At 61.6% G+C, this 63,042-nt stretch overlaps 8 protein-coding genes across 18 annotated transcripts in view; 7 read left to right on the top strand and 1 right to left on the bottom strand.

The window, feature by feature from the left end:
- The window catches only part of GPR137 (G protein-coupled receptor 137), a 4,402-nt gene extending 3,624 nt beyond the window's left edge, over positions 1 to 778 (top strand). For 4 of the 7 annotated variants that reach the window (XM_046644880.1, XM_046644884.1, XM_046644882.1 and 1 more), the window contains 2 exons: positions 1 to 50; positions 423 to 778. The exon at positions 1 to 50 is cut by the window's left edge. In XM_046644880.1, coding sequence (XP_046500836.1) covers positions 1 to 50; positions 423 to 693 — 321 coding nt within the window. In that variant the 3' untranslated portion in view covers positions 694 to 778. Of the gene's footprint in view, positions 51 to 316 lie in introns of all 7 variants that reach the window. The other 3 variants (XM_046644886.1, XM_046644885.1, XM_046644883.1) reach the window with 1 other exon arrangement.
- Positions 779 to 3,871: 3,093 nt separating this feature from the next.
- Positions 3,872 to 9,253, top strand: KCNK4 (potassium two pore domain channel subfamily K member 4). The gene is made up of 6 exons (XM_046644105.1): positions 3,872 to 4,090; positions 6,980 to 7,103; positions 7,231 to 7,391; positions 7,542 to 7,728; positions 8,183 to 8,322; positions 8,867 to 9,253. The coding sequence occupies exons 1-6, from the start codon at positions 3,902 to 3,904 to the stop codon at positions 9,251 to 9,253; spliced, it is 1,188 nt and encodes a 395-aa protein (XP_046500061.1). The 5' UTR covers positions 3,872 to 3,901.
- Positions 9,254 to 9,966: 713 nt separating this feature from the next.
- CATSPERZ (catsper channel auxiliary subunit zeta) lies at positions 9,967 to 13,127 on the top strand. The gene is made up of 5 exons (XM_046644104.1): positions 9,967 to 9,987; positions 10,222 to 10,573; positions 11,414 to 11,493; positions 11,712 to 11,778; positions 12,675 to 13,127. The coding sequence occupies exons 1-5, from the start codon at positions 9,967 to 9,969 to the stop codon at positions 12,782 to 12,784; spliced, it is 630 nt and encodes a 209-aa protein (XP_046500060.1). The 3' UTR covers positions 12,785 to 13,127.
- A 467-nt stretch (positions 13,128 to 13,594) lies between these two features.
- Positions 13,595 to 22,093, top strand: ESRRA (estrogen related receptor alpha). Its single transcript, XM_046643896.1, has 7 exons — positions 13,595 to 13,847; positions 15,328 to 15,664; positions 19,290 to 19,406; positions 19,559 to 19,687; positions 20,102 to 20,269; positions 20,372 to 20,641; positions 21,058 to 22,093. The coding sequence occupies exons 1-7, from the start codon at positions 13,608 to 13,610 to the stop codon at positions 21,315 to 21,317; spliced, it is 1,521 nt and encodes a 506-aa protein (XP_046499852.1). The 5' UTR covers positions 13,595 to 13,607; the 3' UTR covers positions 21,318 to 22,093.
- Positions 22,044 to 24,253, bottom strand: TRMT112 (tRNA methyltransferase activator subunit 11-2). 2 transcript variants are annotated; one of them, XM_046643898.1, is made up of 5 exons: positions 24,186 to 24,253; positions 22,820 to 22,985; positions 22,631 to 22,732; positions 22,409 to 22,498; positions 22,044 to 22,321 (listed from the first exon to the last, which is right to left on the bottom strand). In XM_046643898.1, the coding sequence occupies exons 1-5, from the start codon at positions 24,236 to 24,238 to the stop codon at positions 22,214 to 22,216; spliced, it is 519 nt and encodes a 172-aa protein (XP_046499854.1). In that variant the 5' UTR covers positions 24,239 to 24,253; the 3' UTR covers positions 22,044 to 22,213. The 2 variants fall into 2 exon arrangements, with proteins under 2 accessions (XP_046499854.1, XP_046499856.1); XM_046643900.1 differs by lacking the exon at positions 24,186 to 24,253 and having other exon boundaries at positions 22,820 to 23,305.
- On the top strand, positions 23,546 to 26,467 carry PRDX5 (peroxiredoxin 5). The gene is made up of 6 exons (XM_046643897.1): positions 23,546 to 23,762; positions 25,023 to 25,157; positions 25,648 to 25,779; positions 25,853 to 25,891; positions 26,044 to 26,105; positions 26,212 to 26,467. The coding sequence occupies exons 1-6, from the start codon at positions 23,586 to 23,588 to the stop codon at positions 26,315 to 26,317; spliced, it is 651 nt and encodes a 216-aa protein (XP_046499853.1). The 5' UTR covers positions 23,546 to 23,585; the 3' UTR covers positions 26,318 to 26,467.
- Positions 26,468 to 34,075: 7,608 nt separating this feature from the next.
- CCDC88B (coiled-coil domain containing 88B) lies at positions 34,076 to 49,597 on the top strand. 3 transcript variants are annotated; one of them, XM_046644318.1, is made up of 28 exons: positions 34,076 to 34,158; positions 34,451 to 34,593; positions 34,763 to 34,874; positions 34,960 to 35,029; positions 35,107 to 35,165; positions 35,255 to 35,338; positions 35,421 to 35,564; positions 35,784 to 35,929; positions 36,105 to 36,186; positions 36,317 to 36,475; positions 37,012 to 37,158; positions 37,319 to 37,427; positions 37,539 to 37,675; positions 37,758 to 38,891; positions 41,687 to 41,814; positions 41,892 to 42,009; positions 42,739 to 42,834; positions 42,921 to 43,061; positions 43,661 to 43,917; positions 44,238 to 44,381; positions 44,578 to 44,764; positions 44,853 to 44,998; positions 45,264 to 45,362; positions 45,553 to 45,577; positions 46,242 to 46,448; positions 46,592 to 46,660; positions 47,516 to 47,908; positions 49,519 to 49,597. In XM_046644318.1, exons 1-27 carry the CDS (start codon positions 34,099 to 34,101, stop codon positions 47,861 to 47,863), a joined length of 4,551 nt encoding a protein of 1,516 aa, XP_046500274.1. In that variant the 5' UTR covers positions 34,076 to 34,098; the 3' UTR covers positions 47,864 to 47,908; positions 49,519 to 49,597. The 3 variants fall into 3 exon arrangements, with proteins under 3 accessions (XP_046500274.1, XP_046500273.1, XP_046500275.1); XM_046644317.1 differs by lacking the exon at positions 49,519 to 49,597 and having other exon boundaries at positions 47,516 to 48,756; XM_046644319.1 differs by lacking the exon at positions 49,519 to 49,597 and having other exon boundaries at positions 45,553 to 45,719; positions 47,516 to 47,707.
- An 82-nt stretch (positions 49,598 to 49,679) lies between these two features.
- RPS6KA4 (ribosomal protein S6 kinase A4) lies at positions 49,680 to 59,901 on the top strand. 2 transcript variants are annotated; one of them, XM_046644320.1, is made up of 17 exons: positions 49,680 to 49,859; positions 49,965 to 50,036; positions 50,778 to 50,996; positions 51,088 to 51,203; positions 51,764 to 51,871; positions 52,090 to 52,170; positions 52,256 to 52,359; positions 52,452 to 52,602; positions 54,875 to 55,039; positions 56,351 to 56,479; positions 56,668 to 56,801; positions 56,896 to 56,989; positions 57,472 to 57,645; positions 57,726 to 57,920; positions 58,282 to 58,441; positions 58,635 to 58,798; positions 59,017 to 59,901. In XM_046644320.1, the coding sequence occupies exons 1-17, from the start codon at positions 49,805 to 49,807 to the stop codon at positions 59,191 to 59,193; spliced, it is 2,298 nt and encodes a 765-aa protein (XP_046500276.1). In that variant the 5' UTR covers positions 49,680 to 49,804; the 3' UTR covers positions 59,194 to 59,901. The 2 variants fall into 2 exon arrangements, with proteins under 2 accessions (XP_046500276.1, XP_046500277.1); XM_046644321.1 differs by lacking the exon at positions 49,680 to 49,859 and having other exon boundaries at positions 49,974 to 49,990.
- The last annotated feature ends 3,141 nt before the right edge of the window (positions 59,902 to 63,042 follow it).

Here is a 63,042-nt window from a genome sequence, read left to right as displayed (position 1 = left end):
TGCGAGGACGAGGGCTGCTCCTGGGAGCACAGCCAGGGCGAGAGCACCAGGTAGGAGCCCTGGCCCCGCCTCGGGACCCCTGGGCTCCCCCCACCCCCCATTATAGGTTTCAGTTCCCTTCTGTACCAGGTGAGTTCCCCTCTGGTTTCTTTCTACATCTTGCCCCAAGATGCAGTTTGCCACAGTCTCGAGGGCTCAAGCTGTGGTCCTGGAGGGCTGGGTCACTGGGCTCTCTTCTAAGGCCCTCCCTCCCCCAGCTCTTGTGAATGTGGCCCTGGTCACTGCCCTGGGGCTGACCGTGTTTCTCTGCCTGCAGCATGTCGGGCAGCCTAGGCTCCGGCAGCTGGTACGGCGCCATCGGGCGGGAGCCAGGCTGGTGCGGGGGCAGCCAGACGCGGACCACTCCTCTGCTCTTCTCCCAGGTGCTGGGACCGGGCGGCCACCACCACAGTCTCTACTCCACCCCACAGACGTGATCCCCCTCCGTTTCCCCCCAGAACACCCACACCCCAGTCCTCCCACCCTAGGCCTCTGTGCCAAGTTCATCTGCCGCTTCTTGCCCAGGATCCCGGGGGCTGTGGCTGCCTCCTCCCCTGGCCGGCTCCTTGCTACTCCTGTCGTAGTGAGCTTCTGCCGTCCCCTAGGATGGGGGCGTGGCCCTGGTTGCCAGATGCCCACAGCACCCTGGCATGACCTGCCACCTCTGCTTCGACACTGGAGCCACCTACCTCTCCTGCATTTGCCACTCAATAAAGTGTCTGTGCCCCACGTCCTTTCATTGGCTGTCAGTTGTCTGCTGTGCATTTCTCACCCTGTCACCTGTTTAGCTGAAGGCTGATCAGACACTGGCCCTTGGCGGGGGCTGCTGGGTAGGGAGAGGGAGGACCCTGCCGGCTGAGGGGGAGGAAGGGCCCTGCTCCCACTCCAGCGCCTCCCGCTCGAACACTTTCTACTCTTTCCTCAAGACCTGTTCCAAATGTCACTTCCTTTAGGAAGCCTTCCATCTCCAGGTCCAGGAACCGTGTCCCCCCTTTTGGGTCCCATGGCTCCGTGGTTATGTGGCTATTACACCTCTTGCCCCCCTGTGAATTGGGACTTCTGGAGACCCCGTTTCCTTATCATCATGTCCAACCTGGCCTTCAGGTCCAGGGGCTGGTCCAGGGCATGTGGAGGAGGAGGTGGCCGGTGACTGAGCAACCCCTATCTCCCCACCAGGTGTGGATTTGGCCAGATGGGTGGGCTGCCCCCACACAGTCTGCCTGGTGGTCCTGGGAGCCTCTAATAGCACAGTCACCGCCCTCTACTGCCACAGCCCTGGCAGATCTGTGCCATGGCTGGGAGTCCTTTATCAGGGGGTCTGTCTCCTGCCCACACACCTGGCTGTCCCAGCTCCTCGGAGTCCCTGGGGCCTAGCACTGAGCCTGTCTTGAAACCTTTAACTTGGAACTCTCCTGGGCAGCAGGCCTTCAGGGCTACTGGAGAGGGACCTGAGACTCAGAGAATCAGCTCGAAGCTGGACAATCACTTTGTCGAAAGGAAAACTGCTAACATTTGTAGGGCACTTTATTGTGGGTGCCAGGCTCTGTGTTGAGCGTTTGCAAATACCGACCTCTTTAATGCCTAGAACCGCACCCTGAGGTGACAATTAATCATCCCTTTTCTGTGAGTGAGAAAGGGCTGACTCCAGAGAGTCTGGTAAGCTGCCTAGGCCCCCTACTGGCAAGGGTGGTCAGCCCTAGAGCCCAGCTTAAAACCACCCACCTAGGGCGGAGGACCCTAGGCAAGAGGAGGGTCTTTGGAGAGATGGGGTCCAAAGTGGGTAAGGGCAGAGAGGGGTGGAGTTCAGGACCCACCAGGGCCCTGGCTCTTCAAGCAGTCGGGGAGGGAGTGCTGGCACCAGTTCCATGCTGGGATGGGCGCAGGGGTGAAGACAAGGGATGGGGAACAGGAGTCCGCGCAGGAGGAGCCCCAGCATGACTTCCCAGAGCTGCGTCCCAACCCCACCTGGGCCACTTCCAGGTTGCCTCAGTGGCTCCTCCACCCTTCTGTCCCACGGGGTCTCGTCTCTCATAAGTGCTGCGCCCAAAGGCCAGGCTATCCCCAGGGGCGGGGAGTTGAGGGCCCTTCCGTCCGGCAGTGGGCCTGGGAGATGCTGAGAGCTTAGCGTGGCGCCTGGCCGGAGAGGTGAGCCGGCTGATGTCCAGGCCGGGGCCTTACCGCTGGCCACGCTGGCTGGCCGGCGGGGCAGTGCCAGGGCTGTGGTCTGAGACTCCAGGCCCACCCAAGCGGCGACCCCTCTCGGATTCCTCTGACACTCACCTCCCGGGACCGGCCGGGACTGGGGGGCTGGGCGGCCGCAGGTAAGAGGCTGGGGGGGCGGCGCCGGCGGCGAGGGCGCGGCACCTAGGGAGGCGCGGCGCGGGGGGGGTTAAGCGCGGGGGGGGGGGGGCTTGGGGGGGGGGGGGGGGGGGTCCCAGCCCCGGCGGCCGCCCGCTCCGCCCCTGCCGCCGCCGCCGCCTCCGCGGCCCAGCCGGCACCGGCGAGGCCGCGCGGGAGCCCGGGCCGCAGCCGCAGCCGCAGCGGAGCCGACAGTGAGTGCGGGGCGGAGAGGGCGGGCGCGCGGAGACGGGCGCGGGGAGGCGGGCAGGAGTCCGGGCAGGGGCGCGCGGGGGGCCGCCGGCCGGGCGGGGCGCCCCCCTCCCGCGCGTGGGCGCCTCCGGGAGTGATGCGGCCGCGCGTCCCGCCGCCCGTCACGCTCCGAGGCGTCTGCGTGAAGACGCGGGGAGGCGGTGGGAGCGAGCGGCGGCTGTGCAGTGCGTCTGGGCGGCAGGCGCTGCGCGGTGGCCCGCGGTCTGTGTGTACGCGAGGGGGTGCACACGTGTGCGTGGACCTCTGGGTTGCCTCGGCCCGGCGCGCACGCCCCTGGGGGTCCGGTGTGGCCGGGAGTCTGGAGAGCGTGCAGGTGGAGTGTGTGCGTGCTGCCTGGGCAGCGGGCTGGAGCCGCAGGGTGGAGCACGGGCGCGCGGGTCTTTGTGCCCGCGTGTGTGCGCGTGGGCACGGCCGCCGGCTGTCCCGGGGGCTGACAGCTGTCCCGGGGGATGCTGCACTGGTCCAGCCTTTGTCGCCCCCGCCCTGCTCCTTCTCAGAACCCAGCACCCTCCCTTCCCCCCGCCCTGCCTCGCCCCTGCGCAGCGACCGGGACCGCCCCTGGGTTCCTCGAAAGCCCAGCGGGGAGCTGGGGGACCATGGAGGGTCCCCACCCGGCCCAACGGGGCTAGCAGCGGATCGGGGAGAGCAGGAGGGGAGGGAGAAGCCGCGAAGATGCTGCCGCAGCCGCCGCGGACGAGCCGGACCCGCCATCCCCATCCTCACCCGGCGCGGTCCGGGTCCGGCCTCTCTGCCCGCTTTCCCTTCGCGCGTCTCCGCGCCCCCTCTGCCTCCTCCTGGAAGGCTGGTTCCCCACGCCCCCTCCAGGCCCCGGCTTCTCCTTGCTCGCCCTGCCTCTCCCTCAGCAGGCTCAGTCTCTCTCCCTTCCACTCTCCTTCCTTCCCTTCCTGGTGCCCTCTTCTCTTCTCACACCCTGGAGTCCCTGCACAGGGGCTGAGGGCCGGGCAGTGGAGGTAAGGGGGAGGACAAAGGTGGGGTGGGGGGCACTGGGTGTGACCTAGTACCAAGTGTCCAACCGGAGGGATGTGAGAAGAAGACGTCTGTGGGCGGCAGGGCTGGGGGCTCCAAGGACCTTTGGGTGTGTAGGGGTTGGAGAAAGAGGGTGTAGGGGTGTCAGGCCAGGTGACTGATCACAGCATCCCTGGTTCTGCCCGCAGTGACCGCAGCTCCCCAGGAGCCCCCTGCCCGGCCTCCCCAGGCGGGCAGTGGAACTGGCCGGGCTCCTGGGCGCGCCATGCGCAGCACCACACTACTGGCCCTGCTGGCGCTGGTCCTGCTGTACTTGGTGTCCGGTGCCCTGGTGTTCCAGGCCCTGGAGCAGCCCCACGAGCAGCAGGCTCAGAGGGAGCTGGGGGAGGTCCGAGAGAAGTTCCTGAGAGCCCATCCCTGTGTGAGCGACCCGGACCTGGGGCTCTTCATCAAGGTGCGTGGGTGGGCCAGAGCCCCTTTGCCGTCACGCATGACCCCCTGGCACTAGGTGCGTGCCGGTGGGGCCGTGTGCTGGGGTGCTGCTTCCAGATCGGCACCCCTGAGGGCAGGCTGCAGGGCAGACGCTGGGATCCAGGCCTCTGTTTTCAATATGGCGGCCATGGGGCCATTTATTTCCTTGCTGTGCCTGGCTTCGGCCTGTCCTCCTGGCCCGTCTCCTTCCGCGTGTGATGATCGTTCCATAAAGGAACGCCTGATGGAGGAAATGAATAAATCGCTGTAGCACATGAAATGTGTTACATTTTCGCAGATCTAACTCGCGGGCTTAGGATTGCCAGATGAAATCCAGGACACCCAGTGAAATGTGAATTTCAGCAGAACAACCAATACTTTTTAAATATAAATATGTCCCATGAAATATTTTTAGTTGCTGAATCTGGCAACCCTACACTGCTTCCTATACTTCTTTGAAGTCACAGATGCCTTAGAGAAGCCCAAGAACACTGTGAACACTCCCCTACCGGCAAGGAAAAGTGCGCATATAAACATGTACAGATGATTCCAGAGAGTTCCAAGACTCCCTAAAGGCGGTCCATGCCACCATGGATGCCAGGTTAAGCAACCTTTCCCCCCAGAACACGTGCTTATGATGTGGAGGCTAGAGGGAGGGCAAGATGGGGTCTGCTTTGGTCCAGTGACTAAAGAAAGTGCTAAGCTTCAGCCTTCTGGGGGACTCTCAGGGAAGCCCCTCTGTGGCTGTCTCTGATTTCTGAGTCACCGTCACATTAAAAAAAACAAGATTCAACTTTAATAAATTAACGTTCATTACTTTATTAAAGAGTACCCCTCTTTTCTGCCTGTTCTTTTGGAGGGAGGAGCCATCACTGTGGAGGTCTCGGTGACCCAGCAGACTCCCAAGGGGGCAGGACCCGGAGCAGAGATGAGGGTGGGTGGGGTCAGGACACAGGCCACTTGACTTTGCCTCTGACACTTCCAGAATGCCAGGCAAGTCTCAGAGAGGCCTGGGCAGGAGAGTGTGTGTGGCCAGACCACAGGGCAGAGGGAGGGAGGGAATCTGACCTATTTTATCTTCACAATGGAATTGCTTTTTTCTTGGATAGAAAGCTAGAAGGGTGGGTGACACCTGCTTTATTTCTCTTCCCCAGTTGGTCCTGCAGCAATTATGCCCCTACTGTGTGCTAGGTGCTGTGTTATCCAACATAGGGTAAGCAGGAAAGTTGATATCAGGGTGGAACAGATGCAGGCTCTGCCTTGGAGGATGTCACATCTTAGGCGAGGGGACAGATCAATGGAGAGAAAGATCACTGTAGGATGCAGCAGGAAAAAAAAAGAGCTTTCCTTACTCCCTTCTTGGTTAAACATCTATTTGGGGTTGGGCTCTGGGGCTAGGTGCTGGGGGCAAGGGGGGAGACGCCTGGGGCCTTTGAGAAGAGCTGGCGATTGAAATGAGGCAGGTGAGACGGGTAGAAATTAAAGATGTGTGATTGGGTTGCAAGAGGCTTGCAGGCAGAGGAGCAGCATGAGCAAAGCTGGAAGCTGGAAAGCTCAGTGTTGTGCAGAATTCGGATTTCGCAGATGCCTAGTCATTTGAAGTAAAAATTAGAACACACAGGATGACAAAGTATTTTTTTTTGCCCTTAAGTAGTGAATTTATTGGAAAAGTGTTGCAAAATAAAATCACTTTTAAGCATACATTTCACTTTTTGGCTTTATTAAAAAAAATCACAGGCAATGGGATCGTCTCGGAGAATCTGGGGATGAGGTCACTGTCACTTGGCTTCCCAAATGGGAGTCCCGGGAGAGAAGACTGGAGAAAGCCAGGTTGGGGCCAGATTGGAAAATGGCTTCAACACTGGGCTGGGGAGTTTGGAGCCTGTCCTGCAGACGGCTGGAAGCTCTGAGCAGTCATTCTAGGCAGATTAATCTTGCTAATGAGGGCTGCAGTCAAAGAGAGGGGAGGCGCTTTATGGCTCCCACCACACCCACTACCTTTGTGCCTTCACTCAGTGCTCCTGGGGGAAGGGCCCCTCTGCACCCCCTCCTCCTTATCCCCTCACCTCTGTCACTGTGGACAGGCTCTCTCAAAACACAGACTCTGCCCGTAAGGGACCTGCAGGCTGGCAAGAGAGGCAGGCGCATGGCCATCTCATTAATTTAATCATCTTTATTGAGTACCTACTATATAACACAGGGTTTGGCTTGGACTTCAGTGGGGCAGGCAGGGGTTCAGGTGTCCATGAACCTCGGTAAAATTGGATGCAAAATTTATTGATGGTGTATGAACCTTCCTGGAGGGAGGGTCCCTGACTTCCACCAGATTTTCTAAGGCAAGGGACTCAGACAGCTTTCACAGGGGCAGTGGGAGTGGTGGGATCTGTGGAAAGCTGGAAATCACTGAGCTAGGTGGGGAGCGACCTAACAAACGTGCACTGCAGACTATGCTGTAAGAGACTGACTTCTTCCCAACCGCTCTGTGAGGTCGCTGCTGTGATCATGGGCCCCATTTGATAGATGAAGCTGAGGCACGGAGGGACCTTGCCCAAGGTCACCTAGCACCCAGATTTGAACCCGGGCAATTTGGACCCAGAGTCTGTGCTCATGACCACTGTAAAACTGGAATTCTGTTGTGCGAAATTTGGGGGCCCCCGAGAAGTCCAATGTTTCTAAGACAGTGCGGAGGTCAAACAAAAGTGGGCCACCCAGTCGGCAAGGTCTGCTCTGAGGGACTGCCTTCAGGGAGGCCAGAGGGAAGGGGAGAGATGGGAGGGGTAGGAAGGGAAGCACCCTGGAGACTGGAGGGCCGGGAGGTGGCCAGGACAGGAGGGAAGGGCTGAGGTTCCTCCTTCTGCGCCTTGTCCTGCAGGAAGTGGCTGATGCCCTGGGAGGGGGTGCGAACCCTGACACCAACTCAACCAGTAACAGCAACCACTCAGCCTGGGACCTGGGCAGCGCTTTCTTCTTCTCAGGCACCATCATCACCACCATCGGTGGGGGAGGAGGCTGGGCATGCAGAGGGGGTCGAGGGGCAGCGGGGCTGTCTCCTGGGGGAAGGCACAGCGGGAAGAGGGGGGTGTCAGGCTGCCCCTAGACCTCCTGCACGGCCCCTCTGCCCAGGCTACGGCAACGCGGCCCTGCGCACGGATGCCGGGCGCATCTTCTGCATCTTTTATGCTCTGGTGGGGATCCCGCTGTTCGGGATCCTGCTGGCAGGGGTCGGGGACCGGCTGGGCTCCTCCCTGCGCCGCGGCATTGGTCACATCGAAGCCATCTTCCTGGTGAGCTGCCCCTCGCCCTTACGTTGGGCTGGCACGTGAACGCGGCCCGAAATCGCAGGAGCCTGGCGCTCAGGCTCCTGGAGGAGGGGGTGGGGGTGAGAGTGGAGGTTTTGGCGACTCCTCTGTCCTGCCTACTGCCCCTCCCTGCAGAAGTGGCATGTGCCACCAGAGCTGGTGCGAGTGCTCTCCGCGGTGCTCTTCCTGCTGGTCGGCTGCCTGCTCTTTGTCCTCACGCCCACCTTTGTGTTCTGCTACGTGGAGGGCTGGAGCAAGCTGGAGGCCATCTACTTTGTCGTAGTGACGCTCACTACCGTGGGCTTCGGGGACTATGTGGCCGGTGAGGCCACCTTTCTCGTGCTGCACTTCCTTACCCACTTCATTCCTGCCAGGGGCTGAGCACGCCTGCATCTCCCTCCAAATTCCACATGGCAACTGTGCGCTTACACGCACAGTCGGATGGCTCCAAACCCTACCTCCACTCACGGAATGCACCCTCACATTTTTGCACGGATGCAACACCTCATGCATGCTCCCACATATATTAAGTGCACCGCTCACGTACACTCACATTCTTGCACTTGAGCAACCCCACTTGCATGTTCTTATCTTGCATGACCTTCAAGTCATGCACACTCATCTTCTTGCATGCTTTTACAGGCTCTTTCACACACATTGCCCTGGGGAGGGTGGATCCTCTCAATGATCTGGGAAGGGGGCAGTCAACTAGCGGCTCACTGGCTCCCCGCCTGCCCCACACTCAGCTTCTTTCTGTGCTCCCCGTGGTACCCCAGGCGCCAGCCCCAACCAGAACTCAGCAGCCTACCAGCCGCTGGTGTGGTTCTGGATCCTGCTCGGCCTGGCATACTTCGCCTCCGTGCTCACCACCATTGGGAACTGGCTGCGAGTAGTGTCCCGGCGCACCCGGGCAGAGGTAGGCGCCCCCGGTAGTCACCCGGCCTGGGCCGTGGTGCTGCCGCGCGGTACCTGGCAGCTGGTTGACCAGCCTGCCTCCCTTCCAGAGTGTGGGCTCCGCCAGGAAGGGACTGAGTGAGCCCCACTGTGCACAGGGCGGGCGAGAAAGGGATAAACTCAGGTTTGCAGGTGACTCCATCTCTGCTCTCAGATAGGGTTGTCAGATTTAGCAAATAAAAATGCAGGAAGCCCATTTTGTCGCCGTGCTCGTTGCGACCGTCTGAGGAGCTGGATGGAGGCGTAAAGGTCTCTGGGGCGCCGGAGGGAGAGCTGAAATAAAACTGGCTCTTTCCTGAAAAGGTCCTGAAGAAGAGGGCGCTTCGGGGCCATGGAGGAGGGGAGAGCATGAGGCTGGGTGATGAGCCTGTCCCTCCTCGGGCAGGCTGAGGCAGTAGGACCAGGTGGAAAAGAGGGGCGATGCTTGATTGGCGAAGGGGCGGGCTTCCGGGGTTGCAGACGCAGTGGAGACCCCGGGTCGAGGACGGCCTTTCTTCCCCGCGCAGATGGGTGGCCTCACGGCGCAGGCCGCCAGCTGGACCGGCACCGTGACGGCGCGGGTGACCCAGCGAGCCGGGCCCGCCGCTCCACCGCCGCCGGAGAAGGAGCGGCCACCGCTGCCTCCACTGCCGTGCCCAGCGCAGCCCGCCGGCAGGCCCCTGTCCCCCGCGCCCCCGGAGAAGGCCGAGCCGCCCTCCCCGCCCACGGCCTCGGCGCTGGATTACCCCAGCGAGAACCTGGCCTTCATCGACGAGTCATCGGACACGCAGAGCGAGCGCGGCTGCGCGCTGCCCCGCGCGCCACGGGGTCGCCGCCGCCCCCCCAATCCCCCGAGGAAGCCTGCGCGGCCCCGGGGCCCCGGGCGCGCCCGGGACAAAGGCGTGTCCGACTAGGGGCAGGACCCCAGGCCCGGGCCTCTCAAAGGGCTTCGTTCTTGCTCTCTCCCTGGCATGCTCTGCTTGTTTGACCAAAGAGCCCTCTCAGCGGACTGAAGCCTGGGGAGGAGGCTGCGGGTTGCTTGTCGGCCGCCTCCCCCTGCTCCCGGCCCTCTCCTCACTTCCTCCATTTCCAGACCCCCAAGGCTTTGTGTCTCGCTGTCCTGGCTGGGCCCGTCCCTCATCACACCTCACGCCTGTGCCTCAAAGCCTGCATCAATAAATGAAAACAGTCTGCACCACTGCGGGCGTGCCGGCTCCGGGGGACGCGTGGGTGTGGGAGTGCTAGCGTCTGGTCACCTCTGGGGCGAGTCAGGCCTCCCGTGACCCCCACGCCGAGCCCCCGCTCCTGCACCCACGTCGTTCAAGGCGTAGCCCTCTTGGCCGTGCTCCGGCCGGCGTCTCTGCCTGGAGGCCACCGGCTAGGGTCCGGCATGGGAATCTGCGAAGATGGGCTGTGCATCTCCAAGCTCAGCACAGCTCTTAGGGGGCTGGGGGGTGGGGTGGGGCAAAGAACCGCATCTGGTGTGGGGGGCTGTAGCTTGAACTTTCCCTGCGCGAGACACCCATCGCCATTCCGGAGCGGGACCCTGCCCCTCCCCCTTCCTGGAGCGTGACCCCCTCCTCCTCGCCCCGAGGCCTCTGGCGACTGGGTCCGTTGGGGCAGAACCATGGAGGACAAGCCTTTGAAAGTAAGAACTCTTCGCGGGCCCCCTCACCCTGTCAGCCCCCAGACTCACCCTAGGTCCAACCTGGGCCCCTGGCTATCCTCCCGCTCAGCCTTGGCTCGGGGCAGCCCCCAACAATCCCCACGCCCCACGGAGTCCTGGCCCTGGCAGGGCTCAGGATCCCCGCCCCCAGCCTGCTCCTCCTCCCCTCCCAACTCCCCGCGACCCTCGGCTTCCCTTGTTGTATGTGGCCCACAGGCCTTGGACAAGTCTTCGGGCCACCGTGCCTCAGGCAAGTCGAGCCAGCAGGACATCCGGAATCTATGGACCACGGCCACGCTGTCGCAGCCGAAGCTGAACGTGGCGCTGTCCGATGTCTGCGAGGACTCGGAGGGCAGCAGCGTGAGCAGCAGGACCCGCCGGTGGCGCAAGCAGACGGCCGGCCACGACTGGGACGCCAGCTGGGAAGCGTTGGAGGACAGAAAGGACAAGGACAGCTTCAAGCAAGAGGAGCTGGATGAGCACTCCTTGCTGGAGCTGGAGATGCGCCTCGACAGCTCCGTGGGAAGCCATGTAGAGGACGACGACGAGTCCAGGACCGGTCAGTGTGGCCTCACTGGGCTGTGGGCGCCCTCAGCCCAGGGGCCTGGCCAGGGCCTCAATTAGTGTTGCTGTAAAATGAGGGGCAGCTGTAGGATCCGATTTTCCAGGATTCCCTGGGAGGGGTTCATCACCAGCGCTCATCTCGCAAACTTTAAGTCAACCGGACATTCTTGGAGCGCCCCCTACCGGGAAGGCGTCATACAATGGTCTGTGGTCTGGAGAGACGCGCCAAAAAACTGGAAAAGGCTGCGCGCTAGGACCCGGGCTTTTAATGGAATCACCGGGAGAGTTGAGAGGAGGGAGTTAATTCCTTGTCTATGGATTTGAGCTGGTTGAGGAGGTGCTTGTCCTTCATTCATTTAACCATTGGTTACAATTTATAAGTACTTCGTGCTGGGCACAGTTTTGAACTCGCCGCTCCCCCACCCCCCGCCCCGCCCCGCCCCCGCCCTCCCCCGCCCTTCGTCACGGAACTGGAGCCGATAACAATATAATAACTGCCATTTATTGAGTCCTTGCTGTGTACCAGGCATGGGCTTCCCTTGCACGATCACCTTTGAACTTCACAACCTCCACAAGGGGCCATTCTGATGACCCCATTTTATAGATGAAGAACTTGAGGGTCAGAAGGTTTGTCACTGTCCCTAAGCCTCCCACAGTGGGGCAGTGTGGAACCTTGGTGGGTGGGACAATAAAGCCCAGGGTTGTAAACCACTGTCCTGTGTTTCCCACTAAGGTGGCAGCTGGAGCTGGTCTCCCCCCCCTCCCCCATGCCTACCTATCTCCTCTGCTCCTAGGAAGACCCAGCAGTCTGCTGATGACCCATCTCTCTTCTCTCTTCTCCCAGAAAAGCCTTCCTCAGTGTCATCGTTCAATATTGTGAAGCACGCACACCATCGAGCCTACTGGATGGAGCAGCACAACAGGGTTGGAGGCACGGGGGGGGGGGGGGGAGACTAGGGGTTTCAGTGGGGTGGGGGATGGGCAAGCTGGGAGTTGCAGGGGTGAAGGGGTGGAGGTGATTTGTAGGGTGGAGGCAGGGTGGTTGGGGGTCTTGGGGCTCGAGGGAGAAGGTGGGGCAGGCACTTCAGCTGGGAGCACAGCTGGGGTCCCTTGGACATCTGAACTTCTTGCTGCCTCTCCAGCTGCCACTGCCCCTAATAGAAGTCATGGAGAATGAAGCTCTGGAAATCCTCACCAAAGCCTTCCGGAGTGAGCCCTACCCCCAGCTCCCGCTACAGACCCTGGGGGACTGTGCAGGGCTTGGGTCTGTGGGAGTGGGGTTTCGGGCTGTGTCAGCTTCGTGAGATTCCCTTACCACCCACAAAGTTTCCAGGAGCCCCACGAAAAGTAAAAAGTCAGGGGACCGCCCGGGGCATAGTGGCTAAGTTCACGTGCTCCGCTTCAGTGGCCCAGGGTTTGAGGGTTCACATCCTAGGTGTGGACCTGCACAACTTGTCAAGTCAGGCTGTGGTGGCGACCCGCACACAAAATACAGGAAGACTGGCACAGATGTTAGCTCAGGGCTAATCTTCTCCACCAAAAAAAAGTAAAATGTTGGAGACCCAGTGGGGAGAGCATGGGGTGACCATCAAGGGTGTAGCTCCAGCCTTAGTGCAGCCCCTCTCTAGCTGATATGGCTTTTCTAAGGCTGTTTCTCCACCTGCCCTTTGGGCCTTTGTGTGGCCTTGGCCCCCTCCCTGGGTGCTGTGACGAGCCTTTGGACAGTGGATTATTTGAGTAAACCTCCCTTGGTTTGCCCTGCTTATGATATGAAGGGGGAGGGGACCTGGCTAATGGCTTAGAGTAGGCGGTCCAGGAGGTGTCTGCAAGGTTCAGGCCTGCAACATCTTCTCTAACCATGCCCTCATCCATTCTCCACCTCAACATCCCTATCCTGCTCTGCATCCCCGTTTGGAGCACAGATCTATGACTTGACCGTTTGAAATAAACAAAACCGGCAGGGCTCAGTACTTTGGAGATTCAAAGTTCCCCAAGCGCCCCTGCTACCCCAAATCACCCGCGGTTCCTCGAATCACACATGAGGCACCCGCTGCTGGGGAGGCCATGCCCCTGCTCCCTGCCCTGAACGGAGCTCTGCCCTCCAGGCTACCGGTCGGGGATTGGCCGGGACCACTTCCTGACCAAGCAGCTGCAGCGACACATCGAGGGGCTCAAGAGGCGCCAGAACAAGAGGCTGCACGTCTCGGCGCACTGAGAGCACCGCCTCGGGCTCGAGTGACGGCCCGACTCCGGCCCCGGTCCCTGTCCCGTCCCCAGACCCAAGCTCGACCCTGTCCACGTGGAATTTGGGCCCTAGAGAAATAAAAGAGTCTGTGCATGGTCAGCGAGTCAGTGCGTGGCTGCCCGCGTGAGGCGGACGCACGCGGCCCCGCCTTTCCCCGTGACCTTCACTCAGTCACCGCAGTGACCTTGAGCGTTCTCCGTCCGGGCCGTTTCGGCTCCGCCTTCCCGGGACTCGAAATCCAGGACTTCTTGCACGTTTTAGGTCTGCTTCTCCCACCCCGGATTCAGCAGCTTTGTGGGGAGGGATACTGGGTCTGCGGTCCAAGTGCCCCGATGATGTTCTCTTGGGGGAAGGGGAGAAAGAGAAAGGGGCAGCGCCTCCCCTCAAGCTTGAGCAACCTAGGCCCCGCCCCTCATGCATATGCAGATATCCTAGCCTCCCAGCTCGTCCCGCCCCCTAATTTACATATGCATATCTTCTTCCAGTCCCGCAGCTGCGGCCACTGAGCGACCTCGCCCCCTCCTCTCGCGCACAGCGCGCTCCGCCCCCTCGTTACGTAAGAGCGCTCCTGGCCCCACCCCCTCCCGGAGCCTCTCCGAGCCTCCTCTGGCCACGCCCCCCGGCGGCGCGTACGCAAGTGCGCCGCGGAGGCTCGGCGGCGGCGGGGCGGGACCTTCGTTGGGGCCGGCCCTCTGGCTTCGCCCGCTCCGCCCCGGCTCGTCCGCGCACGCAGGCGCTGCCCACCCCACTTGTCGGATTAGCATAGGGCGCCGGGCCCCGCCCCCTGCTTTGCATGCGCACGGCCGGCCCCGCCCCCGCTGTCAGCTGGAGGAAGCAGAGTAGGAAGCGGCCGCGATGTCCTTTTGTGTCCTACAAGCCGCCGGCGGCGCCGCCGAGTGAGGGGACGCGGCGCGGCGGGGCGGCGCGGCCCGAGGAGGCGGCGGAGGAGGGGCCGCCCGCGGCCCCCGGCTCACCCCGGCGCTGCGTGCCGCTCGGCCCCCATGCCTGCCCGCCCGCCCTGCCGGAGCCCCAGGTCCGGGGGCGGAGGGGAGCGCCGCTGGGGGGTGGGTGGGCGGGCGGGGCGCGGGGGCCATGTGCGAGCGCTGCGGGGAAGCGGGCGGGGGCGGCCTCCAGGCGGGGTCCGGCTCTAGGACCGCCCCGGGTCACGGTCGGGACCCTGTCGAGAGCCAGAGGGCGTCAGGGTCCGGGTGGGCTCCGGCGTCCAGGTCGTAGTGCGCCAGCCTGGGGCAGGGGCCGGCTCTGGTTCGGGCTGCAGGTCCTGGCCAGGGTCAGGCTGGGGCCTCGGATCGAGTCCCAGGGCAGGGTTCAATCCGGCACCTGGCGCATGCCGGAGTCCCAGGGGCTGGCCGGGGCGGAAGATGGGGAGGGTCCTCTGCGGGGAAGGGGCTTTGAGGACCACGTGGGGGCGCTCCAAGGGGCCTTGGGCCACCCTCCTCTGTGGGTCAAAGGTCATCGAACCGGCCGGGGAGAACTTCCTTCTCCTTGGAGCTCCCCATTTACTTCCTGATAACCTGATAGAGGTCCCCCGCGGGCGGCGGGGGAGGGGAGGCGCAGCAACTTTAGACAACTTCCCGTAGGTGTGCGCAGGTTGGGGGGGCGGGGCGCCCCGGAGGTGGACGATTCTGCGGCAGCGGGAGTGTAAGAGTGAATGTGCTGGCGGGGGGTGCAAGGAGGTGGAGCCGCGCCTGTGTGCCTGGGATTGGGCGGGCTGGGGCAGGAGGGGGCGATGTGTCAGGTGTGAAAGGCTCTGAATGTGTTTCCACGAGGGTCTGTGCCTGAGTGTGAGTGTGGGGGCATGGCAAGAATGTAAGAGTGAGTGAGAGTGTGTGTGAGATTATGAGCCTTGAGTGTGACTTTGTTTACCGGGTGTGCACTTTGGGAGGAGTGTGCAAAGACACATGGGAGCATGGGTGAGAAGTGGGGTGTGGGAAAGGCCATGTGAGAGTAAAGTGCCCAGGAGTGAGCATGTGTGTGCATATGAGGCACCTGGGAACCCAGGCGAGTGGGAGTGTGTGAACACACATGTGAGTGCATCAACTGCCCTTGGGTTTGTGTGCCTCAGTTTGTGCTCTTGATTGGAGGATACCCAGGTGAGGGGGAGATCTCCGAGTTCCCCAACATCTGGAGAAAATGGAGAGGTATCTTGCCCCGCTGGGCATTTCAGATGGGGATGAAGGTCACCTGGGGGCTAAGGTTATCTTGCTCCCTGGCCCTGGTGGGAGTAGGGGGTTTCCAGGCCTCCCCAAGGTTCCCAAAAGGGAGACCTGCTGTCAGTTACTGGCCCTGGAGGCTCTGGAGACTCTGTTCCCATGGCAACAGCTAGGGAGGGCCCTCTTCGTGGGCAGCCCTTCCTTGGACTCTGTCCCCCTTCCCTCCCCTGCTGAGCCTGGAGGCCTGGCCCCAGGCCCAGGGTTGGGCAACCAGGGTGGCAGGGTGTCTCTCCATCCCCCATCCCAGTGCCTCCCTGTGACCTCACAGGTCTCTCCCCGCAGGTGACCAGCGCCATGTCCAGCCAGGTGGTGGGCATTGAGCCTCTCTACATCAAGGCAGAGCCAGCCAGCCCCGACAGCCCAAAGGGTTCCTCGGAGACCGAGACCGAGCCCCCCGTGGCCCTGGCCTCTGGCCCAGCTCCCACCCGCTGCCTCCCAGGCCACAAGGAGGAGGAGGATGGGGAGGGCGCTGGGCCTGGCGAGCAGGGTGGTGGGAAGCTGGTACTCAGCTCCCTGCCCAAGCGCCTCTGCCTGGTCTGTGGGGACGTGGCCTCTGGCTACCACTATGGTGTGGCATCCTGTGAGGCCTGCAAAGCCTTCTTCAAGAGGACCATCCAGGGTGAGCCCCCACCCCACTCCTGTGCCCTTTGCCCTCTGGGTCTGGCGCTACCCAGTTGGCGCACTGCTGGGTGGCGTCGGCTCCCAGGCTGCCGTGGTGCCACTGGGTCTTGGCAGCCTGGAGTTTCCAGGCTCTCCTGCCTCCCAGGAATGCCCTTTCTCTTCAAAGTTAAGTAAAGCCACTGGGATGCGTTGATGGATCGGATGTAGGATGTTAGAGACGCCTCCTAGGTCTCTGGGCACTGGAGGCCCAGCCCCTTCCACAGTGGCTCTGAAGAATTCAAAGCAGCCTCTGCCTGCTCCTAAACTTTTCCTGGCAGCTGCTGGCCTCTCACCGGCATAGAACTTGCCCCCCTTTTTGTTGATTTCCCCAAAGCAGCACCAGCACGAGGCAGATTTTTATGGGTAACTGAGAGAGGCCTCATCCTATTTCAGCACCAACCTTTAAAAAGACTCTCAGGCCTCCTGCTAATAGTGCTCACTGAATTTTTCTCACTCAGGAAAGCATATCACGTGATCAAGATGGTGGTGGAATAAGCGTTACTTGGCATGTACCCGTTACTCGTATTTCTGTGTAGACCGTTGGTTACTTTGGGGCTACAACACGTATAATTGTTGAAAACATTTCTTGAGTGCTTACACAGAGCCAGGCACTGTGCCGCTTACGTTTACGATCTCTGTTACCCCCCATCGCACCCTCTAAGGTGCCAGCACCACTATCGTAACTGAGGCCCAGAGAGGGTTTTAAAACTTTGTTCAAATCTCACAGGTAGAAAATGGCAGAACCAGGATTGGAACTTGGGTCAATTTAGGTGCAGGGCTGAGCTCTTAAAAATGCCAGGCTGCCGCCTCTGCTTACTACTAATAACTGAACTTTGGACGGATATCTCACGGCCGATTGTGACATTCGAGCGAGTTTTGACTTGGCCGAGACGTGCTGGTCTAAACCCTCTGTGTTCCCTTCTGGCTCTGAAGACCAGTGAGCCAATGGTCTGGGGCCAGGTGTCTCCTGGAACCCTTCATTCTCTGTTGACTCAGTTGACAAATATTTGTTAAGCACTAGCCATAAATAGTGAGCATTTTTTGAGGTCCTTTGAACCACACTAAACATGTTACCTTGATTTCTCCTTAAATTCTGATAACCCGCCTTTGTAAGAAAAGAAGTACTGTATTTTTTTTTTTTTGAGGAAGATTAGCCCTGAGCTAACTACTGCTAATCCTCCTCTTTTTGCTGAGGAAGACTGGCCCTGAGCTAACATCCATGCCCATCTTCCTCTACTTTATATGTGGGGTGCCTACCACAGCATGGCTTGCCAAGTGGTGCCATGTTCGCACCCGGGATCCGAACTGGCGAACCCTGGGCTGCCGAGAAGCGGAATGTGAGAACTTAACTGCTGCGCCACTGGGCCGGCCCCAGAAGTACTCTTTTTTATCATCCCAGTTTTACAGATGGGAAAACTGAGGGTTTGAGCACTGGCATAGGGGACTTCGGCAAGGTCAGACAGTTGGTAAGTGGTAGTGTCAGGATGGGCCCCAGGCAGCCTGCAGGGTCTTGCTCTTCCTAAACTTGTGCCTTGCTGTCCTGGCCACTGTTCCAGGCATGGGGACATAGCTGGGACTAAGGCAGGAGCACTCCTGTCCTCAAGCAGTATACATTCTAGCAGAGAGAGAAGAGAAAAAACAATGGATGGCACAAGATTGTTACATGGCAGCTGTGGTAAGTGGAAGGCGAGGAGCAGGGTGTGTGCCAGGGAACCTGGCAGGCTCTGGGGCGCCGGAGGGCTTCCCTGAGGAGGTGTCTCGAGCTGAGCTCTGAAGCCTGGGTAGGGTGTAGGAGAAAGCACGCTGGGAGGGATGTGCGCTTAGGGCATGTTGGCTGGTTGTGTCCTTCAGCCCTTGCCGTAGCCCGTGAGGCTGGGAGGGCCACCTCGCACTCCTTCAGCCAGTTATTATGAGCGCCCACTATGTGCCAGGCCCTGTTATAGTGCTGGGGACAGTGCTGGCCCTCGTGGAGCTGACACTAGGGTGGGAGTCGGATAATACAGGAGATAAGTAAGTACATATGTAGCACATTAGATGGTGCTAAGAGCTGATGAGAAACTATGAAGCAGGGCAAGTGGCCCGGAATGTCTGTGGAGGGGCATTTGGCATTCTTGCCGGGTGGCCGGGGAAGGCCTCCCTGAGGTGACAAGGGCCAGAGATGTGAAGGAGGTAAGGCAGCAGCATGCCCTGAGGCAGGGGCCTGTTGGAGGAATGCTGAGGAGGCCCATGGAGCCAGAGCAGAGGGCAACCGGGGGGGTGAGGTCAGAAAGGGGGCGTAGAGCAGGGCGTAGGCCTCACAGGCCTCCCTTGGGCTTTTACTTTGAGAGGGGAAGTCACCAGAGGGTTTTGAGCAGAGGAGGGACAGAATCTGACTTCGGTGTTTTTTGTTGTTTTTTTTTGAGTAAGATTAGCCCTGAGCTAACTGCTGCCAACCCTCCTCTTTTTGCTGAGGAAGATTGGCTCTGAGCTAACATCCGTGCCCATCTTCCTCTACTTTATATGTGGGACGCCTGCCACAGCATGGCTTGCCATGCAGTGCCATGTCTACACCCAGGATCTGAACTGGTGAATCCCGCGCCACTGAAGCAGAACGTGTGAACTTAACCGCTGCGCCACCGGGCCAGCCTCTGACTTCGGTTGAATAGGGTTCCCTGGCGGCTGTGTTGAGAGCAGGGGCAGAGCAGGAGATGAAGTGACAGTGACTTGCGTTCAGGGTGGAAGCAGTTGCCAAGGACAGAAGGGATCGGCTTCTGGAGCTGCTGGGAGTGAAGCCCACTAGGATTTGCTGATGAGGTGGATTGAGGGGGGAGAGGAATGGAAGATGCCTCCTAGATTTCTGCTTGAGACAGATGGAGTTGCAGGTTTGGAGGGTCGATGGGGGGCTCCATCAGGATGTGTTAAGTTTGCGATGCTTCCAGACCTGCGAGTTGTCGAGGAGGCAGAGGATGTGAATCTAGAGCTCGGGCATGTCTAGGCTAGAGAGAGAAATTTGAAAGCCCGTGACTGGGTAATATCAGCCAGGATGCTAACTCAGCCAGGAGGGAGTCCGTGGAGATGAGGTCCGAGGGCAGCCCCGGGTCCCCCATTGGGAGGAGTGTGGAGAGGTGCACAGACACCACAAAGTGGCCAGTGAGCTGGGAGGGAAATCAGGAGTGTGTCCTAGAAATGAAAGAAGAAAAGTGCTTTCAGTGTCTCTAGGAGTCGGACATGATCAACAGTGTTAGATGCTTCTCTAGGCCAAGGGAGACGAGGACAAGAATTGACCACTGGGTGTAGCAACGTAGAGGCCACTGTAGCCCTTGATGAGAGCAGATGAGGGCAGCAGAGCCCGGAGACGTGGCCTGACAAGAGGCTTGGGGCAGTGATGCCGCCTGACTCCCGTGGCCCCGGTGCTTCCCTTCCCCAGCCAGGGGCCCCCAGCCCAGCGGCCATGCCCCTCGTAGCCCCGGGCTTCCCTGTACACTCATGGCGCTCCTGCTCTCCCCAGACCGGTGCTTGCCCGGGGCGAGGCAGGGCTCTCCTGTCTGCTGGGCCCCCTCTGGGCCCTGGGAGGCGGCCACTGGAGCCCTGCCTCTTCCTGGCAGGGAGCATCGAGTACAGCTGTCCGGCCTCCAATGAGTGCGAGATCACCAAGCGGAGACGCAAGGCCTGCCAGGCCTGTCGCTTCACCAAGTGCCTGCGGGTGGGCATGCTCAAGGAGGGTGAGCACTGGGCAGGGCCTGGGCCAGGGCTGGGGGAGCTGGGCGCATGGGGCCGGGGGCCAAGGCCAGGGAAGTCCCGGTGGAATGGACTGGGCAGGAGGGTTCTGCAGCCACCCGCAGCCCATGGACACGGTCCTGTCCTACAATTCCAGGGGTACGTCTGGACCGTGTCCGGGGTGGGCGACAGAAGTACAAGCGGCGGCCAGAGGTGGACCCGCTGCCCTTCCCTGGCCCCTTCCCTGCTGGACCCCTGGCAGTAGCTGGAGGCCCTCGGAAGACAGGTGAGAGCGTCGTGAGTCCCTGGAGCGGGGGGGGGGGGGGGGGGGGGGGCTAGGACGCGGGAGGCCTGTGTGGCATCATTCACCCAGGAAAGTAGTTATCTTGGACACTGAGACCCAAATGTCCCCTTTATCTATTCACTTCCCCCAAGAAGTATTTACGAAAGGACCTCTTTGTGCATCAGCCCCCTGAGTAGTACAGCTGGGAACACGGCAGGGTTTTCTAACACTCAGCACCTGTGTGCATCAGTGCTCTCCCTGGGAGATAGCGCGAGCCCTTCCTGGAGAGGGGGCTGAGCCTGGCTGGCCAGTGGCTCTTGAGGAGGGCCACCGGGAGCCTGGCTCTGGGAAGATGCTTGAACCTCGAAGGGCCTGCAAGGTGATGAGTTCAAGGGCTTCTTCCAACTGTCACTGCAGCCCCAGTGAACGCACTGGTGTCCCACCTGCTGGTGGTTGAGCCTGAGAAGCTGTATGCCATGCCCGACCCAGCGGGCCCTGATGGACAGCTCCCAGCCGTGGCTACCCTCTGTGACCTCTTTGACCGAGAGATCGTGGTCACCATCAGCTGGGCTAAGAGCATCCCAGGTAAAGGGCTGGCCCAGGTGACGAGGGGCTTCCTGGGTAAGCCAGGCCGTGCCTGGCTCTGGCCCACTTGCTCAGCCAGGTCTCCTCCCCACTGCCCTCCAGGCTTCTCGTCACTGTCACTATCCGACCAGATGTCAGTCCTGCAGAGCGTGTGGATGGAGGTACTGGTGTTGGGCGTGGCCCAGCGCTCACTGCCACTGCAGGATGAGCTGGCCTTTGCTGAGGACCTGGTCCTGGACGAAGAGGGGGCGCGAGCAGCTGGCCTGGGGGAACTGGGGGCCGCCCTGCTGCAGCTGGTGCGGCGGCTGCAGGCCCTGCGGCTGGAGCGTGAGGAGTACGTCCTGCTGAAGGCCCTGGCCCTTGCCAATTCAGGTGAGCCTGTGGCAGTCTCTGACAGGTCTCTCCATAAGGCTTTCTGGTCTTTAACTCTGTGATGGTGGCACAGTCCCAGTTTGCAGGCAAGGAAAACTGAGGCATAGGGAGGAACAGTGACTTGCTAAAAGTCACAAAGCAAGCCAAGGGCAGGGATTTTGAGCCCTTGCGCCACACTTACGTGGAAAGGCCAACAATTTAGGGGGGGGGGGGGGAGGACAAGAGGTGGCCGTAGTTGAAGGAGAAAAGGTGGACCCTGGCTCATGAGCAGGGGCAGTGAGTGGGGGCTTCCATTAGCCAATGAACAATCTGGGTCTGGTTCTTCCTTAAGGCCCCATGCAGTGCTGCCTGAGCAGCTGGGGGCTCTGTCCTTTGTGGAGACTGCCCGTGTCAACAGCTCTCTGCTTTCTTTGTAGACTCTGTACACATTGAAGATGCTGAGGCTGTGGAGCAGCTGCGGGAAGCTCTGCACGAGGCCCTGCTGGAGTATGAGGCGGGCCGGGCGGGCCCCGGAGGGGGTGCTGAGCGGCGGCGGGCAGGCAGGCTGCTGCTCACACTACCGCTCCTTCGCCAGACAGCGGGCAAAGTGCTGGCCCATTTCTATGGGGTGAAGCTGGAGGGCAAGGTGCCCATGCACAAGCTGTTCTTGGAGATGCTCGAGGCCATGATGGACTGAGGCAAGGGGTGGGCACGGGTGGGGGTGCTGGCAGGACCCGCCCAGCAGAGGGTCAGCCCCAAGGGGGCAGAGCTGGGGTCTGGGCAGTGCCACAGCCTGCTGGCAGGGCCAGGGCAATACCATCAGCCCCTGGGAGCAGGCCCTACGTCCTCCCCTCCCCCCTCCTAGGGGGTGTTAGAAGCTGGGAACGTGTGCGCCCATGCCCTGGGCACAGTGCTGCCCCTTGCAAGCCATAACGTGCCCCCAGAGTGTAGGGGGCCTTGCGGAAGCCATAGGGGGCTGCAGGGGATGAGCAGGGGGGGCAGAAGCCTGATCTTAGGGAGGGAAGGGAGTGGAGGCCACAGGCTCCCAGTGGGTGATGCTTTTGCTGCTGCTTAACCCAACCTCCTCTCCAGAGCAGAGGGGGATTTGGAGAGCAAAGGCCCCTGCCCCCTTCGCTCCTGTCCTCATCATTTGCATTGGGCATTACTGCCCCCCCTTGAAGCAATAACTCCAAGCAGGCTCCAGCCCCTGGACCCCTGGGCTGGCCAGGGCCCCCCATCAGCTCCCACCCAGCCTCCTCCGGGGGTAGGGAGTGCACCGCCTCTATGCCCTGCAGAGCAATAACACTATATTTATTTTTGGGTTTGGCCAGGGAGGTGCAGGGACATGGGGCAAGCCGGGGCCCAGAGCCCTTGCTGTACAGAGACTCTATTTTAATGTATATTTGCTGCAAAGAGAAACCGCTTTTGGTTTTGAACCTTTAATGAGAAAAAAATATATCGAGCTCAAGAACACTGTGTGTCTGGCGTGTCACTGGGTCAAGGGTTGGGAATACACACGATGGAATTAGCGAACGAGATATACATAAAACAAGGACACATGGTCACAGAATGAAAAGCTGGCGTCCGGCACGATTAAGTCTCGGTCTCCTCATCGCTCAGCAGCATGTTGGGGATGCCGCGGCTGATGGGGAACACACGTCCAGACTCCGGGCATTGCAGGGTGCCCTCCAACACGTCCACCTGCGGGGAAGGGGGACAGAGCTAAGTCCTGGCAGCCTCCGGGCATGGGGGTGTGGCCGGGGAGGCCGGCGATGGGCCGGTTCTCACCTCCAGCAGCACGTGGTGCATCTTCCTCAGAAACTCCTCATCACGCTCATAGCCCTGAATTGGCTCTCTGGGCACCTCGGCCAGATGCAACTGTGGGCAACAGGGCTAAGTCGTCCCTGGGCATCCCCGACCCTCGCCCAGAGGCCAGGCCGCCCTGCCTGGTGCAAGGGGCGGCGGGGAGACCACCCCCCAGGGCGCGCACGGGCGGGGGAGGCTCCTCACGGTGTCCGCCGCCTCCAGAAGCGCCGCCCATTCCACCTTGGGGATCATCCGCGCCACGAAGTCGGGGTTGAACTCCACCGGGCTGACGCGGACCTCGGTGGCCTGCGGAGCGAAGGGCATCAGTGAGGCAGGGCCGGACCCGATTCCCCTACCCCGCCCCGGAGGGGGGCGAGACCGCCCGGCTCCTACCTGGAGGCGCAGGGGGAAGCCACGGGGCCCCACCCCCCGCACGTGCGAGCTCAGCAGGTTGTGGGTGAGCAGCTTCATGTTGCCCCAGAGCGCTCTCGCCAGGCCGGAACCGGAAGGAGGCCGGGATTCCGTCTGCATCACTTCCGGAGCCGCTCCCCTCCGTAGCCTATTGGACGGCCGGGCGAAGCGGAAGGGGCGAAGTTGCTGGAACTTCTCGCGCTCGGCGAAGGCAAGGTATTTGAAAGGCCTGGTTGGATCGGGCCCTGCCGCTGGAGGCATCGCGGCAGGAGGTGACTGCGGCGCAGGCCTGGTGCTTTGGGCTGAGCCGAACCTCCACTGGCTGCCAATGATGTACAATGCAAATTATATGTAAAAGAGCTGCCATGCAGGGGCCTTCGTTGAACGCCAAATAAACATGTTTTATTAACGCCTACACAGGCGCCTGACACCGCCGTCTCCTGCTCCTCCCTTTCGGTTAAGAAACGGAAACACTGCCCCAATCCGTAAATCAGGCCCATCAAACAGCGGCACCCCAACCTCGCATGCAAATAAGCTGCTCGGATGCCGAAAGCCCCGCCCCTTCGCCGGCGCGCCAGTGGTCCAGCCCCTAATGCAAATGAGCCCCGCGTCCCGGAAGCCCCGCCCCCGCGCGCACGCCTGCGCAGTGGAGGGGCCCCGCCTCCGGAGAGTCCTGCCGCGGCCCCTCGCGCCAGGCCCGCCTCCTGAGCGGCCGAGGGGCGGGGCGGCTGTGGCCCCGGGCGGCGTGATGCTGTCGCGGCTGTGCCTCCTGGGCCGCCCAACCGGTTCAGCGGTGGCGCGGGCGGCCGCCGTCCAGTGTGCCGCAGCGGCGAGAGCAGGAGGGTGCCTGGAAGGAGGCGGGGAGTGGACGCTTGGCGCGACCCGCGGTTTCAGAAGCGCCTTCGCAGCCATGGCCCCAATCAAGGTGACCGCTGGCCCGGCCAGGCCTGTACCCCGCCCCCCGCCCATCGACCCAAGGCCACCCTCCGTCCCGTTTGCCTGGGGGAGAGTCACCCTCTTTCCTGCCCTCCGGTCTCCGCCCCGCCACCCCACGGGCTCCTCCCGCTGTCTGTCCCCCTCATCTCTTCAACAAGACCCCGTGGCCGCCCCCTCGTTCTTGCCGATTTTAGGGGTCTTCTGCCCCATCTGCTGGGCCAGTCCGCGAGGCTCCTGAGCCTTCCCCTCGTCTCCATTCCACAGCCACTCTGCGACACCCTGTGACGGCTCTCCGTTATTTTCAGACCATTGAGTTCCCTGGCCTCCCCCCCTTTTGGCCCCAGGGTCCGTTTTCAGTACCCATCCATCCGTCCCCCCATGCTCTTGTCAAGTTTTGGAGCGTCACTCTCACCGCGTCTTCTGAAACAAGTGTTGTCTCTTAGAGTCCCCGTTCTGTCTGCCCATCCACAGCACCCGTGGCCAACTCCCACCGTCTGCTGAGTCTTCACCCCTCTCATCTTCTGGAACCATCCCCAGCTCCTTGGAACAAACCCCTTCCCCTCCCACACTCTTCTGAGACCCCCCTCTTCCTTCTGCTTCATCCTACTGCTGCCACAGTTTCTCGGCGACTCTCCTCCCATGCCTGAACTTCTGTCGCCTGGTCTACCTCCTCCGGGCCTGCAAAGCCCTCACGCACTCCCAGGTGGCCTGATCCTGCCCCCCGGGAGAGTCCGTCTTTTGTTCCATACCCTCTGGATGTGGGGACCTGCATCCCCCCCGACTCTCCCACTTTCTGCTGCCCTCCTTTTTCCTCTTTTCGAGGGTGGGACACTGACACTTGGGTCCTCTCCCTCCCTGTTGTGAGGACCTTGTCCTCACCGCCAAATACAGCCCCTGCCCCTCCTCCCCCTGCCCGTCTATCTCACTCCTTTCCCACAACTCAGCCTGCTTACTCAACCTCTTGCGACACCTTGGGAGGCTTTCTCTCCCTTTTTCTGTTGTCACCCATGGGCCCTTAAGAGGAATAGGGCCACCTTGAAACCTGGAGGATGTGGGGTAACCAGGCGGTGGTGGGAGAAGGGAGGGCGACAGGGAGGGGCTCTGGAAACTCTGACAGGGTTGAGCTTTCCTGCTGGGCGTCAACTCCGGCTCCACCAGGCACAGCCGCCAGGCCCTCTGGTGCCCTGGCTCTTGTGCTGCCCTTCCCTCCCCACTCCTTGACTCCTGACCTCGGAACCATTCCCTCTAGGTGGGAGACGCCATTCCGTCAGTGGTGGTGTTTGAAGGGGACCCTGCGAACAAGGTCAACCTGGCGGAGCTGTTCAAGGGCAAGAAGGGGGTGCTGTTTGGAGTCCCGGGGGCCTTTACCCCCGGCTGTTCCAAGGTGAGGCCCTGCACTTCTGGGCTCGGCAGTTGGGATCTTGCGTACATGTTTGGATTGTTCATAAATCTTCCCCATATTCATGAGGCCGTTTGCAACAAAAGTATGTAGGTGATATGACAGATGAAAAGCTTATCAGAGCCTTTAGAACATAAGTGGAGGTTGTGAAATGGTAGCAGAAACCAGGAATATGGGTGAAGAGGGTTTTGCAATGAAATCCAACACCTCATATTGACCTGGCTGGCTGACAGGTGCAAATGGAAGGTACTTGGGACTCGAACCAATAAGACATGGTTCCCCCCTGGGAAGTTCATGGTCTTGACCATAGACTGCTTAAGTTTGGATCTGAGCTTCCTAGTGGCCAAGGCAAAAAGGGACTGTGGCTTACATAGTTCTCATGGTCTGATCAAAGGTGTTGAAGCAGGGAAGTGGGGACGGCCTGGAGATAAAGGGTAGGCTGTGGCTTTGCTGACCCTTTGTTTCCCCTCCCCAGACCCACCTGCCAGGGTTTGTAGAGCAGGCTGCGGCCCTGAAGGCCAAAGGGGTCGAGGTGGTGGCGTGTCTGACTGTTAACGATGTCTTTGTGACTGAAGAGTGGGGACGAGCCCACAACACGAAAGGCAAGGTGAGGAGTGGGTCCTGCAGGGGGTTGGGGACCACGCAGGAGATCTTTCTCGTGACCTTTACTTTGCCTTTAGGTTCGGCTCCTGGCTGACCCCACTGGGGCCTTTGGAAAGGTGAGTGCACCCCCAGCCCCCCCGCCTCCAGCGCAGTCCCTGTGCCAGGCCTTGGACTCGGGGCCTTAGAGGGACGTGCCCAAGGTGGGGAGCACCTGGGGGGCTTGGCCTGTTCTGAGCTTCCTGACCCCTGTCTTGGCCTCTCTTCTTAGGAGACAGATTTGTTACTAGATGATTCCTTGGTGTCCCTCTTTGGGAACCGACGGCTCAAGAGGTAAAAGTGGGAGGGTCCTCCGTGGGGTTCCCCTGCCCAGCCCCTGTCTCCATTCCCAGCCTCCAGGCCCAGGCTGTTGCAACTGGGCCCCTCCTCTTTCTGGCAGGTTCTCCATGGTGATAGAGGATGGCATAGTGAAGTCCCTGAACGTGGAACCGGACGGCACCGGCCTCACCTGCAGCCTCGCCCCCAACATCATCTCCCAGCTCTGAGATCCGGGCCCGGACGTCCTCCTTTGCGTTTTCCTGTTTCCCCCGCCCAGTTCTGGGCAGAGGCCCAGCCCGCCTCATGTGGGGCCACCTGGCTGAAACCTTGGCCAGATTTCTGCAATAAACACTTTTGGTTCGTGTCTGTCTCCTTAATTTTGAGTCGCTGATTCGCTGAGGGCCAGGTCTCATCACAGTCACAGCCGGGAGAGGGGTGGGCAGGGGCTGAAGGGGGCCGGACGGGGGACCCTGGATTAACACAGGAGGCAGGCAGGGAGGGCCCTTGAAGGCAGTGTTGCGAAGCATCGCTGTGCAAGCTGAGAAAGGGCCAGTGGTCCGAAGAGCAAGGCACGGAGCAGTCCGGGCAGAGGGAGCGTGTCCAGAAAGTTCCTAGGCAGACATGAACTTAGCTCGCTCCCATGACCTTTTGCGTTTGATCTCGGGGTGCTGGCTGAGCTCATTTAGACCATAACCCCAGGGTAGGAACTTTGGCTCTAACCAGCACCCCACCTGGGCCGAACCCCAGCCCCACCATTCTTTCAGACTCTGCTGAACACCTCCTGGGAGCACCCATACCCCAAGAAGGGCCCCCGGCACCTTGGGACCAGCTGGCAGAAAGGGATCCATCTGGAGCAGTGCTGGTTCAGTCCAGGAGGGCTCCCTGGGAGAGGATCTGTGAAGGGAGAAGTTGCCCATGAGGCCTGACCAGTGGTGGGTGTAGAGTGGGGAGCTGGGGTCGGGGAGGCTCGGCGGGGTTTGGGGCTGGGGGTCATCGCCATCTGCAGGCCCTGCTCTCGGGCCTCTGCCTTTTGTCCCTGGGAAGCCATGTGCTGGGCAGCAGGCAGCGATTATTAGGCCCCTCCTGTGTTTAGGAGCTCCCAGCCTAAGAGGGGCAGACACTGGGGTGGAGTAAAACTCAATGACCATGTGGGGTATGAACTGTTACAGCCGTCACATCGGTCAAGTCAACAGCCTGGCTCATTCAGCCACTCAAGAGGGGTTTGGATTCGAGCCAGTCAGGCAGCCCTAGGGCTGGTTGTGGGTGTGGGCTCTACTCCCTGTGTGCGCCGTGTGCCCCGTCAGCACCGGGCCTGAGGGGCCCTCCCTGCCCGGCCATCTGCAAGGGCTCAGCCTCCAGAGCCGGCGATGGCAGCTGCCCTCCCTGAGAGGCCTCTTGGAGGACATGACCCTGGAGGCAGTGGGAGTGGTGCTCTTGGCAGAAGGAATAGTGTGGCCGTAGGAATGGAGGGTGGAACAGCCTCACGCTGCTGCAGCACACAGCAGCTGAGAGAGAGAGAGAGAAAGAGAGAGAGAGACAGGATGCCGAGAGGGCAGGGGGCCCTTTGAAGCCCCAGTGAAGGATTTCCACAGGGTAATGACAGGTCAGATTTATAGGTGGGCTCCTTTGTGGGGACCGAGCGGAAGCTGGGCGTGTGGCGGACAGAATAGGCTGGGTGAGTTGTGGGCAGCGTGAGGAAGGACTGATGCCCAAGAGGTGGGGGCTGGACATGGAGACCATCAGGTGTTGGCGGGGAGGGAAGGTGAGTCCAGGGGGCCCCTCAGCTGGGGGCCTAAGGGACTGGGTGGTTGGGGTGGTGGTCACGTGGATGGGGCTCAGGGCTCCCCTTCCCCCCGCCCCTGCCCAAAGCACTGTGACCTTCGAGGCCCCGGGGCAGTCCCGTTTGCTGTGGGTAACAGCATGCTCCTGCGTCCTTCCCTGAACTAGTCCATGTGGGCCACACCCTCAGCTCCATCAAAGACAGAGTTTTTTGACGCATAATTCACATAAAATTCGCCCTTTAAAAGCAAACGGTTGAGTGGTTTTAGGCTATTAACCAAATTGTGCAACCTTCCGCCCTTAAAGATTACAGGGGCCGGCCAGGTGGTGCAGCGGTTAAGTGTGCATGTTCCACTTCGACAGCCCAGGGTTTGCCGGTTCGGATCCCGGGTGCGGACAAGGCAACCCTTGGCAAGCCATGCTGTGGCAGGCGTCCCACGTGTAAAGTAGAGGAACATGGGCACAGATGTGAGCTCAGGGCCAGTCTTCCTCAGCAAAAAGAGGAGGATTGGTAGCAGATGTTAGCTCAGGGCTAATCTTCCTCAAAAAAAAAAAAATACAGATTACAGATGGATCTTCCACCTCAGAGACTTCTCCTGGGATAAAGCTGCTGTCTCTCCCAGCATTGTGACATGAGTCTGCGCCTCCCGACGGAGTTACAAAAGACGTGTTCAGACTTGCGGGGGTTCTGCTCGCCCCAGGTACCCCTGCGGTCACATCACATGCCTTGCGTCCAGCGGCTGTTTACTGAGTCATCTCTGCTCCAGGCACCGTGCTGGGCTCCGAGGACACAGTGTGGACGGGCTGGCATGGCCCTGGGGCCCCATTGCAGGGCGCAGCCCAGGCACGGAGTGCGTGCTCCCATGGGACTGGCAGAGCATCTCGGCTGGGTGGGGGGCGTGTCAGACCTGGAGGGTACTTGCGATCAGTGCAGCGGGGCTAGGAAAAGAAGCACAGGTCGGGGTGTTGGGGGAATTAGAGGACCCTGCCCACCACCCCACCTCCCCATGGGCGTAGGGACAGAGAAGATGACTCCTAGCTGTGGCTGGAAAATGAACAGCCAATAACCAGGGGAACAGAGGTGGGAAGGGTGTTCCAGGCGGCGGGAACAGCCTGTGCTAAGACCAAAAGGTCAGGAAGAGGAGAGAGGTCTGGGCTGAGCAGACCAGGTGAGGGCAGAGACGGGATTCTGCCCACAGGCCACAGCTTGCTTGGGTTCTCTGGGTGAACATCTGGGTGTCTCCAGGATTTGGCTTGGGGCAGCTTCAGACACAGTTTTATTTTTGTTTTCCTCTCGGGCTCCTTCCTCGGGGCGTCCTCCCAAATGCTGGAGTGCTGGGTCAAAGGGCCCTGGCGGTTTTACTAGTCTCTGGAAACTCTGAGGCTGTCAGTGATGGGCGGGTGTGCTGGCCCGAGTTTTGCCTTCGGGACTGACTTCTGTTAGCTTAATGGCTATTTAATGGTACCTTGGAGCTGTCTTTAACGTGTGTCTTTAATTACGAGGGAGGCTGGCAGCCGCTGGGCCGCTGGGTCTCCCCGTGCTTGCAATGTGGGCCCAGGGCTCCGGCCTCTCTCTCCCACAGACAAGCAGCCAGGACGAATGCAAATGCAGCTCTCAGGCCTCCAGAGGCCTTGGGGGTACCCTCCTCAGTCACCCTACTCACCCCCCTGCCTCTTTGAGCCTCCCTTTCCTTGTCTCTGAAATAGGAATTCATTTGTTCGAAAACATTAATTCAGCTGTCTTCTGTATCTTGGCTCCACCACTTTCTGGCTGTGTGGCCTTAAGCAAGTGACTGAACCTCTCTGTGCATCAGTTTCTTCATCGAAAACGGGGCATGATAACAACAGCACCTGTATTGTATGGCTGTGGAGGGGATTCAGTGATTGATACACGTGAGGAACAAGGGGAGACGCAGTGTGGAATAGGACTGCAAGGGGGAAGGCCTGGGGTCTGCTTTAGAAAGGGAAAGTCTTAGGGCCTGTCCGGTGGCACAGCGGTTAAGTGCGCACGTTCCGCTTCAGCGGCCTGGGGTTCGCCGGTTCGGATCCCGGGTGCCAACATGGCACCACTTGGCAAAAGCCATGCTGTGGCAGGCGTCCCACGTATAAAGTAGAGGAAGATGGGCACGGATGTTAGCTCAGGGCCAGTCTTCCTCAGCAAAAAGAGGAAGATTGGTAGTAGTTAGCTCAGGGCTAATCTTCCTCAAAAAAAAAAAAAAAAAGAAAGGGAAAGTCTTTTCTGAGAAGGAGGCCATTTGGCAAGCCCAGGGCTAGAGGAGCTGGACAGGCGGAGAGGGAGGGTATGTCGGGGGCTTGGACAGGGAGTTCCGGTGAACTCAGGGTGGGAGAGAGATTGAGGAAGTGGGAGAGGGCCTGTGAGCAGAGGAGGGGGAGGAGCAAGGGACGAGGTCCCTCGGGGACACTCCGCAGGGCCTCAGAGATCAGGTGAGAAGGGCTGGCCCAGTGGCGTAGTAGTTAAGCTCACGTACTCTGCTTCGGGGGCCCGGGGTTCGTGGGTTTGGGTCCCTGGTGTGGACCTACACACTGCTCATCAAGCCACATTGTGATGGCATCCTACATACAAAGTAGAGGAAGGTTGGCACAGATGTTAACTTAGGGGCAATCTTCCTCACCAAAAAAAAAAAAAAAAAAAAAGGGCATAGTGAGAGGTTGGAATTCCATTCAAAGGACAGGGAGAAGCCACTGGAGGGTTTTAAGCAGAGAAGGGTCATGAGTCAGTTCGTGTTTCCAAACGACTTTTCGGGCACTGGGTGGAGGCCACCTGGAGGAGGGTTGGTGGCAGCGTTCCACTTTGATAAGAGGCTCTGGGCAAGGCAGGGCAGGTTCCCTCTGGAAGCGTGGGGTTCTGGGAGGAGCAGGGAAGAGAGCTGGCCAAGCCTCAGGTAGTGGGGGCTGGGCTGGGCCGAGCTCTCTTCAGCCCAGGCCTTGCAGGCCCCACTTTGAGTCCCTGGGCACCCGGCCCAACACTGGGCAGGTGGCGCTGAGCCCTGCCCTCCCCGGGCTCTGCTTCCTTGAGCCCCAGAGGCCTCCTGCCTCTGGCCTCTGGGGTTGGACCAGGGCTCTCCAGGGAATTCACAACTAGAGGGGACCCGGGAGATGGAGTCCTTGCCACTGCCACCCTGTGCCGATGGGGAGGCTGAGCCCCGAGGGAGGAGGCCGCGGGGAGACAGCGGCAGGCGACTTTGTTGTCCATTAGTCTGTCTTTCTCTGCTTCTGGCCCGCCTCCTGGATCCCCATGCTGGCGGCAGCGGGCACTGAACCCCCTTAAAAACGGCTAGAGAAAGCTATCTGAGGAGAGCGGTCATTAGGGCGCTGTAGAGTAAGACAAGATGCAAATATTGAAAATATTTGTCAACAAGACACAGTTTAATACTATGTAGAAGACGACGTAGCCGTTAAAAAGGCCAAGGCCGGCGGTTCTGACCCGACACGAAACAGATTGCAAAACATACTGCAAAGCGTGGAGATGCACAATGGCGCGTGTGGCTGCAACCACACGGACACGGGCAGCGCATCTCAGGAAGGACAGGGAAAGCGCTGACAGGGGGTTGGGATAGGGGACGGGGGTTGGGAGCGCTGAGGAGGAGATTTTGTCTATAGCCTTATGCATCTTGACATTTTGGGTCATGCATCTGAAAAATTTCCCAGGGTCTCGGTGTCAGCTGACGAGGGAGCCCCTCCCCAGCCTCCCATCAACCTGACTCAGCTGAACCGAGCCTGAGAACCACACTGAGGGGCAGCCGGGCGTGTCTGCAGTGACAGGGCTGACAGCAATCGGCTACACGGCCCCGTGCCTCTGAGGCTTGAGGGAGGGTGTGACCGAGATGTTGAGCAAGGCAGGGACCTTTGGCTGCTGGGAGGTGAGGCCCAGTCATCATGCTTGGCTGACCTGGAGCAGGCGCTTCTGAGCACTTCCTGGGCTGGAATCTTCGGAGGGTGCAAATAGGAACAAGATTTGCAGAGGGTCAAATCTGACGGACGCTTGATATTATTAATACTAAAGATAATAACCGTGCCAGGGGCCAATTAATGAACCTTTAAGCCGGGCACCAGCTCCTTCCTCGAATCCTCCTGAGAGGATTACTGGCATTTCCAGATGCATCTAGGGAGGTTGAGCAACTAGACGTACTCTGAGCCTGCACAGCTTCCGGTTGCCTGGTGAGACCTAGCTCACCTTGACCATGAGCCCCTTGCTCTTTGCACCCTGGCCGCGCTGCCTTCTTGCAGTCGCTTCTACCACTTAAGAGCTGTGTGACTTAGGGCAAGTTATTAACCTCTCTGAGTCTCTGTTTCCCTCTCTGTAAAATGCAGATAATCCACTTCGTCCTTATTTCATAGACTAGTCCAACGCGAGTAAATTAATAACTGTGAAGTACTTGTAACCATGACAGACTTGTGGAAAGCTAGTGTTTGCCAGGATTGTTACTATTATTGCCTTATATTTCATCAAATCTGAGATGTCATCGATTGTAAAAGATGCCACTAAGGAAAAAAAGCATGCTGCCAGTTAACTATGCCCCAAGGCTCTTTCATCACTAGAATCTTTATTTTATACTTCCCGAAGGAGCTCTTTCGGACTTAGGCAGAGACTGTCATCATATATAATTCTCATGCACACATAAACACGAAAATGGAAGCAAAATAAATTGTGTACGGTGTTCGGAAAACTCCCTCACATTTCGAGTCCGACGGAGGGGTGGCGTCTGTGTTTCGCTGCCCCCGCCTCCCGTGAGCCATGAAAGAGCTGCAGAGCAGCCATGCAGGCGGCTCTTAAACCAGCTTTGCAATCGGCTTTTGCTTTGGGAGCGTCTGGGTCCCCTCTCCAGGGGCTCCCACCATTTGGCTCCTGGGATTAAGATGGCTCCGCTCTTGCCTCTGGGGTTATCTTCCAAGCTGCTGATTTTCTGCAGGGTTTGAGGCTTTTGAAGTGTGGGCAAGTGCAGGCAATGACAACTGTGTCAGGACTGCAGGCAGCCAGCCAGCAACTTGACCATGTCACCTGACTTCAGAGATTTAAAGGTGAGAAATTAAGTGTCTTGGAATCGATGAACCATGAATAATTTCTGAACTTTACACCGGCCATGCTTCCAGCTGCCACAGAGCCCTCGCACATTCTGTTCCCTCTGCCTGAAATGCCTTTCCTTTCTCCCCTCTTTGCCTAGTTAACCACTCATCCTTGATCTCAGCTCCACCGTCTAGGCCCCTCGGGGATGCCTCCCTGGACCATCCTACTGAAGTCAAGTCCCTTCCCCATCAATGCATGTAGTACAGCTGGAATGTTACATTTTGAGGATGCGTGTGATTTTGGGGGTCGCTGTCTCCCCAGTGTCCCATGCATCCCATGAGGGCAGGGACTACGTGGCTTTTTACTACATCCCAGTACCCAGCACACAGTCCCACCCGGAGCCAGTGAAGGAGAGGATGAATGGAGGCCTGGAGTGAGCAGAGGGGAGGCTGGGATGTCCCCCCCCACCCCACGCCTGTGTGGTACGGACCCATGCTGCTGGTCTCCGCAGGGGATCTGCTTCCCTCCAAGGCTGCAGTCCAACCCCCTTCTTTTACAGATGGGAAACTGAGGCTCCACGAGGTCACTTGCCACGGCCCAGAGGTCCTGTCTCAGTCCAGTGTGATGGGGGGCAGGGGCAGGGTCAGAGGAGGGGCGCTCACTTCTGGCTGGGGTCAGAGGCGGCTGGCTGTGGGAGGCGGCATGTGACCATGCTTCACAGGTCAGGGGCCATTTGGGTAAATCAAGGGGAAACATCGAGGGGAAAGAGAAGATGGGCAAATCGGAAGACGCATGTGTGGACACCAGTCTTACTGCGCAAGGCCTGGAGCCCCTGCAGGAGCCCTGGAGGTGCGAGGCTGAGGTCACCCTCTCCCGTTTCGAGTTGGGAAAGTGAGACCCAGAGGGGCTGAGGACTCACCCGCCATTGTCTGTCGAGCGAGGAGAGCTGTGGGCCTTGCTGCTGAGTGGCCCTGACCCCACCATCCCCCGCTAAGTTCCGGGCCCTCTGGGAGATGCTGCAAGGATGCGTGTGGCGAGGTGTGGGTTAGGCAGGACTCTGGGGGTGCACAGGCCGGCCTGTACCCGGAAGGAGGAAGCAGCTCGGGGTGTCTGTGGCTGGCTCGGGATCCCCCACCCCGGGACTTCCTCTTCCTCTCAGGGCAGGTGTAGCTGCCACAGCGGGACCAACACCCTGACCCCGTCATGGATGGGGGCAAGGGGCCCAGACTCAGAGACTTCCTGAGTGGGAGCCTGGCCACCTGGGTGAGGGGGCAGGTGGGAGGGGTCTGGGGAGGGGAAGTGAGCAGCTGAGAGGGGCTGGTTTGGGGGTGGGGGGGTTGGGGGGCAGAGCTGGTGCCTGAGGGGAGGGTTGGGCTCAAGTATGGGCCTGGAACAATTCAGGCAGCTGCGGGTCCAGAAAAGGGGTCCAGAGGCATCCAGGGAATTGGTGACGAGGGGGTTGCGTGGGCTCAGGGGGCAGGACAGAGGGGCTCAGGAGTCATTCTGCCGGTAGGGTCTCCCACCCAGGCCAGCTGATGCATCTCTGCCCCAACAGGCCCTCGGACTGGCTGGGCTGGTGGGGGAGGCGGAAGAGCCGGAGGAGGAAGAGGAGGAGGAAGGAGAGAGGCCCCTTTGTCCGGAGAAGAGGTTCTTGCGTCTCAGCGATGGCGCCCTGCTCCTCCGGGTGCTGGGCATCATGTAAGGGGCATCAGCGGGGCGCCTGGGGGTGCTGGCAAAGGGGCTTGAAGGGAGGGGGCTGGGCAGTCAGCTGGAAGGAGCCTGAGGGGGTAGTGGGCGGAGCCTGGCTGAGAGGACGTGTGCAGGTCTTCGATTACCCCTCCCACCTATCGCCCCCCTGTGCCCGCAGGGCCCCTACTTCCCGAGGAGACCCTCGGATGATCAGGGGCCACGGTGGTCCCGCAGCCTGGCGGGTGCGGAACCTGAACCAGCTGTGGTGCCGACTGCGGGACTTCTACCAGGTGAGGGGTCGGGAGGGGGGAGGCTGACCCTGGGACCCGCCTGCGGGAAGGCCCTTGTCATATCTCCTGCCCTCTCCACGCCCAGGAGGAGCTGCAGCTGCTGATCCTGTCGCCACCCCCAGACTTCCAGACGTTGGGATTTGACCCCTTCTCAGGTGCTCTCTCCCACCACCCCTTCCTGCTTCTGCCCCCTCCCCCCACCCGTTAACCCCTTGTGGCTTGTGCCCTGCAGAGGAGGCGGTGGAGGAGCTGGAAGGCATCCTTCGGCTGTTGCTGGGGGCGTCAGTGCAGGTGAGGTGGGGGAGGAAGGGCAGGGTCCACCTTCGGCCCCGGAGGCAGGAGGCTCCTGAGCCAGCCACCCCGCTCTTGTCTCCCTGCAGTGTGAGCACCGTGAACTCTTCATCCGGCACATCCAGGGCCTCAGCCTCGAGGTCCAGAGTGAGCTGGCTGCTGCCATCCAGGAGGTATGGCTCTGGACGGGCCTCCTACCTGGGGACACCCTGCCCCCCACCTTCTCAGGCTGAACTGCTCTCCCTGCCCACCCAGGTGACCCAGCCCGGGGCGGGCATGGTGCTGGCCCTGGCTGGGCCTGAGCCTGGGGAGCTGGCACCTCCGGAGCTGGAGATGCTGTCCCGGAGCCTGATGGGGACACTACTGAGACTGGCGAGGGAGCGTGACGTGGGGGCCCAGGTAGGGGTAGCGGGGGCATCGAGGACCAGGAGGAACGCGAGGACCACGGCGACCCAGATATGTAGGGGAGATGGGGTTAGGGTCCAGGTGTGGGGTTGGAGTCGAGGGTCTTGGGGCCAGCAGGGCTGCAAGAGCCAGATTCAGCTCATGGTAGTTGGGGCCAGATGTGGGGGGCATGGGATGGATTACTTCTGACTCCTGACCCTTGACCTCCCACAGCGGTTGGCTGAACTGCTGCTGGAGCGAGACTCGGCCCCCTTATTGCCTGAGGCTCCTTCTAGGACTGCCCCGGAGGGCCCGTCACACCACCTGGCCCTGCAGCTGGCCAACAGCAAGGCACAGCTGCGGCGCCTGCGGCAGGAGCTGTGAGTGCGACCCGCTGGGAAGGGGACGGGGGTGGGTGGGGGGGGGGGGGGGGGGGGGGGGGGGGCAGATCAGGCCCGGAGCGGGGGGCCCAGCGCCATGGGTACGGCTGGGATCAGGCCTGGGAAGGGCTGAGGGTGGCGGAACCCAGACCCCTCCAGCGTCCCTTTCCTCCAGGGAGGAGAAGGCCGAGCTGCTGCTAGACTCCCAGGCGGAGGTGCAGGGCTTGGAGGCTGAAATTCGCAGGCTCCGCCAGGAGGTGCGCACAGATGCTCCCCGCCGCGTTCCCTAACCCTCTCTCCGCTCCCCTCCCGTCCCATCGCTTCTCCCCAACCCTAAGCCCTCTGGCCCGCGGCTGGCCGTTCCCAGCCCCGCGTCGTCTGGTCCAGGCCCAGGCGCTGTCGGGACAGGCCAAGCGGGCCGAGCTGTACCGCGAGGAGGCGGAGGCGCTGCGGGAGCGGGTGGGCCGCCTGCCCCGCCTGCAGGAGGAGCTGCGGCGCTGCCGCGAGCGGCTGCAGGCGGCCGAGGCCTGCAAGGGCCAGCTAGAGGTGAGCGGGGGGCGGGGCCACGGGGGCGGGGCCTGGGGAGGGGCGGGGCCTACTGGGGAGGGGGTGGGCCGTGAGGAGCAGCGAGCTGGGGTCCAGAAAAGATGGAATCAGGCCTTACGGAGGCCACAGTGACCTCTGGGAGAAATGGGTGAGGCGGTGTCTGGGGAAACGCTCTCTGGAGGATGGGGACGATGTGGGGAGAGGTGGGGCTGTAGGTAAGGTTAGGCCCCCGAGAGGAAGGTGGGCCAGGTGTAGGGGAGGTGGTGTCTGGAGAGAGCAACCAGCAGTAGAGCTGCTAAGCAGGGTCTAGAGGGATACCGCCTCGAAGGGTAGTTTCTGGGAAGAAGGGGCGGAGCCTCCATAGGAGAAGGGCGGAGCCAGGTGCTAGGGAAGTGGTACCCAGAGAGACCCTGGAGAGGGAGGAGGGGCCTAGAGAGCTCCAGCGGCGCAGGGTCCCATGGTGGGGGGAGGCAGGGTCTGTGGCCCTGGCGTGCTGGGGGTCAGCATCCCAGCACGGTTCTTTGCCCCCCCACCAGGAGGAGCGGGTGCTCTCAGGGGCTCTGGAGGCCTCGAAGGCGCTGCTGGAGGAGCAGCTGGAGGCCGCTCAGGAGCGCTGTGCTCGGCTGCATGAGACTCAGCGCGAGAACCTGCTGCTGCGGACCCGGCTTGGGGAGGCCCACGTGGTGAGACTGCCAGAGAGACCCCCGGTGACCCCAGTGGTCCCCCAGGGTTCCCTAGTGATCCCTGTGACCCAACTCCTTGTGACCTCTAGTGACCTTCTGGCCCACACACTTGGCCTGGCCGTGGTGGGGAGGGCTTGCCTGACCCTGTCCCCCCCTCCAGGAGGTGGACTCTCTGCGGCATCAGGTGGACCAGCTGGCAGAGGAGAACGTGGAGCTGGAACTGGAGCTTCAGCGGAGCCTGGAGCCCCCCCCAGGCTCTCCTGGGGAGGGTGAGTGGGACCCCAGTGGAGGGGTCGGGGATGGGGGGTTGCCTGTATTGTCCTGCAGATCTAGTGGGGGCGGCTTCTGACTTCATCCCCTTCCCCCGGCTGTCGCCCCAGCACCCCTGCCAGGAGTGACCCTCTCACTGCATGATGAAGTGAGGGAGGCAGAAGCTGGGCGGCTGCGGACCCTGGAGCGGGAGAACCAGGAACTCCGAGGCCTGCTACGGGTGCTGCAGGGGCAGCCAAGGGGCCAGGTGAGTCCCGCCCCCTACCATCCTGGCAGGTCCTTCCTGGCATCCTCCTCTGGTTCTGACCGTCCCTCTCTTGTGCCCTCAGCCCCCCCTGCTGGAGGAGCAGAGTGAGGACTCCATGGATCCAGAGCTGGATGCTGCTCCCCAGTCTCGTCCAGGCTCAGACCACGGCCCCGAGGGCTTGGTTGGCCAGGGAGAGGATGAAGGTCCCCAGGCCTTGGACCTGGCTCCCCCGGCATCAGACTCAGCCCTCGAGGGCTTAGCCGAGTGTCCCCAGGCATCTGATTCGGACCCACTGGTGACGGAGAGGCCCCTCCAGACAGCTGCCATGGCCCCCCAGACCCCAGACTTGACGCCCCAGCAGTCAGGCCCCGCTGCAGAGACACAAGAGTACCTGGAGAAGGCTGGCTGTGGAGCTCCTCTCCAGACCCCTGCCTCTGTGGCCCCACCTCAGGGTCCAGAGATGGAAGTTCAGGCCCAGCTGTTGCTGGGAGGAGAGACTGGGGAGTTGGTGCCCGAAGCCCAGGGGCCGAGACAGGAGGGCAAGCCCGGCCCCTCGGACCCCAGCCTCTGTGTGCAGTTGGAGGAGCAGGAGACCTCAGGCCCGGGGCTGGACCTACCCCAGGAGCAAAGAGAGGCCGGAGAGCAGGAACAGAGGCTGGAGGGGACAGTTGGAGACCCAGCCCAGCCAAGACCACAGCAGAAGCAGGAAGGGGCCCCTGAGGCCCAGGCCTGGGAGGGGCCGATCCCGGAGGAGATGTTGGTCAGTCGTGTCACAGAGCAGGAGGCCCTCAAGGAGGAGGTGGTGCGGCGGAGGAGAGAGGCCGAGGCCCTGCGAGCTGAGCTGGAGGCCCAGGCCCGGAGGCTGGAGGCCCGAGGCGCGGAGGCCGCCCGCCTCTCCAAGGAGCTGGCTCGGGCACAGAGGGCAGAGGCCGAGGCCCACCGGGAGGCGGAGGCTCAGGCCCGGGAGCAGGCCCGGCTGCGGGAGGCCGTGGAGGCGGCTGGCCGAGAGCTGGAGGCCGCCTCTCGGGAGCGTGAGGCGCTGGCCGAGGCGCTGGCCGCCGCGGGCCGCGAGCGGAGGCAGTGGGAGCGCGAGGGGCCCCGGCTGCGGGCCCGGGCCGAGGTGGCCGAGGCGCGGCTGCATGTGCTGGAGGGCGAGGGCCGCGGGCGCCTGGAGGAGGCTGAGCGGGAGCGCCAGCAGAAGGAGGCCCTCCAGGAGGTACGTGGGGCTCGTGGCTGGGCCAGGAAATGGGGTTCCGGGCGGTCGCTGGGGTGTGGGTTCTTCCTTCCAGCAGCAGCCACGGAGAGCCCAGCACCGAGCTGGGCCTGGAGACGAACAGACCAAGCGCATTCCTGCCTTCCCAAGGCGGGCCTGGCCTGGGACCCGGGGCAGATGTCCCCTGCCTCGGATGGGGTGGCTGTAGGAGTAGAGAAGAGTGTGGGCATGGAGCCAGACTGCCCGGGCGCGTCTCCTGCTTTCTGACAGTGCACTTGCCTCCACCCCAGAACCTCCTTCTGGAAAATGGGAGGACTCTTCACAGCTTCCTCCGCGGGTCTTTCTGAAGACCCAGGGAGACGAAGGAGTGAAGAGCCCAGTTCGTGCTGGGCGAAGGCTCCAGACACATTGGTTATTAAGGGCCAAGTGCTGTGGGAGCCCGTGGGAGAGGGAGCTGAGGCCGGGGTGGGGTGGGGGGGCGGCTGTGGGGAGGGTTCTGAGGAGTGGTCAAGATTTCACAAGGTGGGGAAACGCACTTCATCCAGAGAGAACGGCATGTGCAAACACTTGGAGGCGCTAAAGATGCTCAGGGCCCTGGGAGGAGTGGGGGACAGGGGCTGGAGAGGTGTGCTGGGCCAGCTCTGTAAGTGTCCTGTAAGTGCACCAGGCAGGAAGGCCACCCAGGGGTGTGGGCAGACCTATGGGAGGCTGGGTTTGGGGAGGGTCACCTTGGTGTGCAGGGGAACCTGGGGCCATTCGGAGGCCGTGCCAGTGGTCCAGGTGGCAGGTGAGGCTGGCTGGGGCTGGAGCGGGGGATGGAGGAGAGAGGGGGCCTGGCACCTCCGTTATGCCTTCATTCAAGTGTGTTTATGGGCCTCTCCTTGGCACCAGGCCCTGTACCAGCCTGTAGGCACTAACAGTCTGGGGTGGAGACAGCACAGTGCAGAGAGCCATGGGGTCCAGGAAGCACATTGGACTCAGGCTGAGGCATGTCAGGGAGGGCCTCCTGGAGGAGAGGAGAGGATGGCAGTGAGCCAGGAGGAGGTGCAGGCACCAGTTTGTAGGGGTGGGAGGAGGCGACGAAGCAACGGGGAGGGTTTTCTGGCCAGTGGGGCCTAGTGCTGGGGGGAGGGTGTGCTGCAGGCGAGGAATAGAATCTTCCAGCTGAGCACAGCTCCCAGTTTCATCCCTGTTGTACAGACGAGGATACTGAGGTTCAGAGAGGAGGAGTGATTTGCTTAGAGACCGTTCCCGATGGAGAGGAGGGGGAACCCACTGTTGGGTTGAGCGGGGTTAGGTATCGTGCAGGGCAGCCCTGGGGAATGTGAGAATTGGGAGTGCCGGTAGGAGGGTAAGGCCGAGAGGCTGTCTTTGGGGTCCACTCTGTAGGATGTGACTGAGAGATGCTGTCAGGCAGACCTGGGTTATATCCCAGATCCCCTACTTTCCCAGCTGTGCGACTTGGGGCAACTTACTTAACGTCTCTGAGTCTCGGTTTCATTACCTGTAAAACCGGAATGCAAACGACCTGCCTCACAGGAGCCTGTGAGCTAATGAGTGGAGAGAGCTTGGGGCAGCACGGGGCACTGAGCATGGGCTTAATCCGAGGAGACGCAATGCCAGCAGGTGGGCAGTAGAGGGGAGGGGAGGCCTGGCTGGCTGGAAGAGCTGGCTCTGAGGACCGAGAGGGGAAGAGGATGAGGACAAAGGGGAATTTCACGAGATTTCCCGGTTGGAGCAGTTCCTGATGACTACTGGGTGTGACACAGGAGGAGGTGGCTGGCTGGGGACGTCAGGGAACCAGGGGCTGAGGGGGTTGGCCCCGTGGGCTGGGGGGAGGGCAGGAGGTGCAGCGGAGGGGACGCTGAGGGCTGTGGCCAGGGCCTGGAGGGGGGCAGGGCAGGGGTCTGGCCTGGGATTCTAGTCTCCTTCATCTGCACCACCATTCTTCCTACCCTCAGCCTTGGACTCTGGTGGCTGCTGGCCCACAGGCAGCAGGGCCTCATGGGACTTGTAGTTTTTCAGCAAGGGGTGTCGGGAAGTGCAGTGACCCTGGGAGGAGGCCTGCGTGGGGTTGCTAAGCCAGGAAGATCAGATCAAAGGCTTGTCGACTTGGTTTCCAGAGGCAGGATTTAGAAGGAGGTTGGTCAGAGTTGGCCATTCCCCATGGCTTCATCCTGCCAGGGCCCCCGCACCTGAGAATGGTTTGACCTCCTGCCCTCTGGGGCCCACAGGCCAGAGGGGGCCTCCTGCCCCCTTCTATAATGGTGCGGCCCAACCGCCACAGGACGCTGGCCGGCAGCATCCCAGCCCTCCCCCTCCCGGCCCCCACTGTGGTTAGGCCTGGCCTTCACAAGTTCCTGTCCTCTGTGGCTGAGGGCGCCCCCCAGACCCACCTCCGTCGAGCCCCTCTTTCCCTCACATGGCCAGTGTGGCCTCAGCATGGAGGGTGCGACCAGCTGTCACTCAGCACGTGAGGACCCGTGGGCTCAGAGAGGTGAAGACACTTGCCCAGCGAGTGTCTCTGGCTCCTGGCCCCGGGGCCCACCTCACACCCTGCCAGGCTCTCAGTCCACAGCTCTTTCCTATTCCCTCTGCAAGGCGACCAGGCTTTGCTCCCGTTTTACAGATGGGGGAGTAGAGGCCCAAAGGGCTAAAGATACGTGTCCAGGGTGACAGAGCAAGGACAGAAAGCGAGGTCCCCTGACTCTCAAGCCTCTGTGTCCGGCCCTCTCCTGGCCCCTGAGAGAGACTGGTGTCTGTCCTTCTGGCCCCGACCCTACTTTCCCTGCTCTTAGGAGCTGGAGAAGGCCGTGGTGCGGGGCCAGGAGCTGGGGGCCCGGCTGGAGTGTCTGCAGAAAGAGCTGGAACAGGCGGCTCTGGAGCGCCAGGAATTTCTGCGGGAACAAAAGTTCCAGCACGAGAGGTGGGGCTTTGCGTGAGGGGCAGAGGGGGGCAGGCAGGGGCTTGGGGAGACGTGGGTGCCGAGGCTTCTCCTGGCAGGTACCAGGGCCTGGAGCAGCGGCTGGAAGCTGAGCTGCGGGCGGCCGCCACCAGCAAGGAGGAGGCGCTGATGGAACTCAAGTCGAGGGCCCTGCAGTTGGAAGAGGAGCTGTTCCAGGTGAGGCTGTCCGTGGGAGCCGTCCCAGCCCTCCCTCCATCCCACCAGCAGACATCCAGGGCTGTGTGTGCTCCCGGCCCTCCAGCGCCCCCTCTGGTCATGCCCCTCGATTCTTGGCCAGTTGCTCGCCTTGTGCCTCCCCTCGGGGCCTGTTGGAAGGAGCACTGTGCCGAGAGTCACGCTGACTCTGCCCAGACCGTGTGGTCTTCTTGGGGCCGGCTCCCTCATTCCTTAAATGGACAGAACCCGGTGGCTCTGCTCTGGGTGACTGCTGTGTCTCTCCCGCGCAGGCCCCACCACTTCCTGGTGAGCTCAGTTACTGTCGTGGGAAGTTGGTAATGGTTTCTGATGCCCCTGCTCTGTGTGGCTCAGGGCTCAGTGCTGGCGTGCGGTGGGGCCCTGTGTCAGGCCACCGCCCTCAGAGGGCTCACAGTCCACTGGGACAGAGGCAAGAAAACAGGCGACCGTAACCCAGGGTGCTGGGGCCACTGGGCACCCATAGGCTGCCTAGCTGGCACGCATGGGGTTGGCCAGAGGAGGTTTTCTGGAGAAAGCGGTGTCAAAGAACCTGGGGTGCAAAGTTGCGGGATCTTGGGGAGGGAGTGGGGTGGAGGGGTGGGCAGTGTTAAATGCTGCTGAAGGGGGAAAGGTCCACTGGTTTAGGTCCCTGTGCCCGTCCCCAAACCGCCACCACTCCCCTGAGTGACCGCCCAGGGCCTCTGCTTGCAGCTGCGCCAGGGCCCTGTGGGGCCGGGGCCCAAGGATGGTGGTGAGCCGAGGAGCATGGAGGCCCAGAGGGGGCGGCTCATCGAGGTGGAGCGCAGCGTGAGTGCGGGAGCTCGGTGGGCATGGGCGGGGGAGGGGTGCCCCAGCAGGCTGGCCACTCTTCACCCTGCTCTCCTTCCGGGCAGAATGCAACGCTGGTGGCCGAGAAGGCGGCTCTGCAGGGGCAGCTGCAGCACCTGGAGGGGCAGCTGGGCAGCCTGCAGGGGCGGGCCCAGGAGCTGCTGCTACAGAGCCAGCGGGCGCAGGAGCACAGCAGCCGCCTGCAGGTGGGTGGCGGCCTGGGCGCCCCGTCCCTGGCCCCTTATCACTGCCCCTTGACCCCTTGGCATCATTTCCTGTCCTTTTCCCTGCCCCAGCTCCCAGCCAGCTGCCCCAACCTGTTCCTGGTCATGTGGATCGTGCCCTCTGACCCCAGCCACCCTGTTCTGCACCCTTCCTCCCATCCCTGCCCTCTTCCGCTTGCCCCTCCCCCGACCCTGCCTCCTTCCCCTGTTCCTACCCCCTTCTCCGTCGTCTGGTCCCCACGGCTGTGCCCATTTCATCCCGTCTCCAGTCCTCTCCTGTACACCCAGCCATTAGTCCCTTCGCTTTCTCTGCCCCGTCGCAGCCCCTTCCATCCCATCCCTGCCTTGTGCCTCTTTCGCTGCCCTCCACGCCCTGGCGCCAGCACCTGCCTCCCAGACCCCCTCCCCTCTCCTTGCTGATTAGCTTCTGCCTCGGCTCCCTGCTGCCCCTACCCCAGCCCCTGCCTCCTCTGCAGCTCTCTCCTTGTCCTCTGCCCAGCCTCAGCCTTTTGCTCCCTGTCCCTTACTGCCTGTCTGGCCAGTGATTCCACCCCAGCGGCCCTGCTCGCTCCTCTGCCCAGGCCGAGAAGTCTGTCCTGGAGGTGCAGGGCCAGGAGCTGCACAGGAAGCTGGGGGTGCTGGAGGAGGAGGTGCGGGCGGCCCGCCAGTCCCAGGAGGAGGCCCGAGGGCAGCAGCAGGCCCTGCTACGGGACCACGAGGCCCTGACACAGCTGCAGCGGCGGCAGGAGGCCGAGCTGGAAGGGCTGCTGGCCCGGCACCGCGACCTTAAGGCCAACATGCGGGCATTGGAGCTGGCCCACCGGGAGCTGCAGGGCCGGTGAGCCTCTCCTGGTACCTCCTACCCGGGGCAGACTCCTTTGGTGGGTGTGGCCCCACCCAGGAAGCACCACCACCCAGCAGACCCACCTTCTCTGCTGTGCCCACTCTGGCATGGCGGGGCCCACGCTCTTCTGGGGTGGCTCACCTTGGGGTTCCTCTGTCATCGGGAGTGCTGGGCGCCTGGCAGGCATCTTGCCCCATGGCTTTGCCCGGGGACCTATGCTTAGGAGAAGGCAGACCCCCAGGTCCAGACAGTCCGGCTGCTTGCTTGCCCCAGCCCCAGGTCCCCGCCGCTCTCTCAGCCCCTGTCTGTCCCAGGCATGAGCAGCTGCAGGCCCAGAGGGCCAACGTGGAGGCCCAGGAGCTGGCCCTGCTGGCAGAGCGTGAGCGCCTGGTGCAGGATGGGCATCGGCAGCGGGGCCTAGAGGAGGAGCTGCGAAGGCTGCAGAGTGAGCACGACAGGTACTAGCCTTGGCTCCGCCCCTCTCCTCTCATGCCGGTTCTCAGTGTTCCCCTCTGTGAAGTGGGCTGGTGGTGAGTTCGTCACTGTCCTTGTGGGGTCTTGCTGTGCCTTCTTGCCCCAGCATGGCTCATCTGGCCCTCATGAAGGGTCTAGGGGGTGAGTCCTCTTGGACAGCAGCTCTCCTTTTCTCTGCAGAGCTCAGACGCTGCTGGCGGAGGTGTCACGGGAGCGAGGGGAGCTGCAGGGTGAGCGCGGGGAGCTCCGGAGCCGGCTGGCCCGGCTGGAGCTGGAGCGGGCACAGCTGGAGGTGCAGAGCCAGCGACTGCGCGAGTCCAACCAGCAGCTGGACCTGAGCGCCTGCCGGCTGACCACGCAGTGCGAGGTGTGCTGAGGGACGGGTGGGGAGCGGGGAGAGAGCGGAGGGGGTGAACCCGTTACACCCCCATCTGCCCTGCCCCCGGCCCTGACAGCTGCTGACGGAGCTGCGGAGCGCCCAGGAAGAGGAGAACCGGCAGCTGCTGGCCGAGGTGCAGGCCCTGAGCAGGGAAAACCGGGAGCTCCTGGAGCGCAGCCTGGAGAGCCGGGACCACCTGCACCGCGAGCAGCGCGAGTACCTGTGAGCGGGCTGCGGGCAGGCCCTGCCTAGCTGCTGGGAGCGGGAGGGGTCCTGAGACGCCTTTGGTTGTTCATGGGGAGATGCCAAGGGAGGTCCTGGGAAAAGGGCTGGGGCTGACCGCCCGGGGCTCAGGGCGGCAGCAGTTTATCAAGCCACACGGGAGTCGGTCAGTGTGTTAACAACCAGCTATACCAGCGCGCACCTGCTGAAACCTCAGCCACCTCCTCCCAGCCTCATGCCGGCCTCCTCCTCCCCATCCTCCCAGGGACCAGCTCAACGCCCTGCGCCGCGAGAAGCAGAAGCTGGTGGAGAAGATCATGGACCAGTACCGCGTGCTGGAGCCGGTGCCCCTGCCCCGGACCAAGTGAGCGGCCCCTCCACCCGCCCAGGGCCCGGGACCCTCCCAACCTAGCCTTGCCCTGCCCTCAGACCCCTGGCCCAGCTCAGGTCCAGGCCCCAGCTCGGGTTGGCCTGGCCTTTGCCATCCCTGACGTGGCCCTCTCGTTCCTCCTTCCTCCCTGGCCTTACCCCTTCTTGTGCCCTCTTGCCCCCAGGAAGGGCAGCTGGCTGGCAGACAAGGTGAAGAGGCTGATGCGGCCCCGGCGGGAGGGGGGCCCCCATGGGGGGCTGCGCCTGGGGGCCGATGGGGCTGGCAGCACCGAGAGCCTGGGGGGCCCCCCAGAGCTGGAGCTCTCCGAGGGCAGGGAGGCGAATGGGACAGGTGGGTTTGGGGGGGCCCGGTGACCAGGATGGCTCCTACCCCATGTCCCCTACTCCCACTTGGCATCTCCCAACACCTGTCTCTCTCCTTTTCTGTGTAGCTTGCATAGTGCCCCCCTTCCTGCTGTACTCCCCCCTCCCCCTAGATGCTTCCAGTAGCTCTTTGCCCTGAGTTTCTGCCATGTCCCCCTCGGCTGGCACCTCCCTTCTGCCTGCACGGCCACCCAGCCATCCACAGCAGTGCTGAGGACCTCAGAGAAGCAGGGGCCTTTAGTGAGAGGTCACTTATCCTAGTTAGCAGATGACGAAACCGAGGCCCAGGGAGGGGAGGCGCCTTGCCCATGGTCATACAGTGAGTGAGTGTCAGAGCCAGCACAGGGTCCAGCCTCCTGTCGCCACCTTTCTTCACCCAGACCCTCCCCCTGCCTCTGCAGCCTCCTCTCCTCGCCCCTGTGCAGCCTCCCCTGCTCTGCTGGCCCCTCCCTGTGCTGCGCTACACCCTCCCTGCCTGTACCTCCTGTAGGGTCCCCATCACCGGCACCCATGCGCCGGGCCCAGAGCTCCCTCTGCCTGCGGGACGAGACCCTGGCAGGTGGGCAGCGGCGAAAGCTCAGCTCACGATTCCCTGTGGCACGAAGCTCTGAGTCGTTCAGCCCCGGGGATACCCCCCGGCAGAGGTTCCGACAGCGCCGACCAGGCCCTCTGGGGGCGCCCAGCTCCCATGGCAAAGGTGAGGGACAAGGGCCCTGCCCCCAGTACCCCCTAACTCCTTCGGGGAGGGGTGCTTCCCTCCTGTCCTCTGTGTCTCCCCACGAACCCTGCCCACCTCTGCCCTGGTCCCCATGGCCCAGTGGCTGCCTTGTGCCTCCCCAGGACCCGGCGTGGGATGGGATGGCTCCATCGAGACCCTGGCGGAACACGAAGCAGATGCCAACCGAGAGGGTGAGTGGGGGCCTGGGAGGCAGTGGGGCCCCTGGCAGACCTCATTCTTCATTCACTCATTTGACCACGGGCCTTTACCAAGTGCCGGGCAGGGTGCGAGCTGGGGATACAGGAGGGCACATTCTGGTATGGGAGGCAGACAGTAAACAATATGCATAAAAATAATGATTATCGATCGTAGCCCTGTCCAATAGAAGTATGGTGGGGGAGCTACATGTGTGATTTAAAATTTTCTAGTAGCTTCATCACAAAAAGTAAAAAGAGAGGAAATTAATTTTAATAGTATATTTTATTTCATTTAATATGCCCGAGCTGTTGCCATTTCAACGTGTAGTTGATGTGAAAAATCACGAATGAGATATTTTATATATTTTTTTCATACTAAGTCTTTGAAGTCCAGGGACATCTTACGCCCGAGCACGTGCGGTTCAGACCAGCCCCATCTCGCGTGCTTGGTCCCAATTTGGGGAGCGCCACCCTAGAAGCTCAGGAGGCAATAATGTTCTGGGGCAAAAAGGAGACGAGAACGAGGGAGGTCGAGAGTGCTGGGTAGGGGGTTGCGGTTTTAATCAGGGTGCTCAGGGTCTCTGCAGAGAGGAGGTGAGTTGGAACAAAGACTTGGAGCTGAGAGTTTGTGGTGTCGACGTCTCTGGGGAATGGCGTTCCAGGTGGAGGGAACAGCAGAAGCAAAGGCCTGGCATGTTCAAGGACTGGCTGGTGCTGCTGGGGGAGGAAGGGGAGAGCTGAGAGGCGGTTAGAGGGGCGGAGGGTGGGCAGAAGGGTGTGGCCTTCGGGGCGCCTGGGATGCTGGGAGGCCCCCGGGGGAGCCTGCCTGAGCTGAGCCTTTGTCTCCAGGCCTCGAGGTGCAGGAACCCGAGAAACGTCCTCTCACCCCTTCCCTCAGCCAGTGACGCCATGTGGATGGGGCGCCCGGCAGGGCAGTCTTCTCACCGCTGCAGTCTCAGCGGGGACCCCAGGCAGCCCAAGAACTTGGGGAGCCAGGGCACCCGGGGCAAGTCCTGGGACAAGGAGGCCTGGGCCCCCGGATCCTGTGCGGCGTGCACTGGGGCCCGGAGATGGAGCCGGGATGAGCTCGAGGACAGGGGGCATGGCCGGCCCCCGCGAGCTGCTCCTTGCTGGGGCTCTGGCTCTGCCACGCGGCCCACGCTGAGGAGGCAGTCTCTGGGGGACCCCCCCAGCTGAAGGAGGCAGGCCGGAGTGGGCAAGAGAGCCCCCTGCCCGGTCCAGGTGGGGAGTCAAGGACCATGACCTGAGGACTGGGGCCTGGGACCCTCTCTGAGCCTGAGCTGGGACTGAGGGACCTGAGAATAAAACTGGGATGCAACCGCCGGAATCTGCACTCTGCATCTGCTGGCTGCATCAGAAGCCGCGAGGCCCAGGACACGTGTGGCCTGGAGCCTGCTCTGCTGGGGCTGGGGAGGGAGGTGTCTGTGGCCGTAGGCCTCCTTGCCCTGCACGGGGCAGCAAAGGGCTTTCCTCAGGGGAGGGGACCGTGGGGTGGGGGTTCTGGTAGCCAGCAGTGGGTGGGGCCTGAGTCTGGGCTCAGCCTTTGCTTTCAAGGGGGGTCTGGGCTCCAGGATGTGGGGCACTGAGGCCCCAGAGGCCCTGCCCCCTTCCTTCCCTCCCTCTTCTCTCCTCATCCTCTCCCCCCACTCCTTTGGGGGTGAGCCCCTCCCCAGGGAGTTCCCAGCCAGGTAGGGTGTCGCCTGGAGCCAGGGGCTGTCATGGAGGGACAAGAGAGGCAGGAGGGACACAGGGTCTCTGCCCGGGGCCTCTGGGACGCCGCCCGGGAACAGGGCAATTAGGCTGGGTGGCAGGACGTGAGTCAGGGCAGCTGGGCGGCCCCCGGTTGGGCGGGCTGCCCGTCTGAGGTGAGGCAGCCTGAGCCTGAGGGTGGGCTGAGCTGGGAGGGGTGCCAGGCCAGCCTCTCCAGGGTGACCTGCAGCAGCCGCTCACCGGGTTTCCACAGCCCCCCTGGGGACAACCCACGGCCCTGCCTGCCTCTCAGCCAGAGCTCCAGAGGCCGGAAGGGTGGGAATGGAACCCCCAGGCCCTGGCTTGGCCAGCAGCTGAAAGCTCCCTCCCAGGCCTTCAGCCTGGGGGCTCTGATGGCCGCCCCACCCTGCTTGGTGGCTCCTGTCAGGGAGGGGGATGAGGCTCTGGAGGCCAGCCAGGGTCTCCCGGCCTGACCCCTGTGTGGCTCTGGCACCCCTTTTTGAGGCCTACTCCAGGCTCTGTGCTAGCACCATGCTAGGCTTGGGGACAGCAGGGCACAGAACCAGGTGGGGTGTGTGGCTCTGGGCGGGCTGTGCCGGTTGGCTGGGACCTGCGGTGCTTTTACAGGTCGGCTAAAAATCGGCTGTCCCTCCCTGCTCTAGGGCGGGCTGTGCCGCAGCGCCCCCTGCAGGCGCTCCTGGTAGGGGAGCCCGGGGACAGAGCTTGGTGCTGCGCGCGGGAGCCCCCAGGCCCTCCCCTGCAAAGGCAAGTCCACGCCGAGTGGGAGGTGCTGGACCAGGGCGGCCGTGAGACCCTCAGATCCCCTCCCCTATTTGCGGCGGTCAAGGACTGATCAAGAACGAGGCGACAGGACAGTGATTTTTATGAAATCCCTCTCTCTAGCTGGTGGCTGAGAACTGGACAGAGATGGTTGGCGGCCCTTAAGGCTGGCCCCCGGGGCAAGGGGTGGGGGTGGGGAGGGCTCCAAAGCGCCTGGGTGGGCCCCTCCCGCCTTGGGGCACAGGCTGGAGTGTCTCACCACTGGCTTCAGCAGGCACCCTGGGGCAGACACCTGGCTGGGGGGTGTACGCCCAGCAGAGGCTCCCAACCGGTGTCCGCAGGTCCCCAGGAGGGTCGCGTGGGGTCCCGGAGTGCGCAGTCCTGACACTCGCCCCGTGCGCCTGCGGGAGCCAGGGTCTCCTCCGCCCGCCCACCCATCCACCCGCAGCCCGGCGCTGTCACGTTCCAGCCGCCTGACTCAGGCCGCGGGGCGGGGAGCCGGGAGGTGGCGCCGGCGCCCGCCTCGGCCCCGGAGGCGGCACCAGGAAGCGCCCGCCCCGGCCGGAGCCGCCATGTAACCGGCGCCGCCCGGAGCCGAGTCTCGCTGGCCCCAGCGACCTGCCCGCCATGGGGGACGAGGACGAGGACGAGGGCTGCGCGGTGGAGCTGCGGATCACGGAAGGTGGGGCAGGGGCGGCCGGAGGTGCGGGGCGGAGGGATGGCTACCCGGGCCAGGCCAGGAGGGGTCCGTGCACTGGCTGGGCTCATTCACCCCCTGTGCTCACAGCCAACCTGACCGGGCACGAGGAGAAGGTGAGCGTGGACAACTTCGAGCTGCTCAAGGTGCTGGGCACGGGAGGTGAGGACCCCCACTGGGCAGGTGTCCCAGGAACGGTGCCCTGGGCCTCCCGCCTGCACCCCCGCCTGGGCCTGGGCCAGGCCACCAGCAGTGCCCCCAACCCTTTCCCGGCACAGTCCGCCTGGCCTGCCCCGCCCTGCCCTGACAGGGTGTGCATGCCCACTCCCGGGGCCGGTCCACGTTGACATCGCTCCTCCCCGCACCATCCTCCCGGACTTGCCAACACGGATTTGCCAACACCCTGGTGCGGGGGTGGGGTGGGGGGGGCAGTGGGGGGTTTGCAGCCCTCCTGAGTGACCTGCACAGCTCCTCCCCTTGCGCCGATATGAGAGCCCTCTCCCCCACTTTGCAAACTCTCCAGCTCGGGTTTGCACATCCCTCCGCTGCCCGCATGTACCTCTGCCTCCCTTCCTGGGATCTGCATCTTCTCGCATCTTTCTGATCTGCCAGAGGTTTGCACACGCAAACCACCCCCCCCAGCCCCAGGGCTGCAGGGCTCCTGGAGTTGCATGCCCCCCCAGTCTACTTTGCACATCCCCTCCCTGGTTTGCTCGAGCACCCTCCAGGGGCGTGCACCCCCTCTTCTTAGAGGGCTTTGCCAGCTTTTGGCACCTCTGCCTCTCACCCCGGCTCCTTCCCCCGATTTGCACACCCTCCTGGGTTGCCAGCACTCCCACCCCCACCAGTCTGCACCACCCTCCTGCTCACGGCCTGCCCTGCGCTCACTCACTGCTCCCACAGCCTACGGGAAGGTGTTCCTGGTGCGGAAGGCGGGCGGGCACGACGCGGGGAAGCTGTATGCCATGAAGGTGTTGCGCAAGGCGGCGCTGGTGCAGCGCGCCAAGACGCAGGAGCACACGCGCACCGAGCGCTCGGTGCTGGAGCTGGTGCGCCAGGCGCCCTTCCTGGTCACGCTGCACTACGCCTTCCAGACTGATGCCAAGCTGCACCTCATTCTGGGTAAGGGCGGCCCATGCTAACCTTGGGGGTCATGGAGGCGGGGGGCGCCCCATGGAGGCTGCTTCTTAACCTCCACGCCCCCCCCCCCCCCCCTACGTGAATGGCGGCGAGATGTTCACGCACCCCTACCAGCGCCAGCACTTCAAGGAGGCCGAGGTGCGCGTGTACGGGGGTGAGATCGTGCTGGCCCTGGAACACCTGCACAAGGTGGGTGGGGACCTGGCCGCCTGGCTGCGACCAGAGGGTCTGGGTCTCGGCCCTCAGACATGGCAGCCTCAGGTCTCTCTGTCCCTGGGCCTCCGGGGGTGGGGGGCTGGCCTCGGTGAGGACAGGAGTTGCTTCCTAGACCTCCTGGAAGGAAGGTGGGGTCCCCTGCCCTGTGGCTCCCCGTAGGGGCTTTCCTCGAACAGGGAACTCTGGGCTGCCTCCTGGGGCCACGTCCACAGCACTTCCTCAAATGGAAACCTCATGCCTCGGCTCCCCAGGCCTTGAAATGGGGCTGTGCACACAGGCTTGCCTCTCTGGGACCTTGGGGCCTGTTCCCAGGGGGCCTCCCTGTGGGGTTCTCCTTCCTCGATTTAACATCTTAAATGGCCTTTCCTAGCGAGTGGCCCAGTTCTGCCCAGGGCCCACTCCTGGGCTGGAGATCCCCTTCTCCCGGGGCAGGGGGTCCCCTTCTCCCGAGAGGGACCCAGTGCAGGGACACGAGCTGGAGGAGCTGGGGGTGGCGGGGGAGGAAGCCTCAGCGGCCCTCTTGCTCCTGCCAGCTGGGCATCATCTACCGAGATCTGAAGCTGGAGAACGTGCTGCTGGACTCCGACGGCCACATCGTCCTCACGGACTTCGGGCTGAGCAAGGAGTTCCTGACGGAGGAGGTGAGTGAGGGGCGGTCTCTTGGCCAACGGCGCCCCGTCCCAGGCTTCTCCGTCCTGTCTCCTCTGGCTCCGTGCCTGGCCCTGCGTGTCTCGGAGGTCGATCGATCCAGGCCCGGCCTTCAGGAAGTCCCCCTGCTCCAGCCCTCACAAGTCCAACGAGTCCTACTCGGAGCCTTGGGGGCTGCTGGGTGTCCAAACGGGTCCTCTCGTCCTCCCAGAAAGAGCGAACCTTCTCCTTCTGTGGCACCATCGAGTACATGGCCCCCGAAATCATCCGCAGCAAGTCGGGGCATGGCAAGGTGAGTGGGCAGGGGGCAGGGGAGGGGGGGTGGGGTGGGGTGGGGCGGGGCGGCCGCAGGCCCTCACCCCGGCTCTGCCCGGCAGGCTGTAGACTGGTGGAGCCTTGGCATCTTGCTCTTCGAGCTGCTGACGGGGGCCTCGCCGTTCACGCTGGAGGGCGAGAGGAACACGCAGGCTGAGGTGTCCCGGTGAGCGGGGCTGGACGCGGAGGGCGGCCGGGGGACCTGGGCAGGGCTGGGGGGGGCGCTCACTGCCCCTGACGCCCCCCCAATCCCCCCAGACGGATCCTGAAGTGCTCCCCTCCCTTCCCCCCCCGGATCGGGCCCGTGGCGCAGGACCTGCTGCAGCGGCTACTTTGCAAGGACCCCAAGAAGCGTCTGGGCGCGGGGCCCCAGGGGGCACAGGAAGTCAAGAACCACCCGTTCTTCCAGGTGAGGCTCCTGACTCGCCCCCACATCCCTCCACACACACCTGGGCTGGACTGCTGCTCTGCTGGGGGGCACCGGGGTGGGGTGGCTCCGAGACTGGCCAATTCCACTTGACTTAGAAACCCCCCCAGGTGAAGGAAGCTCGTCTTCTCATCCATCTCTCTTGAAACCCAGAAGCTGTGCTTGTCGGGGAGAGAATTCCAGGTTCATTGACTGTCAGGGCTGGCAGGGACCTGAGAATGGGTTTGCCAGTGCTTTCATTGGACAGGTTCAGAGAAGGGAGGTGACCCACTCAGGATGGCACAGTAAGTGGGGTAGAGCTGGGAACAGACCCCAGGTCTCCTGTCGGCCCAAATCAGCACTAAAAGCCACACTTCTGGCTCTTAGGGTTCACCTAGGTGTTTTATTCTTTGTCCCCATTGAGTCTGTGTGCCTGTCATTCAGATGGACAGTCGCTCAGCCATGTGGGTTCTGTTCACTTAAGAGCACACACAGTGGGAATGCCGTGTCCAGAGAGTTCCGTGTCCTTGTGAGAACTTGCTGGCTCGGGCACCAGACGTGGCCAGTGTTGCTGCCTAGCAGGACCCTGTAAGAGTGAACACCTACTATGTGTCAGCCCTGTGACTCGAGTTCTTTCATGTCACCCTCAGAACCATCCTGATTATTATCTTCATCTTTACAGAGGAGGAAACTGAGGTTCAGAGAGGTTAAGTAATTTGCCCAAGGTCGCCCAGCCAGGAAGTGATGGAGCTCAGATTCAAAGCCAGGTCTGGGCGACTTCAAGGCCCACGCTCTTAACCGCTGCGTGCTGTTTACACGTGGGCATCGGATTTGCCGCCTGTCTGACATCGTGACAAAAATGCCCATTTAGGGGCATTTATTGTGGGCCAGGCACTCGTTTCCTCTGCTACGAGTGCCCTCTCCTGGAACCTTCCCAGCAAATACCCGCCTGGAAGGGCCCTCAGAGATGCCTTCTCAGGCAGGATCTATGTCTCCGCAGCAAACATGTCCCTTTGTGGGGGGAGGTGAGCAGTGTCACTTTCCTTAAGTGAATTCCACCCTGAGGGCACGCTGGGCCTTGGGCACGGGGAGCGGGTTGACCAGTAGTCTTACTGAGAGGCCCCCCCCCCCCCCAAGGTCTTTGAGGCCTGACACTCGGAAGGTGCCCCCCTCAAAGAGACAGTCTCTTTGATGACAGCAATGCTGAGGTCCCTGGTGTCAGAACCCAGGCCTTCAAGTCTAGGTCAGGCTTCTTGGCTGCAAGCGACAAAAAGGCCAACTCAAAATGGCGATACCCACAGAATAGAGTTTGGCTGCTAACAGAGATCAGAATGAACAGTGGTCTAAACAAGATGGAGGTTTCTTTATTTCTTTCTCACATAAAAGAAGTCCAGAGGTTGGCAGGCCGGGGCTGCTGTGATGTCTTCATGAATCCAAGCTCCTTTTTTTTTTTTTTTAATGCTCCTCCATTCTTAGCATGGAGCCTCCATCCCCATGGTTGCCTCATGGTCCAAGATGACTGCTGGAGCTCTTGCCATCGAGGCTGCTGTCCAGGCAGGAAGCAGGAAGGAGGGGAAGGGGAGAAAGAGCACTTGCCAACTGTTCACCCTCCTCTTGAGGCTCTTTTCCCGGATTCCTATCTCACAGTTTTTGCTTACAAGTTATTGGTCACCCATAACTGCAAGGAAGTTTGTAAAATAGTCTTTTAGTTGTGTACATTGCTTCCTGGCATGCAGTTGGGGTTATGCTACTAAGGAAGACTAAGGGAGAATGGTACTAAAGGAGAATGGATGTTAGGCAGGCAGTGAACAGGCTCTCCCACACTAGCTTAAACATAAAAAGGCATGTTTTAGCTCCTGTAAGTGAAAAGTCCAAGGAAATGTGGTCTGACTTCAGGCAAGGCTGCATCCAGGTGCAGAATCAATGTCATGTAGGAATTTCCTTGTCTCTTAGTTCTGCTTTTCTGCACAGGGATTTCATCATTAGACCCTGAGCAGTTCCAGGCCAGTGTCCTCCCAGGATAAGTAGATTTGTTTGTTTTGTGTGCCGATTCTATTAAAAGTCTCAGGATTGACTGAGTGTGGAGGAGGAAAATAAGGATTGTGTTATCAGAGGCGGGGAAATAGAAGCTGGGGAGGCAGGAAGAACACCTTGCCACCCCAAATGCCAGAGAGACCCTTGCCTCCCTGAGGAGCTGCCCAGTGAAGGTGGCCTGAGCAGAGAGGGGTCCCCACTTGCTGCCCTTTGGTCCCCCATTTCTCATCCCTTTTTCCAGGGCCTGGACTGGGCTGCTCTGGCCGCCAGGAAGATCCCAGCCCCATTCCGACCCCAGATCCGCTCAGAGCTGGATGTGGGCAACTTCGCAGAGGAATTTACGAGGCTGGAGCCTGTCTACTCACCCCCTGGAAGCCCCCCGCCTGGGGACCCTCGCATCTTCCAGGTGAGTGAGAGCTCACGGGACCCCAGATGCAGGCAGGCAGGATGCTGCCACCAGCCTCGGCCTGGCTGAGCACGGGCACTGCATCGGCCCTGTGTCCTCATCAGGACTCAGCATCTCCCGCAGACCATTCCACTCGTGGGGTACCCAGAGCTATTGGTTCTGGAGACCGCCATGGCAGGACACATCTTTAAATTTCATCTTAATTTTCCTTCTAGTCCGTCATATCTCTTTATTGTTATATTACCTTATTGTTTTAAATTATTCACTTGCTTAAGTGGACAACTAGGAAGAGATGCCCTGTCTCTATCATGGCTGTGCATGCCCTTGGCACACCACATCACATTCCTGGAGGCACAGGACCCCCCGCCCCCTCCCAGTTTTGGAAGCTTAGGCCTGTTGGACAAGTCCAAACTCCTTTGCTCGGCCTTCAAGGCCCTGCAGGATGTGGTCCTGGCTCAGCGCCCTAGCCTCAGCGCTCACTATTGCCCCCCTTGGTGTTCCAGCAGCACTGAACTGCTCAGAGCTTCCAGAACACACCTCTGTACCTTTGCACACGCAGTTCCCTCCACCTGGAGGGCGCTCCCTACAGCTGCCCACCTGGCAAGCTCCCGCTCATCTTTCAAGCCGTTTGTTGTCCAGCGCTGCCCCTGTGTGACGTCCTCCCTGCTCCCCTGGCCCTGGGTGCCCTCTCCTTGATCGCCCCTCCACCCACAGTCTCACAGTCCTAACGAGAAAGTTCTTTCTTGTGACTTGGTTACTTTCATTCATTCATTTAATGATTCAAAAACATGTGTGAGTGCCAGGCACTGGTCTGGGCACCAGCGATGATTAACTTTGGTTTCTCCTTACCTTTCCTCAGTAGCCCCCCGGCAGAGGAGGCCAAAGTTTGATTTGACAGGAAGGAATAAAGATGTTTTGTCCTCAGTGGGGAGAGGTGAATTCTCATAAGCTAGGTGTGTGATGCTAGGCCACCGTCCTTTCGTGCATTTGACGCATCATTTTCTGGGCTACTCCATTGTGTCAGATGATGTCCTTGGCATTTGGGGGGAAGTCACTGTGATGAGAAAGGTGGCGTCACAGACTGGCGGGGGGACAGACACGGCCCCAAGTGATCACAGAGCAAGGTGGAATAAAATGTCCACATATGCCGTGTGCACCAGGATGCCAAAGCGACACCCCCAGTGCCCCTTATTCCCAGTCCCCGGATTCCGTGCCCCCCGTCCTCGCGGCCAGGTCTGGGCCTTCCAGGGACTCCATCCCGTACCTGCAGCCCCCGACGCGCATGCGCCCCTTACCGCCCCCTCTCCGTAGGGATACTCCTTCGTGGCGCCGTCCATCCTGTTTGACCACAACAACGCAGTGATGACCGACGTGCTCGAAGCATCTGGCGCTGGAGACCGGCCAGGCCGGGCAGCGGTGGCCAGGAGCGCCATGATGCAGGTGAGTTTGGCCAGCGTGGGGAGAAGTTGGCTGGGGGGGGCGGGGGTCTGGGCCCAGGGACTCCAGACCTGGCTCCTCCGTGCGCCTGCGGTGTGACTTTGGTGAGGTCTGGAGCATCTATGAGGTGGGGCGTGGCGCGGCCGCAAGGCTCCCAGGTAGGACCTCTGACGCGCCCCCTTTGCCCCCAGGACTCGCCCTTCTTCCAGCAGTACGAGCTGGACCTGCGGGAGCCCGCGCTGGGCCAGGGCAGCTTCTCCGTGTGTCGCCGCTGCCGTCAGCGCCAGAGCGGCCAGGAGTTTGCGGTCAAGATCCTCAGCCGCAGGTGGGCGGGCCCGGGGTGGGCGGGGCCGGCGGAGCAGAGTCGGGGGGCGGGGCCTGAGGGGAGCCGTCCTGACCCCGCCTGCCCCGCCCCCCAGGCTAGAGGCGAACACGCAGCGCGAAGTGGCCGCCCTGCGGCTGTGCCAATCGCACCCCAACGTGGTGAAGCTGCACGAGGTGCATCACGACCAGGTGACGCCTTCCGGGCCGGGGCGGAGCGCGGGGACGCAGGAGGCTGCCCGCGGAGGGCGTGCCGGGGGTGGATAGGAGGCGGGGCCCGAAGGCGCGTGGGCGGGGCCTGAGGATCGGGTGTGGGGGCTCGAGGGGATCCTGAGAGGCCAGGGAGGTGGGATTTGAGGGGAGGAGGGCCCGAGGGCGGCAAGGCGGAGCTGAGGATAGCCAAGGGGACGGAATTTGAGGAGGGCGTGCAGTGGCGGGGATAGAATTTATGGGGGTGGGGTTTTAAGGTGGCCAGCGGGGCGGGTGGCCTGGAAGGCGGTGGGGGTAGAACCTGACGCGGGGTCTAAAAGCAGTTCCTGGGGTCGGGGCTCGGACACGGGCGGGGCCTGAGCTGGGGGCGGGGCTTGGTCGTGGCCGCGGGGCGGGGCCTCACTGGTGGGCGGGGCCCGGCCGGGGTCGGTGGCTGGTGACCGTGGCCCGCGCGCCGCCCGCAGCTGCACACGTACCTGGTCCTGGAGCTGCTGCGGGGCGGGGAGCTGCTGGAGCACATCCGCAAGAAGCGGCACTTCAGCGAGTCCGAGGCGAGCCAGATCCTGCGCAGCCTCGTGTCGGCCGTGAGCTTCATGCACGAGGAGGCGGGCGTGGTGCACCGCGACCTCAAGCCCGAGGTGGGCGCAGGGCCTCGGCGGCCGGGGAGGGCTGCGGCGCGCAGGGCCCGGCTCTCACGGCCGCCCCGCTGTCCTCACAGAACATCCTGTACGCCGACGACACGCCCGGAGCCCCGGTGAAGATCATCGACTTCGGGTTCGCGCGCCTGCGCCCGCAGAGCCCCGCGGGGCCCATGCAGACGCCTTGTTTCACGCTGCAGTACGCGGCCCCCGAGCTGCTGGCCCGGCAGGGCTACGACGAGTCCTGCGACCTCTGGAGCCTCGGCGTCATTCTGGTATGGGACGGGGCCCCGGAGGACGGTGCAAGGTCGCCCGAGCCTGGGGTCAGAGGTCTTCCTGATGCGGGGCAACAGGGACGCCCGAGGCAGGGGACAGGGCTCATCTTGTTGGGGGTGGCAGGGTTTGGTCTGAGGCTGGGGTCCGAGGTCGTCCTAATACAGAGGCAGCGTCGCTCTGGTGCTGGGGGCTGGGCATCCGAGTATTAGGGGCCGGAGGTCAGGGTTCATCACGCATGGGCCTGAGGAGTTACCCTCGCGGAGAGGGTGAATGGTCCTGTGGGTGGGCTGAGAGGTCAGGCTCTTGGCCTCCCTTGGCCCCGCCGCCCGGGCCGGTCTCACTTTTCTCCCCACCCCCCAGTACATGATGCTGTCGGGGCAGGTCCCCTTCCAGGGGGCCTCAGGCCAGGGCGGGCAGAGCCAGGCGGCCGAGATCATGTGCAAGATCCGCGAGGGGCGCTTCTCCCTTGACGGGGAGGCCTGGCAGGGCGTGTCCGAGGAGGCCAAGGAGCTGGTCCGAGGTGCGGAGCCGGAGGTCACAGATGATGGTTGGGTAGGGGGAGGCCATGGGGTCATGGTGGGGCAGCGATCGTCACTGGACCAGGTGTCCTGGTTGGGGGACTCGCTGGGGAGGCGAGCGGGGCTGTTAGGATCTCTCTGCCGTGCAGCCTCCACGCACGGCCCCTCCCCAACACTCCTTCGCCCCGCCTCCAGGGCTCCTGACTGTGGACCCCGCCAAGCGGCTGAAGCTCGAGGGGCTGCGGGACAGCTCGTGGCTGCAGGACGGCAGCGCGCGCTCCTCGCCCCCGCTCCGGACGCCGGATGTGCTGGAGTCCTCGGGGCCGGCAGTGCGCTCGGGGCTCAACGCCACCTTCATGGTGAGGGGCGGGGCCTGTGGGAGGGGGTGGAGCGAGCCTGGGAGGCGGGGTCTCCGGGAGCCCAGAGAGGTGAGGCCTCTGACCTTCCCGGAGACTGGAGGCCAGGGACCTGTTGGCCTTGACCTAGTGGGATGGGAGGGAGGGTCTGGGATGGGGACCAAAGCTCGGATCTGGAGGTCGAGGCTGGGCGTGGGGACTCACCCCCTCCCTTCCGACAGGCGTTCAACCGGGGCAAGCGCGAGGGCTTCTTCCTGAAGAGCGTGGAGAACGCGCCGCTAGCCAAGCGGCGGAAACAGAAGCTGCGGAGCGCCGCCGCCTCCCGCCGCGTGTCCCCCGCGCCCGCCGCCCCGGGCCGGGCCCCCCGCCGAGCCAACGGTCCCCTGCCCCCCTCCTAGCCTCCGCCACTAGGACCCCCGTCCCCCATGGGGGCTGTGACCTGGGAGCCTCGGGCAGCGGGCAGCGGCCGCCCCATCCCCAGGGATCGCCCTCCCCTCCCCTCCCCACCCGCTCCCAGACAGAGCAGAAATATTTTTATAAGCAGAGAATTTTTTATGTCTTACCAGATAGAGTTAGAGATGCAGGGAGGGAGGGGGCCTGCTGGGAAGTGGGGCGTGGGGGGGCCTCTGCCAAGTCGCTGCCGCATCTGGTGGACGGCTCTCCTCCCAGGGCCTGCTCCGGCAGGGAAGGGCTCCTCCCCAATTTCTAAGCACTGAGTTGCCACGGGAGAAACTGGGACCTCTCCCCCGCCCTCCCCTGAGGCCCTGCTCTTGGGAGGGGGCACCCCTCAAGCTGTCACTTTATGGGCTGTCTGTGCAATTACGTCCACCAAAGACCTGTGTTGGGGGGGTTCAGGGAGAGGCCCTGGGGCACCCCCTGAAGCATTTCTGCCTCACTTTATGTCACCTGCTTCTCCCCTATTGGGGCTAAAGAAGGAGGTAGGCGACCCCCCAAAAGGGGAGGCCCCCTTCTCACCCACCCTCTCCCCTTGGCACAGCTGCCCCTGGCTGGGGGAGGGGCCTGGGGGGGCTGGGCTGGGCGTCCACGGTCACTGCCTCAGCCCATCCAGGCTGTGCCTTTGACTTTAAAATAAAAGTCCAGCCAGTGCCGTGTGTGGCATCTGTTTGTGTGTGTGTGTGTGTGTGTGTGTATGTGTGTGGGGGTGAGGGGCGGGGTGGGGGAGACAAACTTGCAGCCAGGGGGGCGCGGGGCCTCAGAGAGGAGGGACAGGGCAGACTCTTACGGGATCAGACAGCACCCTTTGTCTGTAGCTTTTGACGTGAGCAGTAGGAGGCCCAGTCAGTCATCCGGGGGTGTATCTGGACAGCCCTGCCGTGTATCACTTAGGATTCTCTTGGTTGTAAGTAATAGAAAACCCAACCCAACGTTGCTTCAGCAGAACAGGAATTTTAGGCTTTCATAACTACACAGTCCAGGGGTTGCTTCAGGCAAGGCCTGATCCAGATGCAAACACGTGATCAGGACTCCCCTTCTCAGCCTCGGCCTTTTATTCTGTTTTCTTGGAGTTGTGGCAGTCTAAAGGACTCTCCTTTCGGCCCGGAGATGGGTGCTGGGCGCTCCAGGGGCTCCAGATTGAAATCTGGGGAAGAAGGGAGCCTTTGTTTTAGCCTTCCCCGGGGACATCCCAAGACGTGCTCTAATTGGATGCACTTAGGTAATGTGCTCACCTTGAACCAATCACTGTGGCCAGGAATGCAGCGTGCTGATTGGCCGAGAGCTGGATCGTGGCCTCCCCTCTGGAAGCTCATTGGGTGGAGAGCATGAGGAGGGTGGGCCTAGAGAGAGGTGAGGGGGACAGGGCTTGGTGGCCGTGCCTGTCAAGGAGGGAGAGTGGGTGTCCTACTCATATGGCTGTCACTGCGATCAGTGTGCCGCCCTCCTGGGGGGCGGCTGAGACTCCCCGCTGTGTGATCCCTGCTGGTGGTTGTGGCCTGAGCGCCTGCGTGGGCACCCCAGGTCCGGGCCCTTGGTCGACATGGTGTGGATGTCCTGACAGCCCCCTGCGGGCCTGGGCTGCCTCCAGGCCTTCTCTCCTCATAGCTCCCCTCGTGGTGGGCCTTCCCCTCCTGTTCTGAGGTTTGCCTCTTAGAGGAGAAGGTACCCGGAGGCCTGGGGCTCTGAGCTGGAGCCCCAGAGATGCCGAGGTCAGGGCAAAGCCAGGTGGGCCTTGTGGACAGGTGGGGTCCTGTGGATGTGGACCAAAAGAAGTTGTGTGGTGCAGGGACACCCAGCTGTGTCCCATCCTGGGGGTCTGAAGGGAGGGAGGGGACCAGGAGAAGCCCCCCCCAGGAGGGGGGAGGGAAAATCTTCCTTAATTCTGACCCCTGTTTTACTGACAGTAACTTGAGCAAAGTCCCCTACCAGCGCAGGCTTCCTCAAGGTCAGAAGGGGGTCACGTGGCTGCAGGATGAACTCGAGAGGGCACAGATGTGAGTGTGGTCATTCGGTCACCAAATACTTTCTGAGATCCACTAGGTCTTCCAATGGGCAGGGGCCACCCTCAGCACTCGGCCTGTGTTCTCTCATTGACCCCTTACACCTGCTTATGGGAAAACCATTGTCTCCACTCAAGAGATGAGACAGGAGAGCCCGGTGAAGATCAGCATTGTGTCTAAGGTCGCTCAGCTGGCAGTGCGTTTGGTCTCTGTGGTCTGAGTCCAGACTCCCCTCAACCACAGGAGTTCCACTGGGAGGACGGGCTTTCATTTTACCCTAAAGCTGGATGTTTGGGTTGTTGAAAACTTCGTTTCTGTCACAAACGATGCTGAAACAAATGAGTTTGTACCTAAATCTGTGCATTTAAAAAATAGCTTTATTGATATATAATTCATATACCATATTACTCACCCACTAAAGAGGACCATTCGATGATTTTTAGCATATTCGGAATTGTGCAACCACCACCACAATCTGATTTTAGAGCACTTTTTTTTACCCCCAAAAAGAAACTCTACCGGTTCGCAGTCACTCCCCAATTGTCCTCAACCCCACAGCCCTGGCAACCCCTCCTCTAAGTCCAATCTCTGCAGATTCCCTGCTTCCTTTGAAATAGACTTTCAGATAACCCCACGTCAATATTGTGCTGACATGCGGTCTCAGAAGTAGGGGATGAAAATGTCCCATTCCATCCTATGCCCACAAGCACTGAGTGTTATCATTTTAAAACCTTTGCTAATTGGAGGGATAAAAGACAGTCTATCTTCAATTTCCTCACCCTTCATCCCCGTAACTCACAGCCACCCTAGGGAAGAGGTGTTCCTAGCCTCGTCTCATGGGTGAAGGAACTGGGGCTCAGGATGGAAGTAACCCCAAGGAGGGGGCCTGTTGGGGTGGAAAGGGCCAGGGCTTAGAGGAAAGAGCCAGCCTCCGCCCTGTGTGGTCAGGGAGCATTCAGGGGGAGCCAGATGTGACTTGGGCTGAAGGCTGGGCAGGGTGGGAGGGAGGCCGGAGGAAGTGATGGGGGCCTGGGGTCTGGCAGCCCGTTCCACACCTTGACTTTGGCCCTGACCAGTGCAGCCTTACATAGAGGCTGTCTGTTTCGGGAGAGTTGGGAGGTCTCCCCTGTCTGCGCTGGGCCTCTGATCTCACTCTTAAAATGGCCTCAGAGAGCAAGCTCAGGCTCCCGGCTCTGTTAAGAGGACCTGTAAACATTCACCTCCTCTGAGTCACTGTTAACTAACTGCTGATAGATCTGAAGTCGGGGGACCGGGAGGGGGGAGGGCTGGCTCTTAGTCTGTGCTCTGTGCAACGCTGTTTGACCCTGGCCAAGTTGCCCCTCCTTAATGTTCCCTGGGTCTCTCAACAAGAAGATTCCACAGTCACGCAGCAGAGATTGCAAACTGGCTGCCTGTGCCAGGCCTATAGAGACTTGTTTTGGGGAGGCCAGCACGTGTCTCAAAATGAGAACATGCACATGAAAGTCTGGATGTTTGACTTTTATTGATAAGTTGGAAGAGCTGACAGCCCTGGGGCCATCTTCCTGTGTGGCCTAATCAGTCAGAGCAGAATCATGTTACCTCCATAGAGAAGGCCTCTGCTTTCCAATTTGCCGCAGTCCCCACCATGCCCTATTGCCCATACCAGCTCTGTCTCTCCTACCTCCCTGATTCCTCTAGGTGTTTGAGTTTGCAACTCTGATATAAACAGTCTCACATTCACTGCTGCACAAAAATGGAGTTTGTGAAATGTCAAAGATGCTCCTGGAATCTTTTTTGTTTGTTTCAAAT

The sequence above is a fragment of the Equus quagga genome, chromosome 17 (assembly GCF_021613505.1).
Source record: "Equus quagga isolate Etosha38 chromosome 17, UCLA_HA_Equagga_1.0, whole genome shotgun sequence".
Taxonomy (NCBI): Eukaryota; Metazoa; Chordata; class Mammalia; order Perissodactyla; family Equidae; genus Equus; species Equus quagga.
This window is presented reverse-complemented; position numbering and strand designations above follow the sequence as displayed.

Coding starts and splice junctions, on each gene's coding strand:
- KCNK4 (XM_046644105.1), top strand. CDS start 3,902: ATGCGCAGCACCACACTACTGGCCCTGCTGGCGCTGGTCCTGCTGTAC. Junction 7,104..7,230: donor CACCATCATCACCACCATCG/GTGGGGGAGGAG, acceptor CCCTCTGCCCAG/GCTACGGCAACGCGGCCCTG. Junction 7,392..7,541: donor ACATCGAAGCCATCTTCCTG/GTGAGCTGCCCC, acceptor CCCTCCCTGCAG/AAGTGGCATGTGCCACCAGA.
- CATSPERZ (XM_046644104.1), top strand. CDS start 9,967: ATGGAGGACAAGCCTTTGAAA. Junction 10,574..11,413: donor GTCCAGGACCGGTCAGTGTG/GCCTCACTGGGC, acceptor CTCTTCTCCCAG/AAAAGCCTTCCTCAGTGTCA. Junction 11,494..11,711: donor GGATGGAGCAGCACAACAGG/GTTGGAGGCACG, acceptor CTGCCTCTCCAG/CTGCCACTGCCCCTAATAGA.
- ESRRA (XM_046643896.1), top strand. CDS start 13,608: ATGCGCACGGCCGGCCCCGCCCCCGCTGTCAGCTGGAGGAAGCAGAGT. Junction 19,688..20,101: donor TGGAGGCCCTCGGAAGACAG/GTGAGAGCGTCG, acceptor CTGTCACTGCAG/CCCCAGTGAACGCACTGGTG. Junction 20,270..20,371: donor CTGGGCTAAGAGCATCCCAG/GTAAAGGGCTGG, acceptor ACTGCCCTCCAG/GCTTCTCGTCACTGTCACTA.
- TRMT112 (XM_046643900.1), bottom strand. CDS start 23,098: ATGCCTCCAGCGGCAGGGCCCGATCCAACCAGGCCTTTCAAATACCTT. Junction 22,733..22,819: donor GCTTCCCCCTGCGCCTCCAG/GTAGGAGCCGGG, acceptor TTCGCTCCGCAG/GCCACCGAGGTCCGCGTCAG. Junction 22,322..22,408: donor TGCACCACGTGCTGCTGGAG/GTGAGAACCGGC, acceptor CCTTCCCCGCAG/GTGGACGTGTTGGAGGGCAC.
- PRDX5 (XM_046643897.1), top strand. CDS start 23,586: ATGCTGTCGCGGCTGTGCCTCCTGGGCCGCCCAACCGGTTCAGCGGTG. Junction 25,780..25,852: donor CCCACAACACGAAAGGCAAG/GTGAGGAGTGGG, acceptor CTTTGCCTTTAG/GTTCGGCTCCTGGCTGACCC. Junction 25,892..26,043: donor CCACTGGGGCCTTTGGAAAG/GTGAGTGCACCC, acceptor CTCTCTTCTTAG/GAGACAGATTTGTTACTAGA.
- CCDC88B (XM_046644318.1), top strand. CDS start 34,099: ATGGATGGGGGCAAGGGGCCCAGACTCAGAGACTTCCTGAGTGGGAGC. Junction 37,676..37,757: donor AGGGGCAGCCAAGGGGCCAG/GTGAGTCCCGCC, acceptor TTGTGCCCTCAG/CCCCCCCTGCTGGAGGAGCA. Junction 46,661..47,515: donor AGCAGATGCCAACCGAGAGG/GTGAGTGGGGGC, acceptor CTTTGTCTCCAG/GCCTCGAGGTGCAGGAACCC.
- RPS6KA4 (XM_046644320.1), top strand. CDS start 49,805: ATGGGGGACGAGGACGAGGACGAGGGCTGCGCGGTGGAGCTGCGGATC. Junction 52,603..54,874: donor AGAACCACCCGTTCTTCCAG/GTGAGGCTCCTG, acceptor CCCTTTTTCCAG/GGCCTGGACTGGGCTGCTCT. Junction 58,799..59,016: donor GGCTCAACGCCACCTTCATG/GTGAGGGGCGGG, acceptor CCCTTCCGACAG/GCGTTCAACCGGGGCAAGCG.